Raw genomic sequence first — 72,089 nt, forward strand, 5'->3', positions numbered from 1 at the left:
AAACAAGTAAACAGCAGAGGTACTACATGCAGTGAAACTTTAACTATTCAGGACTTGGAAGCAGATTATATAGAAAAAAATATGTCTATTGTGTCATTTGACATTTCAGCATAAAACTGCTCCTGAATTGGAGCTGGGTAAGTTCCTAAACCATCTGAGCACATGAACATCTGGGCTAGCACAAGGAAGAGGAGAAGGAGGTCAGTGTAGTGCTGAGAAACCGTGGTCACTGGAAAAGGACAACTGTTTTCGATGGCAGTGGTGGTTTACTGATCATGAAGATATGGCATTACTCCAGCAGCAGAATATCTAATGGAAAAAAACCCATTAGACTCTTTTTTTTTTTCTTTTGCTATCTAACTGGAGAATCGCAGCCTTGGACAAAGTCACAGTCCCTGGCCTCCTCCTGTTTACAGGCTACTTAGCTTAAAAAATATCCCTAATAGCATGGCATCCTAGAATTTAAACTATTCTTTTACTTGTGTTTTGGGCATTATTACATCTCATTTGCTCTAAGGCTCCTAGTTTAGACTCAGCTTTATAAGTTGAGCAATTCATGCTGGGAGAGAGCAAAACTGCTCACTAATTTTCATTGTGGCCTCTGGTCTTGTTCTCTCTAATTTGGAAGTCCCACAGCAAACAAAACTGTGAAAGTTTCCAAAAAACCCCTGGGTTGCTAAAAAGATTGATAACTAAATCACAATACTCCAATCCTGAATATAAATTGGGACTGTAACCCATAACAGAACAAAAGGCATTCTTGTATTAATTCAATTGAGGAATTATCTTAGTAGGAGAGTAATCATTCTCATCTGTAGACCTCAATTAGTGCTAATTGTAAAAAAAATCTTAGTAAGAATATTTAAGCTTTAAAGTCCCCTTGTGCAAACATATCTGAATTCCCAGAAGCTAGTTATAGTGCAAAGTGTATTACTTAAAATGCCACTTTGGGAAATCCTCTTTATCCAGTGTTCATTGTTAACATGAAAGATAGTGAACAGATTTTGATTTTCTATTACGATTTTAGTTATCGTGACAGGGATTCAAATGGTGAAGAAAAGCATTTGAAATGTTAATGAAATTCTGATCATTTTACAGGACTTAGTACTTTCATGACACTTCTGCCACAAATGATAGATTTGCAGAACTTTGCAAGGATCTAGGGCAATGTATTGTCAAACTTTGGCTCTGAGTCACTTTCTAAAGTGACTAAAGACTTGGAGCACTTCAGTTTAGAAATTTTTCTATACTGATATATACAGTAACCCATATTTACTCCCACCTTACCTGGGGTGGCTGTTGGCCATATGAATATTTCTAAATGCCAGAAAACTCTCCCCATTGCATTTTACTAAATATATCCTGTGATCAGTACGTGCCTTCCAGATGATCAAAATCCAGGTATCTCTAGCACATGAGGAGCTGCATGACAAACGGTGCTTACACACGGGAAATGGCTTGTGTTTATTGTGTGACCAGTCAGGCTCTGCTGGTCAGGAACACTACACCTAGGGAAAGAAACCACCTTATGTATCAGAAGTACATCAGGGACCTATGAGTACTGTAAGTTCAGTCCTCTACTTCTGCCTTCAGAGATGAAGGCAGAAAGATTTTGTATCACTGCTTCCTGTGCTTTGAATTCAGGACCTTTTCAAATCTTAGATCGTGATGATCATCATGAGATGTTCGAGTTCAAGATCTTTGGGACAGTGAGAAGAGCGTGCAGCAAGCTCACAGCCCTGGGCTTCAAGAGAGCAGACTTTGGCCTCTTCAGGAACCTGCTTAGTAAGGTTCCATCGGCTATAGCCCTAGAGGGCAGGGGGGCCCAAGACTGTTGGTTGATATTCAAGGATCACCCACTAAAAGCTCAGGAGTGTTGCATCCCGACCAGAAGAAAGTGCATCAGGAGGAACAGGGGACATCCTTAGCTGGATAAGGAGCTGCTGAGGAAACTTCAAGGGAAAAGAGAGGCTTATAAAAGGTGGAAGCAAGGACAGGTGGCCTGGGAAGAATACAGGGATGTTGTCCGGAAAGCTAGGGGCCAGGTTAGGAAAGCTAAGGCCAAGTTAGAATTAATCTTGGCTAGGGATGTGAAAGATAACAGGAAGGGATTCTATGGGTACATTGTGAATAAATGACAGACTAGGGACAAAATGTGGGCCCTCTCCAGAAGCTATCAGAAGAACTGGCAAATCTGGATTTGGAGAAGGCTGAGGTTCTTAATGACTTCTTTGCCTCAGTCTTCACTAGCAAAGGCTCTGACCACACCACCCAAGTCTTGGAAGGCAGGTGCAGAGATTGTGAGAATGAAGGCCCACTGTAGGAGAGGATCTGGTTCAAGACCATCTTGAGAACCTGAACATACACAAGTCCATGGGACCTGATGAAATCCATCCGCAGGTCCTGAAGGAGCTGGCAAATGAAGTTGCTAAGCCACTGGCCATAATATTTGAAAAATCATCGCAGTCAGGTGAAGTTCCCGATGACTGGAAAATAGGGAAATATAACCCCCATTTTCAAGAAGGGGAAAATGGATGACCCAGGGAATTATAGACCAGTCAGTCTCATCTCTGTGCCTGGTAAAATCTTGGAGCAGATTCTCCTGGAAGGCATGCTAAGGCACATGAAAAACAACAACATGGTGGCTGACAGCCAGCATGGCTTCACTAAGGGGAAATCCTGCCTGACCAATTTGGTGGCCTTCTATGATGGGGCTATGGAACTGATGGACAGGGGCAGAGCAGTTTACGTCATCTACCTGGACTTGTGCAAAGCGTTTGACACTGTCCCACATGACATCCTTGTCTCTAAATTGGAGAGACATCAATTTGATGGGTGGACCACTCGGTGGATAAAGAACTGGCTGGATGGCCGCACGCAAAGAGTTGTGGTCAATGGCTCAATGCCCAGCTGGAGACCAGTAACGAGTGGTGTCCCTCAGGGATCGGTGTTGGGACCGATCTGGTTCAACATCTTTGTCAGTGACATGGACAGTGGGACTGAGTGCGCCCTCAGCAAGTTTGCCGATGACACCAAGCTGTGTGGTTCGGTTGATACGCCGGAGGGAAGGGATGCCATCCAGAGGGACCTCGACACGCTTGTGAGGTGGGCTGATGCCAACCTTATGAAGTTTAACCATGCCAAGTGCAAGGTCCTACACCTGGGTGGGAGCAATCCCAGGAACAGGTTGGGCAAAGAAGAGATTCAGAGCAGCCCTGCAGAGAAGGACTTGGGGGTGTTGGTCGATGAGAAAATGAACATGAGCCGGCTTCAGTGTGCACTCGCAGCCCAGAAAGCCAACCGTATCCTGGGCTGCATCAAAAAGAGCGTGACCAGCAGGTCAAAGGAGGTGATCCTGCCCCTCTACTCTGCTCTCGTGAGACCTCACTTGGAGTATTGTGTGCAGTTCTGGTGTCCTCAACATAAAAAGGACATGGAACTGTTGGAACAAGTCCAGAGGAGGGTCACGAGTATGATCAGGGGACTGGAGCACCTCCGCTATGAAGATAGGCTGAGAAAGTTGGGACTGTTCAGCCTGGAGAAGAGAAGGCTGCGTGGAGACCTCATAGCAGCCTTCCAGTATCTGAAGGGGTGCCTACAAGGATGCTGGGGAGGGACTGTTCGTTAGGGACTCTAGTGACAGGACAAGGGGTAATGGGTTAAAACTTAAACAGGGGAAGTTTAGATTGGATATAAAGAGGAAGTTCTTTACTGTAAGGGTGGTGAGGCACTGGAATGGGTTGCCCAGGGAGGTTGTGAATGCTCCATCCTTGGCGGTGTTCAAGGCCAGGTTGGACGAAGCCTTGGGTGTCACAGTTTAGTGTGAGGTATCCCTGCCCCTGGCAGGGGGGTTGGAACTAGATGATCTTAAGGTCCTTTCCAACTCTAACTATTCTATGATTCTATGATTCTACATCTCTAGGCACTTTTGAAAACACTGACTTATACAACCAAAGATCCAGCCTAAGCTGTAACTTAGGAAAATGAGGCTTCATAATTTATCACAGATTCATAATTTGCCACTCGCAACTTATCCCTGTGGGCAGACTCCCCTTTCTCACCAACTGAAACTGAATAAACACTTCTTTACTGTTCAGCAGAAAGAGACCCAAGTCTTTTTGGAAACTGTGTTTGAATCTTAAGTGGTATCTCTATACTTCTGCTTGTCTGATCTTACCTTTTAAGTACCTTCTTTGGAATTCCTTCTGGAATTTGGCCATATTATGTGAGTCACATCTATGTGAGGGTTTGTATTTCAGTTCTTTAAAACAAGTGTGAGCAATGAAGATGTGACTTTTGCATTTAGGGCTGCATTTTCTTGGTCCTTCTTAAAGACACCAAAGATTCTGAACTGAAGATGTTTAGACTGTATTAGTCTTTATAGGAAAAAATTCCTATCATCGTTGCTGCCTCTGCAAAACAACTGATATGGAAAAGGAGCTAAATATATACTGGTGCCTACAAGCTTACCATAACATAGCAAATGTAACCTAAGATGCATTAGTAGAAATACTCCTAGCAGAGGCGAAGAACTCTAAGTGATGCAGTAACATCACCTCTCAGGGGCAGTTTAAGATTCTGATCATGTATGAAATATGAATTAACATGGGAAAGGTGCAAACAAAGGGCACCATGAAAACCGAAAACATAGTTTCTGAGGACAGTTCAGAAGAGTTCTGTTTCATTTAGGCTAACAAGCCAAATACTGAAACAGCATGCATGCTAATTGCCTATAAACACATCAAAGAGGTAAACAATAAGGAAAATATTTAATCCAGAATCATTATTGGCACAAGCAGGCATGGTGTAAACTAGCAGTTAATAAATTTAGCATAGAATTTTGGGGAATTTAAGTTTTATGTCAAAGATTTAATGGATAATTTGCAAATTTTAGGACTCTGCAACATGGTGGCAAACTAGTTCCTTCTGGCATGGCCTGTAATTTTATAAGCATAAGCTCTACAGATCAAAGGCAATTTTGAAATGTATTTTTAGCATGGTTCTAAACTACCAAGAGAAATTGCAGCTAGAATTACCATGTATTTTCAAGTTTTTGGTCTCAAAAGATGATTTTAATCATATATTCATCATGGTTTACACGGTGGCTGTTTGGCATGCAGCATCTGGATCTATTTGTTCCGTGCTAAGGACATGCAGAGAAAACAGCACGATCATAATCTTCAATTTAATTTAGGTTTTATGCATTTGTTTTCCTTTTTTTGAGTTGCATTCCCAGATGTACCGTGATTGGGACAGTAACTGTGATTGTATGGACAAGCAAATCTATATCAACTGACTTGTCTAGAGTGAGAAGAGAAATAATTTGCATGTGCCTATAAAGACAGTAGCAATTTCTATAAGAAATTAATTGTACTTTATACAGAAAAACTTTATTAGTTGCTCATGGCATATGGCCACAAAAAGGCAAATCAAAGATCGTAAGAATTAATTCTAAAGTAATGTCTTTAAGAAAAAGAAAACCAACCTTTAAATTATTGTGTTGCTAAAAATGTGAGGAGCTCTTGTAAAAGGAACAGAAGAATTTCAGTATGTATCAAGCATTATTCATATTCATTAGTCAACAGCAACTTAGTAGTAGTATTTTCCAAAAACATCCTTCATGCAAATGTTATCCTGCAGCAGGACATGCCCTCAGAGACTAATTTTATAGTAGCAGCTCTTTCCATTAAAAAAACAGAAGGCGGAGGAATCCACTGACTCCAAGATTTTCAGGCCATGAACCTGGAAGCCATTTTTTGTGCTTTCCCTGTGGCTGCCCACTGCTTTCCCGCAAGCACCTCTATGGCCACACATTGTGCTGCACCACAGCACACTTGTGTGGGCTCACAGGTGCCAAGGGCAGCAGGATTCTGCTACCATCATGGTTGCTGCCCGCACCCATCCAGGGACTGGTGGCTCTGGAACTTTTCAACAGCACAGTTATTCCACCTCACTTGCTTACCCCCAACTCAAGAGGGATGTGGACCTGCTTGATTGAATCCAGAGAAGGGCTACTGTTGTGGTTTAAACCCAGGCTGTAAATTAGAACCACGCAGTCTACTTCCCCCCAACCCTTTCTTCCCCCCACTCCTGGAGGGATGGGGAGGAGAATCAAAAGAATGCAACTCCCATGGGTTGAGATAAGAACAGTCCAGTAACTAAGCTATAACACAAATCACTACTGCTACCACCAATAATAATAATGATAAAGGAAATAACAAGGGAAGAGAATACAACACCTCACCGACCGATACTTCACCCCCACCCAGCAGTGATCCAGCCCTTCCGGGGACTCTCAGTTCTACATCCTGGGCATGACGTGCTGTGGTAAGGAATACCTCTTTGGCTAGTTTGGGTCAGGTGTCCTGTCTCTGCTTCCTCCCGGCTTCCCCTCCTCCCTGGCAGAGCATGAGACTCACAAAGTCCTTGGTCAGGGTAAACATTCTGACCAGCAACTGAAAACATCGGCTTTATCAGTATTATCCCCAGGCTGAAAGTCAAAACTACAGCGCTGCACCAGCTACTAAGAAGGAGAAAAAATGACTGCTACTGCTAAACCAGGACAGCTGTAAAGAGCCATGGGGCTGGAGCACCTCTCCTGTGAAAACAGGCTGAGAGAGTTAGTTTGTTCAGCCTGGAGAAGAGAAAGCTCCAGGGACACCTTAGAGCAGCTTCCAATACCTACAAGAAATCTGCAGAGGGACTTTTTATAAAGGCATATAGTGACAGGATGAGGGGGAATTGCTTTAAGCTGACAGAGGGGAGATTTAGAGTAGATTATTAGGAAGAAGTTCTTCACTGTGAAGATGGTGAGACAGTAGAACATGTTGAAGACAAGAACTGAAGAGAGAAGCTGTGGCTGCCCCATCCCTGGCAGTGCTCAAGGTGAGGTTGGACGGGCCTTGAGCAACCTGGTCTAGTGGAAGGTGTCTCTGCCCATGGCAGGGGGGTTGGAACAAGATGTGCTTTAAATCCCCTTCTAACCCAAACCATTCTGTGAATCACTTTGGTCATCATGTACAAGGGCAACTGTTGGAGGAAACAGATCCTGGCCACAGCGTAACCTCAACACCTGGCCTACAGGACAGGTCAGACTGTACCAGAATTAGGCTAGGGTCGCATTTTGCAGGACGACGCTCAGACCACGGTCCCCGCTCCTTCGGACAGACCGACCGACCTAGTAAGGTGCGGCCGAAGACCTACTGCGTGGCAACACGCGGAAGCGGCGGGGCGGGAGGGGCCGGGCTGCCGGGAGAGCGGCTTTCCGGGAGGGCGGCGTGCTGCAGGGGCGGGGCAGACCGGGCAGGGGGAGGGCTCGAAGAAGAGTGGGGTGGTGGCAGGCGGTGCTGGCGGCGGCGGAGGGGGAGGCCAGGCCGATCGCTCGCGCCGCCCGTCCGGCCAATGGGAGCGGCGGTTGTTAGCGGGCGGGGAGGTGGCGGCGTTGCCACAGCAGCGGAGGGACTGGAGCTGTTGGTCAGGGTGCAGCATGGAGGGGTTGGAAGGTGAGAGGCAGCGGCAAGGCGTTTCTGCCCTTCACCGGCCGGCGCCAGGGCCGAGGCTCTGTGCTGTGGCGGGGCGTGCTTGGGTGGCGGTGGCGGTGGGAGCTAGGGTTTCGGGCACCGCCTTCCCCGTTCTCGGACCCCCCTGCGGCGGCGCGGCGGCGGTACGGGGGGCGGCGGGGCTGAGTTTGGGAGTGCTGCAGAAGCGGGGCCGCGTGCCTGTGAGACGGCGAACAAAGGCGAGTGGTGGCAGTTCCCTATGCAGAGTGCGGCGGTCAGAGCCGGCCTCGCTGCGCTTTGTCTCGGGCGCTCTTCGGTTCTCCCAGCCGAGCTGCGGGGCTGTGGCCATGCCCCGCTGGCCCCTTCCTGCCGTGGCCAAGCTCAGAGCGCAATGGGCCTGCTCGGTGATCCGTAGCTGGAGGAGGGTGCGTTACGCGGAGTACGGCAGTGGGTCAGGCGGGTGTCCTTGCCAGGCATCCTTGTTTTGCAAACAGATGGCTAACGTGGGTGTTAGGATACGCTTATGATGCTAGGGAAGTGTTCAGTGCGGTGAAGACTAGGTATGTATTTGCTGAGTTTATCCTTTGCAACTTTATCCTGTGCCAGCTGCGTTAGTGAAGTTACCATCAGTCCCCAGAGTAGCCATCATAGCGTAGATATCTATGGTCAGATTGGAATTTATGAAGTTACAGCTTGCTGTCTGAGCATTTCGGTAGGCTTGTCATTACTGTGTTTTGCAAGTTGCTTTAACTCTACTACTAAAGAAAAAAACACAGGCTTCTTCTGAGTAACTTTCCCAAAACAGTCATTAAGTCTTCCATGCTGTGCTTCACTAGAGGTAAGTGAGTGCTTAAATAGGGGTGAGCACAAGCTAGCCTTTTTTCTTTATCCCTTCTAGCACAGTTGGAGAAGTAATTCTCCCTGAATTACTTTGTCTTCCTTCTTTGTCAGATTTTACAGTGTTCTTAGACATAGTGACTTCAAAGCTGTACATTTGGATACGATTTGGCATTAAAATCCCTATAGGTTCTCTGATTTACTCATTATGCTTTGCTGACTATTAATGCCTTTAAATTTGAAGGTGGTGTCCAGTGTTTATCAAATAATGCTTTATCAGGCACTCTGATGACAGTCCCGTGACAAATCTATGTTGCCTGTCCAGAAGGGGAAGACTTGCTTTAATTTTGTGCAAGCTGTGTCTTTGACTGCAATTGGGACTGCATGTCATCTGCAGCCCATCCATCAATTGATTTGACTGTGTACTAACTTACCAAGGCCAGCTATGCCAGCTGTTTCTAGCATCTTCATAACAGAGGGTGGGCAGAAAGTCGACCTGCAGGTAATAGCAGAAACCTGAAAGAACATGCCATTTTTGCAGTAGAACTTGTCCAGCTTCTGACTTTGCTGGAAATAGTTTACATTTTCTGTGTATTTTGGTAGGTACTAGGTGTGGAAGGAAGAACTGCTAAAGCATGGGTGAAATCTCATGTTTACTCTGTGAACCTTTTCTTGAAAGTACTTTCAGAAGCTACATCTTATCAAAGCATTTTTTTCATAATGTTCCTTCTGAGCACTCAAGATTAATTTGAGAATAGCATGGGTAATAAGCCATTTCTAGAACTTCAGATGGCATTGCATTGTGAACACTCATATCTTGCGCTGTTATCCAGCATCCTTGAATGCTAAAGTTTTTGAAACTAAAGAACATAGTGGTTTTGCGTTTTTGTGGGTTGCTTTGTGCTGTGTTTTTCCTTCTCTAAACAAATCATCGCAACATAAAATGCTTCCTTTTTTATGTCAAAACGTTTGAAGCAAGTGGCTTTGCTTTGATTTACAGTTTTTCAGTTTGAGCTGTCTCTTGGCACACATTAGGTTAGGCTCAAGATGAAGTTTCTGTAGAAAGGTGGCCATAAGACAGGAAAAACGTAAGCAAAACTAATAACAATAATAAATTACTTCATTGGGAATTATGCTTTTTTTCCAGGCATTGCTCCACTCAAGAGTAGTGTTACTGGTTGCCATTTTAGATTAAATTTGTGTTTAGAAGCACAGTTGCACAGTCATATCCACCTGACATGGAAGTATGGGCTGCTTCTGAAATCTGGCTTGGACTGCTCCCTCCCTATATTAGTGCTCAGTAAAATCATTTCCCAGAGCTGATCTGTACAGCAGGTCCTGGCAGTTGTGTGTGTAAGCGATGTCCTTATGGTGGAGGGCGGGACTTTGTCTTTTGGCAGCAGTCTGTTTTTATGACTGTGTAAGACCCCTCAGGCGCAGGATGCTTGGTCTGGACTTTCTTCCCTCGGAAGCCAATGCTTTGCTTTTCGGGAGCTCAGCACTACAGATGCAAGATGTGTTTTACTTCTGTTTATTTGAGCATGCTGTTAAATAATTTTGTAATGATTCCTTCATAACATGATGGAGAGTTCTAACTATATTCATGATTAGTTGGCTCATGGAGCTGCATTACTGGCATTTAAAAAGCTAAATATTTCCGGTGTTGCAGTTGCATTTTCTCACTACATGCAAGTTTAAGCGTTCAGTGAAATGGTGAAGTAGGTTGCTGTGAGACTGAAGTTTTTTTCTAAAATTTACTTCTGTTTTTTTTTTTTTTAAGTCAGTTACTTTATTATTTTATTTGTATATCAGTATCATTATATTACTAGATTCATACTGAAAGTGAAATATATAAAGTTTTGTAAAAGAAATCAGTGCACACTTGTGTCATTACAAGTGACAAATTTGATGTAAAATCTAAAGTCACTAGTTCACTATTTGTTACTTTGCAGCCCGTGTGCTGTTTGGCTGTTTTTCAATTTTCATTTAATTTACTAGTGAAAATACTCAGAGCAATAAACCATCAGTGTCTGAAAATGTAGTGATTTGTAAGGTGAGTTTAAAAATCCTTTCCTGAGTAGTCCACCATGTGCTGACTCTCAGGACTATTTTTGATGGGTTAACGTCTGCTGGTTGCTTTCACTGGTGGATGGCAAGAAAAAGCTGTCATGTTGGCATGTCTGTTGCTCCCTTTTTTGCTTGAAGGAGATGGAGGAGGAGATCCAAGCACACATTCCTGACTTCACATAAGCTGGAGCAGTCCAGTGATTGGCATTTGATTGGCTTCTCTCCAGTCTGTTGTTTTCTCTGGGAGGATGCCAGCAACAGCTGCTTGATCCGACTAAATGATGGTTCCCATGCTTGTTCCCAGCCCATCCCAGCGGGTCAGGACTCCTGCTGCCTAAAGTGTGAAGGGCAAAGGGGCAGCTGTGTCTGAGGGCAAAAGTCCAGCTCTCCGTGGTCAGTAATGGCAGCACTTATCCAGCCTCAGTGTTCTCCAGCCTGCGCTCTAGCAGCCAGAGAAAGCTGGTTGCGGTTGGGAGGGGATGGGTGGCTGCTTGCTCAGGAAATAGCCTGCAGTCTCAAACCCAGAGCTTTCCCATGCAGATGCCAAGTAGAGACTACTGTGATTAAGCATTTAGACTGGGAGCAGTCTGGGTGCGCCCTTGAGGTCTCATAAGAATAAGGCTTGCTGTGTAGCATCTTCTGCTGAGAGCAGAGATCTGTGCTGCAATAGTGTTTGTCCCTGGACCCTTCACTGGCACTGATAATGTCTGAGACACTGCACCCCAAACAGTGCAAGCATTCTATTTTAGGGTTTTATATTAGTAACGCAACTATTGACAGCAAATGCTTATACTTGCTTTGACAGGATTTCTGCATAAGCTAATGCCCAGTCCTGTTTTTCCCTGATACTATAGAAATTTTTTTCTGTTTTGAAAAAAAAGTGTAATATTAATACGAGTCTTCCTTTCCCTTTAGTATTCATCTTTCTCTTGCCTCACTGGATATATGCAGCAGCTTCCTTGCTTTGGCAGCCATTTTCTTAAGCTCCATTTGAGAGAGGCTCCTGCCTTTTTGAAATACTTCAGCTTTTTCTTTTTCTTTTAATAAATTTTGCAGTATTGTTCTTAAATCAACAAGTTCCAAACATTAAGGATTGAAATGCAAAACTAATATTAATGTATATTCTTTTTAAGCAGTTTTTTTGTTTCCAGTAGCCATTAAAACACTGATAAATGTGACTGCATTGAATTACTGTGTTTCACTAGGCATGTGTGCACCTCACTTAAATGATTTAATTTTGACATTTAATACACTATATAATTGTGGTCAATGTATTTACTTTTTCTAAAGCAATTATGTTTTTATTTTTTGATTAATGGTATGTTTTGGTGAAGCAACTGAAAGGAAATGTTTTACTTAAGGAAAATTCAGAAAGCTAAGTTTAGGCCATTATGATAGGGGAAGTGTGCTGTCAGAATACGTTTTACCTTTAAAAGAACGAGGTAATATGTGTAGACAGTAATTTGAGTGTTTCAGCTTAGTTTCTTCAGCATCTTGGAACCAGTAGATTTTACACCCTTTTCTACATTTTTTTATAAAATTCCTGTATTTTTAACTTAAATTGCAGAAACTAGATTAATCTAGTAATTGAATTCAGTTGGTTGAGTATAGTAGGAAGATGAATGTATTTTACCTGCACACACACAGACGATGTGGTTATTATAAAAAGCAGTTGTTTCATTTCAGTAAAATCAAGTTCTGGGGGTATGTTAAACAGTTGACTGGAGGGAGCAAACTGGGAACTGATACAATACAAATTAAAATTATAAAAATTGTCAGAATTGTTTCTAAAACATTATTTTATTGTTAGCTGAGTAATATTCTGATAAGCAAGAAGACTTAAGTTGGGATTGCTCTGTCCAATTACGTTTGTGTAGTAGAGTACAGAATTTGTTTGGGGGTCACTGGTGCAAAGCAGTTTCGGTTTAAGACTAGTGTGAGAAAGCTCGTCTTTGCTTGATTGCCTGCTTACTGTCATCATGGTGCTTGTAGCCTAATAGAGAAGAGTAGTGAGTTTATGAAGCCAGAGCAGAATTGTGTAACATATACATAGATTTTATAGGTCACATACTTTCTAGTGGTTTTAGTGAATCTTAAAGCTCATTAATAGAAGACCAGATAATGTATCTGGAAGTCAGATCGATCAGATAGTGCTGCTTATTTGCCTTTGGTTTTGCTGTGTTTCCATATGCATTACAGGGGAAACTCTCATTGATTTTTCTGGATAATCATCACAACTGAGTGCCTCTCTAAAATGTCTGTATATTAACACAATATGGGAAGAAATAGGAGAATTTGGAGGTCTGCATGCAGTTGGAGGGATAGGATCTTGCTGAGATCATGTGTAGAACAGCTCACAGGACTGCAGTGTTGAGGTGGATGAATACAGGCTGTTCAGGAAGAACCAGCTGGACCGCAAGCAGAGAAGTTGCCTTTTCTGTGCAAGAGCAGTGAGAATGCACTGAGCTCTGCTGTGGAGCCACCTGTGAGCTTATGGATCAGGGTTAGCAGGCAGACCAATGTGGGAAATGCTGTTCTGGGTGTCTGCTACAATCCACCTGATCAGGAAAAAGATGATGCTTCCTTCAGATAATTCAAAGAAGCCTCATATTCACAGGCTCTGGCCCTTGTGAACCACTCAATACCAGCTGGAGGGACAAATCAGCAAGGCACAAGCAATCTAGGAGGCTTCTGGTGTGCATTGATGACAAATTCCTGACTCAGGTGACTGAGGAGCTGACAAGGGGATTCATTTCTGCTGATGACATACCAACAAATGTTTGAGATGTGAAGGCCAGGGGCAGGCAGCCTTACCTGAAGTGACCAAGGGATGATTGAATTCAGGGTCCTGAGGGGAGGAAGCTGAGCAAATAGAAGGATCTCAACCCTGGACTTCAGGAGAGCAGGCTTTGACTTGTTTAGGGATCTGCTTGAAAGAATCCCATGAGATATGGCCCTAAAGAGGAGTCCAGGAAAGCTGGTTATTTTTAGTGTGACATTGGTATATTTTCCACATTAAAAGTTATGCTTCATGTGAGGAAGGGGGGAAAGAAAGACAATTGTAGAAAAGGGGAGTATGCCATGATGCAAGTTGTCTTGGCTGCATGCAATTAATTTCTCAGTCACAAAAAAATCCTTTGCCAAATCCTCCTCCAGGTTGTCATTTTAGAGCAATGGGATGACTTGATATGTTATTTTCAAGGAAGTTATACCAAACTTGCCATCATCAGTCTTGTTCAGTGGAATAACAGTAATATTGACAAATATAATGCACTTGCATTGTCAGGCTGAACAGATGCAAAAAGTGCAGAGGTACTATGAAAGTCTAACTCAGGCTTTTCAGCTTGAAGGAATGGAAGTTATGCTGCTTTTTATTATCTTTTGGAAGCAGAAATGACAGGTTTATACAAGATTAGATTGCATTGTCAATACAAAAGTAGAAGAGAATTCATGAGACTTTCCACTAAGATTAGGGGTAGATAGATAAAAGTAGATTGGTTTCCTATTTGTTATACAGTTGTGACTAACCTAATTGTATAAATATTTCAAAGTATGTGAACAGTTGAATACTAAGAGACAGAGCTGGCTTTGATTTTCTCTTTCTTCCTCTAACTCTTCTTGAAAAGTGCTGAATAGCATAGGCAAGAAGGGATTTGCTTGGTGGAGTAAATCATGCATGTTGTCAGTTATCAAGTAGACTTTACCAAAGCATGGTAAATACTGCCAGTTGCTAAGCAGTATGGCATCTTTGTCTGACTTGCATTTGCATTTCAGAATTCCTTTTGGCAAAATAAAGAAAACTTACAAAACTTACACCATTGTTGGTATACTTTTTTAAATTGTGTACATTGATCTTTTAATTATTTTATTTAATGCTCTTTAAAAATTGATGCTCTATATCATATTTGGCTGTTCAAAGAAGTGTTCCCTACCTATGTTGCATCAGTATCATTTTTAGGTGACTCTTGTTTGTAGTATTTATAGTACAATATATATACCTGTTTATAGTATCTGTCATTAGTCTTTTCAGACTATTGTTATTTCATGTGTTGATTAAAAATATAACCTAGTCAATACTGATCAGTGGACATGTTCTGGAGACTTGACAGTCACCAAAGAACTAGATGCTGTGGCTTGAGGATACAGATTCTAATTAATCTAGGAAAATCACTGTGATTTTTTTTTTTTTTTTTTTTTTACCCGAAATATGGAAATCTCAAGTGGAAAGTACCTTGCTTTTGGAGATGAGAGGGAAATTATGCGAAAAGCAATAAATGGAATTTTGTGGGAGAATTTGGCAAACACTCAAGTAATAACTTTCAGCAGTTGTAGATTCTTTGCTGGTTTCAAATAGGTACCTAGTCTCAAGACTGGAAATTGTACTGAAATGTTTCTGGAAGTTTGAATTCAGTGAGGCTTGGTTGTTGTGATTATCGCAGTTGACTGGCCCAAGTCATTTAGTGCTGTCACTGCTGCAGATAAATAAAAGGTTTTGAAGGGCAGTCAGATTTTGCAACATGACAAAATATTGGTATTGAGACTAAGCAAAGTCTTGTTTCTTTGAAGCTGCATTTTATATCTAGGTGCAGACATATACCTGGGTATACATAGCTCTTCAAAAGAGAAAACTGGAATAAAACTTCAATTAATAGCTGTTCAGTAATCCTGAAGACTTCTGCTCCCTCTAGGTGTGGAGTTTATTTACACAACTGCTTAATTTGTAAACATGACAGCAAGAGCTAGCATTATGCCTGTGACTGTCAGATGCAGCTTGTATGTATTGATGAGTTTCACATATTGTACTGATAAAGATAAATCTGAGAACTGGCAACTTACACTTTCTGCTGTAAATCAGTTGCTGTATGTGAACGTGAGAGGGGAGAGAAAAAAACGCAGTAGTTCTGTAGAAATCTAGGTTTTGAGGAGGTCTAAATTCATCTGAGTATTGAAAGCACTGGGCTACATCTGAGGGACTGACTGTACAGCTATGCTGTCAGACTTTGAGGGCCACCCAAACTTTACAGCTAAATTCCAACTTCAAAGTCAGAAAGTATGGGTAACTAGACTGTGACCATATTCAAAAGGAATGTGTGCAATAACTTCTGTGTAGGTAGAAAAACATGATTTGAAAGGAGGTTGTACTCTAGAAGTGGCTGGAGGAGGAGCTCTGGCTGGACAGTTTAGAAACACAGGCTATGAGGTAACTGTGGTGCTGTTAATCAAACTTCCAAGTTGTTTAATTTGGATACCCATCATCTTACCAGGTTGTACTCTTGTGTTTTTATTTAAGACCTGGTCTCAAGCAGACAGTAGAAGAATAGGGTGTAAAGCTGTATGTAATAGTTTTGGCATCACTTCAGCTGAAATACTGCTCCTTACTTTGGTATTCACATAACCATTCTGAACATAGTTCTCTTTTGCCTAAGTGTGTTTAAATTAGATAGCAGTAATAATTATGTCTTTCCCTTTCCAGGTTAACTATGGTCATTCAGGTTTAATACAAGCATGCTAAGTGCTGGTGATTAGTGGTATTAAAGACAGTAAAAGGAGAAAGAGGCATAGCTGCTGGATCTTAGGTCTTCTGTGGTTTTATAACCAAAATGATGGTAATCCCCGCATTGTTGTGAGACTTAAAGAAGACTGAAGAAAATTACCGTGACACTATTTTACTACCAGTTTCAATTATCAGATGCATTTGCCAAGCAAATACTTCGTCTGTTTCTTGATTTCAGTGTTCCTTCTTTTTATTTTATTTAAACCTCCTTCACCTAACATAACAACCATTTCTATTAACTTCTGTTCCAGAAGTGGTGTGACATTCTTGCGTGATATCTAATGCATTAAAAAAAATAAACCAACAAAATAAAGCAAAAAATACAAACCTTGAACCAGAACCCACACACAAAAAAATCCCCAAACCACAGTCCCACACCAAGACCAACTCTACTGCAACTTCAGCAATTTTATTTTTAAATTTATTTACTTTGGCAAATTTATTTTTAGATTGGATTTCATGTTGGTGACATTGCTAGCCCTTCTGTTAGGGAAGGCTCCTGGGCTCCTAGAGAGAAATATTAAGGTTTCATGATTATTTTTTATTTAATTTTATTTTTTTACTTTAAAGGTGGGGAAAATCAAAGAGTTATGATTTAAAAATTGAAAGGATAGGTGTGCAAATCTAAATGTCTGTAGGCTTCCCAGTTTCAACAAAACTGAAAGAGCTCATTTTTTAAAACAACTTCCTTTTGTGTTTTGGGTCATTGGTTTATGTTACAGGGGAGGAGGTGTTGTAGTAGAAATAGCTCTTGACAAATGTGATTGGGTACCTGCCAGCAGCAAAGGAGGGTAGGAATGCTGTAAGAAAATCCACCTCTGTAACTGTAGCTGCAGTGAATGCTAATTAGCATTTGTTATGCACTGGTATGTGATATATAAGTACTGCTCGATCAGGTGAGCTTTTATCAAGTCTCTTTTTAATGGAAGTAGTGAATGCTCCATCCCTGGTGGTGTTCAAGGCCAGGTTGGACAGAGCCTTGGATGACATGGTTTAGTGTGAGGTGTCCCTGCCCATGTCAGGGGAGTTGGAACTAGATAATCTTAAGGTCCTTTCCAACCCTAAAGATTCTATGATTCCAATATTGTAAGGCTTAATATTGCAAAGCCCCATCCCCAATTATGCGAAAACAACACTGTTTCTCTCACATTTTCCTTTTTTATCTCTGCACAGTTCAAAGAATGTATACTTTTACAGTAACAACTGTTACTTTTGTGAAGTATATGAGGTTACCAATCTGGAAAGAAATTTTTATCCTGAATTAAAACAAATAAGTATGGTTTTGGTTTTGTGTTTTTTGTTGTTTTTTTCTTTAAGATGAAGTTACAGTGCAAACTGGAGATCTGCTGCCATGTAGGATTTGTGGAAGGACTTTCTTTCCAGCAGCACTGGTAAGTGGTGTGAGTGAGCACTGTTGGCTTTTAGATCTGATAAGTTTATAGAAGAGTTAAGCAATGGTCACTTTAGCTAAATAAAGTAGGAACCAAGTGATGCTTGGGTTTTGGTGGGGTTTTTTTTGGTGGGTTTTTTCTTTTTTACCCCAAATAATTATAAATTCCACTTGTTTCAATTTTGAAGCGCCTTAGAGGGAGGTTAATTTTATTTAAGCTTCCCATAACTTTATGAAAATACATGCTTCTGAAAGCAGCCTCTCTAGGTCACAGAATTACTGCTTGCCTCTGTAGATGTAAGCCCTAGCATTATGCAGCCTCAGCTAGTAAATGGAGCGTTTTGTTAGCCATCTTCAACATACTGTGGTTTTCAGTCTTAATAGAAATTGGACTGTCCTTAAATATGCATATGGATATCAGACAGCACTCGATGTAAATACTGCTTACCTATTATCATTCTTTTTTTTTTTGCAGGGGGCAAATACAGATGCTCCCTATTTTTCATTGCCCAAAATTTTGTGTCCATGTATGTGCAGTCCTGGATTCCTGTAGTTCTGCTTTAAAAATAATGGCTGGCATAGATGTTTGAGTGAAAGCAGTCTGATCTGATTTACCAAGAGTTGGGCCTTGTTTGCTGGTTGGCATACTGAGAAAGAGGAAAAGAACATGTTAATAACTTACGTTGAAAGCTAAGTTCTGTATTCTCCTTCTTGGTTTTCTTCTGTTTGTAGAAAAAGCATGGACCCATTTGCCAAAAAACTTCTGCCAAGAAAAGGAAGACATTTGATTCCAGCCGACAGAGAGCAGAAGGAACTGACATTCCCACAGTAAAACCTCTGAAGCCACGGGTATGTTGTTATTTACTCTGCATATGAACATTTTAAGCAAACTATGTATGCATTATAATAAAGCTTATTTCTGCTGGTGATTTGTGATAATTAGATAAACTAGGATCTAGAAGAAATTGAACTATAATGTTGTGTACTAAAATAAGGCACGTACTCAGCTTGAAGTAAGAGCTTCAAACATATAAAGCTCTTTCTTTTTTGGCTTCTTAGCCAGAACCACCCAAAAAACCTTCCAACTGGAGACGAAAGCATGAGGAATTTATAGCTACTATACGAGCAGCCAAAGGACTTAATCTTAAAGATGGTGGGAAACTGCCTCCACCACCTCCGCCATCGTATGACCCTGGTACGTAAAACAATCCTGTTCTTTAGAGAATTGTGGGGTTTTTTTCAGTTAATTTATAAAAAATTGAACTGGAAAGGAATTTGTTGGAATACAATAATCACAAGTTCTTGAAGTTAACTATTTGATTATCCCCATGCAGATGCTGGTTTGTGACTATGGATCTGGCTAGCTACCATCCTGTGTAGCTTTCAAAGCCTATGACTGTTTTAATGAATCAAGAGATAGCTAAGGGCAACTTACAGCTTGCTACTGTCTTATAAATCATATGCTGGACAAACAGTTTCAACACCTTGTTTCTGTCCACAACAGTGGAACTGCTCAGAGAGAACAGACTGCCTTTTTAATTAGATGCTGGACACCCACAACCTATTTACATTGTAGGAATGCACTTTGACTGTGTTCTTCAAATATAGTCTCTCCTATTTCTTGCTGAACTCACATTTAGTTTCATGTGTACAGTACATGCTCTAGTGTGTAGTTGATCCTTCCTCATAAGGTGGAGGTACTTGCATTTTGGGTATGAGATGTGTGGGATTTGTATTAATGTCTTCAGAGCTGAGGCTGGATAAAGTGTTGATACAGTCTGATGTGAGTGAATAAGAAATATACTTTTCAGTTAACTTTTGAAATGTTATAATAGATTGGAGAATATATTTTTTGCTCTTGTCCTGAGAGCTAAACTATGTGATCAGTTCAATGGCTATTTTCAGAAGGATTGGAAAAACCAGAAAAAAGCATGTGTTTTGCTTCTGCCTGTGGTCAAGCAAGGATGGGAGTGTTCCCTACATTGTTTCTCCATAGGAAACGCATTACCCCAGTATTAGGATTGTAATTGTGAATTCATAGTAAGAAGTGAAGTCATAATATTCAGCATTCGTACATGCTATCTTGAAATGCCATATGCATTTTATAGTAAAGTAAAACCAATAGCTAATGCTGTGGATAAGGAATATAAGGCTTGATCATGGAAAGGATCATTAATAATCTAGGCAGAAACAGCCAGAACTAAATCTAGTTTGGAAAACCTACTAAAATGGTGCTTCCTTGTTTCCGGACATCACAATGAGTTTTAAGAGAGGGAAATAACTCTATTCAGCCCATTTGAAAGCAGATAGGAGGTAGAGGGAAGAGAAAGATATTGTGCTTCTGTTTCTTCCTTCTTTTACTTTTTCCAAGCTGAGTTTACAAGTTTTAGTCTCCTGACTTCATCCAGCTGCAGTGGGTAAAACTTAGGAGGAAGAATGAAGATAAATTAATCAGTGGATTCTCTTCTCAGAAATCGAACCAAACAAAAATAGAGCAGGGACAGCTACTGTTGCTCCTTTTCCACTTTACATGTAGAAGTGAAGGAGAATTGTGCATGGTATCATGGGGTATATCTATCCTTTCCTACTCAGCTGACTTTGGCATGCATATTTCTAACTGTTCTTTTTTTTTTTTTTTCTCTCCTGTGAAAGGGAAGAGTTCTGTATTAATATTTCATACTTAATTGTGTGCTTTCAGTTTGCAAGCAAGCAATATTGCTGGTTCTTTCATCTCTCACCTTTTCTTCAGAAATGTGCAATAGCCTTATGATACTAAGAAGGAACTTAAGTCACCTCATTTGCGTTGAACTTGACTCCATATGTATACTGTGCTTTATTTTGATTAGTTTGTATTTTATAAAGCTTTCATTGAATCCTAACAGTTCTTCTGTATGAACAGTACTTCCAGATAGCCAGGTGGCTGACTGGTGCTAAGCAGTTTACAAAATGAGGAGGATACAATCCCTGATTCTTGAAAAAGTCCATATTAATCCTCTACAGTCTGATCCATTTACTTAAGTGGGCTTTGAAATTCTTCTGTGGGAATTGAGCCATAAGACAGCTGGAAATGTCTTTTCTTACTATCTAGGGGCTTCCATAGCTGCTTTATTCATCTATTCTGGTTTTTTGTTTGTTTGGATTTTTTTTTGTTGTTGTTGTTGTTTTTTTTTAACTTTGGCCCTATCTATCTCTTAAGGTATAGTTTTATGTTTGAGTATTCTGATGGTAGTGGAGTTTTATGTAAAATAAATAAAAAAATCCGTGTTGTTACTGCATGAGATTCCCATCCTGTCACTTCTCTGATGAATTACTGTGTTCTTCCTGTGTACTTTGCTCACACTTCCTGGGTCACAGTTCGTGGTTTGGTGGCCACTATGTCATTTTAGTTACTTGAAGTAGTAAATAACTAATTTAAAAGGATAAGTAATTAAGCCAGATCTGCTGCATTTGTAGTAAAATGTAACACAAATTTTATTTTGGACTGTATAATATCTAAATGTAATATTGGAGGTAGTGACTGAATTCTTATTTTCTTTGATATGTTTCTAAAATCACCTAGGAACATGCTAATTTAATCTGCTTTGTCAGTGTCCAGTGCTTCTGAAGTTGTTTACATGGTTCATGATTTTGAATACTGTAATCTAGGGAATTCAGCATCCATATCTTTAGACACTAAAATGTCTGTCTGAAACTGCAGCCCAAATACTTTACTTTGCAAGGGCAGTGTATCTAGAGGGGTATACCTTGAGCATACAGATGAGGGATCTTTGAGTACTTTAAACACTTTCATGGCCTTCCTGTTTTTTTCCCCAATGTTATTAGTAATAGTTCCTGCAAGTAGTACTTTTTGTAATGTGGCTAAATTAATTGTGAAAAATAATAAATACAGCCACCAACTGCCCTGTTTTGCATGTCTCTCTAGTTGTCTCCCAATTTTGGAAGGATTTCCTCTGATTTTTTTTTTTTTTGTTGTTAGATTTCTGATTTTTTTTTCTTTAATTATAATTTATAGTATTGCAGTTAGTATTTCTTAGTCCTTTCAAAATTGCTAGAGGAAACAGGTTTTGTTGTCTTTGCTGTTTGTATGGGAAAAGTTTTAATGTATTTTCATATCTTGAACAAACTGAACCGTGTTTGTGATGTGGCATGTGTTTTGGTGATGGTTTTTTTTGGTTTCTAGTTTTGGTTTTGCTTGGGTTTTTTTATTTAGTCTCTACTCTTCTCCACTTCCTTCCAGCTGATAACCTTACCATGTCCATATATCTCTTTGGCCACTTTCTCTGCTGAATTACATTTCTAAAAGTGTTTCTGATTTTGCTTAGGTTATTTCTGATCTTCAGCCACTCTTCTCGTTCTTATCCATCAAATAAGAAACATCTTTTGTGTTATATATGGGCAATATTATTTTCCCCTGCAATGTATATGTTTCATTTTCAGATTCAAGAGGCTTCAATTTTATCTGGAGGTGGGGCTGGTCTTTAAAAGACTTTAAAACAGTTTCTTTTAAACATACATGTTATTAATGTTAGTTTTTTGTTTTTAAGATTACATTCAGTGTCCATATTGTCAGAGGAGATTTAATGAAAATGCAGCTGACAGACACATCAATTTTTGTAAGGAACAAGCAGCACGTATTACTAATAAGGGGAAATTGGCAGCTGATACCAAAGGAAAGCTTCCTACTCGAACACAGGTGAACTATAACATTTTCCTTAACTTGTAGACTGTATTCAACATCAAATCAAGCTTGTTAAATGGTGTATTGCTCTTAAATGTAATTAACCTTTTTATTCTGTAGTGCTATTACTTGTGCTATACTGAAATTGGACCCTAAGCATAGAAGAGTTTCTTTCTTATGAGAGTTGTAGAGATCCATAAATCAGATGGCAGCAGCTGCAAAACCAAAACCAGTCATAAATGTAATTCAGAGACTTGTGAAAACGACAGGTAAGGGTAGCAGCAGGAGGTAGAGACACAATATTTGTTAGAAAAGAAAAAAAGCTGAATTTCTGTTGTGCAAGTCTTGTGAACCCAGTTCAGGACTCTTTGTAAGTGGACAAAGGTACATGTCTTACTGCAGGACAACTGGCAGCAATATTTTGGCTATTAAGAAACTTAGGAATTCAGGCATATTAAGGTAAGAGCTGCAGTAGCTAACTCACAGTGGAAACAAATTAAGGGTTAGTGTATGTGTGTTTTCATTTGGTGGCAGTACACTTGTTTTTGTGGAAGCTGTGAAGAGTTAAATAGACACTAGCAGTTACTCAGTGATTCTTACACTGTATTCTGAGTCATTGCTGGGAGTAGTCCAGAGAGCACAGGTGAAAGTAAAATTTGACAGACAAAAATAATCGTGCCCTTGATTTTTTTTTTTTGGTTGTGTGTTGTGGGTTGGTTTTTTTTTTTTTTGTTTTGTTGTTTGTTTTTTTTTTTTAATTAACTGGTAATGAGATGATAATCTTATGAGCAGCTATGGAAAAAGATGAGAAAAGCAGAAAATAGACATAAGTAAAAAATATATAACCACTGAGATAATCTTTCTTACTAGTATCATCTGTATGTATAATAAAGCAGACTAGTGGAAACCATTCACATGACCCTCTACCAGAAACAGTATACTGAGTAGGTAATAGTTACCTGTTTTCCCACAATACCTGAGATAACTACCTATTGTGATGTATAGATAGTTTGATTTAATTGCTTAAATTTCTAGGTTGTATTTTGTTACAGTACAAACCACCCGCAGTTAAGAAGATGCCTTCTGTAGGATCAACACCACCATCATCATCACGCTTACCGCAGCCAAGTGGTGTTAGCAAAACTGTTGTAGGTATGAAATGAATGTTACAGATTTTCCAGTTCCTTTCCAAATACTCGTTCTCAACCTATGCAGTAAAAGTAGCATGATTTTAGTATCTGGAAGGATTTCTACAGCTTTACCCAGTAATTTAAATGGATGAAGTAAAAATATTCATAGGAGTTCAGTGTTACACGAGCAGATAAGATGGTGTCTGGTTTTCATAACACTCTTTTAAATTTAACCAATGGTTTTTGTGATGTGATATTTCTTGTTTTACTTACATATATACTTATTGTTGAAATTGATATAGTGGCTGGTAAAAACATTTAAAGTGAAGTTGGAAGGGGCATTGACTGGCATCTGTCCAATGAGGCTCTTAAACACACAGGATTATCCTCTGTTCTATCAGGTCAAATTGGGTTTTTTTCTGAATTGAACCTGCAGAATCATTCTGTGTAGTAATGGAAAATTTTATTGAATACTGGTCTCTCACCTGATATTTTTCTGTTGCTTAATTCTGTAACTAATTTGTATGCTGAATATGATTCTGATCATGAACATAAAAGCCATGTATATTATAATTATGCTAACACTGGTCTTATCCCAGTTTCAGATATCATTAGATATCAGACATGTTCTATCTGTACACACTTTGACATTCTAGACTTCTTTTCTTCCCTTTTTCTTTCTGAAGAAAGTAATTGAGATGCAATGTTTTTATTCGAATAGAACATTATAATTAAACAGAACATATGCAGAACGTATGCAACTCAATTGCATACATTCTGTAAATTTCTGGAAACATGCTTGCTTTTTTGTAGTATCTTGACACTTGTTCATATCTTGACATTTCTAAAACTTTTGTTTTGAATTTTGATATTAAAAAATTATAATGAGTTGTATCATCCCAGCAGCAAAATCTTATGTTATCTTGTATTTCTATGCTTGCTTTGAACTGCAAGGTGCCTCTTCAAGTAAAACACTATCTTCATCTGGATCCAGTGGGAGCAAAATTCAGACATTGTCACCAGCTCATAAAAACTCATTTGGAATGGTGAACTCACAAGCAGGGTAAGTTTCCATTTAATGTTGTCATTTACACTTTATTTCATGTTTACATTGTGCTGGTTCTGGAGGTCTTTGTGGTCTATTTCACTTTTTTTTTTTTTTTTGCTGTGAGCTTCAGAAGTGCGATGTTATTAATTTATCCTTAATTTATGAATACAATTAATGTTTAAGGAACATAGAAGTAGGTGAAGATACATTTTCAGATGTTAAAATAATGGCAAAGATGGTCAAGTGAGAAAAATAGAAAGTAGATTTAAAGGTTATAGAATATGCAGAAATGGTTGGAGCTATATTTTTTTCTTTCTGTAAAAGCAAAGAGACTTGAAGGGGGAAACATTAGGCATAATTTCCTGCAATTCATGGAAATTAAAAAAGAGGTCTGTGCCACAGACCACAAGTCAATTGTGACAGGATCTTCCCTCTTAGCACAGAAGGGTGGATACTTTCCCTCTTCCCTTTCCTGTCTTAAAATATTCAAGAGACAACAAATGAGTGAGCGCAAATAAGGCAATGGAAACCAGCAGTCTGCAACAGCAACAAAAAGTGGTAGATGTATGTAATTAGAGTTCAGTGAAAGTGCTGGTGTGATCAGGGCTGTTACTGATACTTTGCTGGGGGGGGGGTAGTCAGTACGCACTATCTCAAAGAATAAATGTATAAACAGATTGAAGAAAAGTAGTGCAGTTTTACAGAAATTTGAAGAGTACCGAGAGAAAACATACACCAAAGTGATCGCAGTTGTAACATTGGTGATTAAAGAAGGCTTATTCCTATAAAAACGACTATCAGATTGGTAAAGGCTGTATAAGATGGAGAAAAACAATGACTTAAGTTTGTGAGGAAGAGGGACATTCTGAAAGAGCTCATGGGGATGGACACCTTTATTAATTACACAAAACTAGTGATTTTTAGTTTATTGCCCTTAAGTCTTACAAGTTACACACACACCTCTTAATACCATGTCACATGAGGATGCAGTTCTGTCCCTCCTTGCTCTACCCACTCCTTCAGATATGGACTGGAGGTAGAGTCCGTGAGGTTATCAGTTATTATTATTATTATTCCCTCCCCTCCAGTGTCGGAGGAGCCTTTGGTCTATGGATCAGCTTCACTACTGTTTGTAGGCATTTATGGTTCAACTGTCAGAAAATCCCACCCTCTGTTATGCACTGCCATAATTTTATATCTTATTTCTCCATTTTCAGAAGTTAACACCTACTGATGAGTGGCAAAAAGAGTAGGTCTGCAAACCACAGTAAAAAAAATCAGGGGAGATAATTTCAAGGCATGTTTCTGGCCCCAGTGGTGAATCCCAGCTATGTGGAAAAGGCCTTTTCCTGTTGATAGTAAATTGCAGTCTATGTTGCTTATTGAGAGGTCACAGGTTTTGGTCTTCTTAACAAGGAAGTTCTGTTTAATTTTACTAGACAGTTCCTCATTGGACTTTGTATAGTCTTCCATTTCCTCTACTGAAACTTTGAGGAAGAATAGCGACATAGACTCATAGAATAGGTAGGGTTGAAAAGGACCTTAAGATCATCTAGTTCCAACCACCTTGGCATCGGCTCACCTCACAAGCATGTCAAGGTCCCTCTGGATGGCATCCCTTCCCTCCAGCGTATCAACCGAACCACACAGCTTGGTGTCATCGGCAAACTTGCTGAGAGCGCACTCAATCCCACTGTCTGTGTCACCAACAAAGATGTTCAACCAGACCGGTCCCAACAGCGATCCCTGAGGGACACCACTCGTTACCGGTCCCCAGCCGGACATCGAGCCATTGACCACAACTCTTTGCGTGCGGCCATCCAGCCAGTTCTTTATCCACCGAGTGGTCCACCCATCAAATTGATGTCTCTCCAATTTAGAGACAAGGATAGATGACTTCAGCTGCTCTGCCTGTGTCCATCAGTTTCGTAGCCCCATAATAGATGGCCACCAAATTGCTCAGGCAGGATTTCCCTTTAATGAAGCCATGCTGGCTGTCAGCCACCATGTTGTTGTTTTTCGTGTGCCTTAGCATGCCTTCCAGGAGAATCTGCTCCAAGATTTTACCAGGCACAGAGATGAGACTGACTGGTCTGTAATTCCCCGGCTCATCCATTTTCCCCTTCTTGAAAATGGGGGTTATATTTCCCTTTTTCCTGTCATAGAATCATAGAATAGTTAAGGTTGGAAAGGACCTTTAGATCATCTAGTTCCAACCCCCCTGCCATGGGCAGGGATACCCCACACTAAACCATGCCACTCAAGACCTCATCCAACCTGGCCTTGAACACCGCCAAGGATGGAGCACTCACAACCTCCGTGGGCAACCCATTCCAGTGCCTCACCACCCTCTCAGTAAAGAATTTCTTCCTTATATCCAATCTAAACTTCCCCTGTTTAAGTTTGAACCCGTTACTCCTTGTCCTGTCACTACAGTCCCTGATGAATAATCCCTCCCCAGCATCCTTGTAGGCCCCCTTCAGATACTGAAAGGCTGCTATGAGGTCTCCACGCAGCCTTCTCTTCTCCAGGCTGAACAGCCCCAACTTTCTCAGTCTGTCTTCATATGGGAGGTGCTCCAGTCCCCTGATCATCCTCGTGACCCTCCTCTGGACTTGTTCCAACAGTTCCATGTCCTTTTTATGTTGAGGACACCAGAACTGCACACAATACTGCAAGTGAGGTCTCCCGAGAGCAGAGTAGAGGGGCAGGATCACCTCCTTCGACCTGCTGGTCACGCTCTTTTTGATGCAGCCCAGGATACAGTTGGCTTTCTGGGCTGCGAGCGCACACTGAAGCCGGCTCATGTTCATTTTCTCATCGACCAACACCCCCAAGTCCTTCTCCACAGGGCTGCTCTGAATCTCTTCTTTGCCCAACCTGTAGCCGTGCCTGGGATTGCTCAGACCCAGGTGTAGGACCTTGCAGTTGCCATGGTTAAACTTCATGAGGTTGGCATCAGCCCACCTCACAAGAGTGTCGAGGTCCCTCTGGGTGGCATCCCTTCCCTCCAGATTATCAACTGAACCACACAGCTTGGTGTCATCGGCAAACTTGCTGAGGGCGCACTCAATCCCACTGTCCATGTCACCAACAAAGATGTTGAACAAGACCGGTCCCAACACCGATCCCTGAGGGACACCACTCGTTACTGGTCTCCAGCTGGACATCGAGCCATTGACTACAACTCTGCGTGCGGCCATCCAGCCAGTTCTTTATCCACCGAGTGGTCCACCCATCAAGTTGATGTCTCTCCAATTTAGAGACAAGGATGTCATGTGGGACAGTGTCGAACGCTTTGCACAAGTCCAGGTAGATGATGTCAGCTGCTCTGCCCCTGTCCATCAGTTCCATAGCCCCATCATAGAAGGCCACCAAATTGGTCAGGCAGGGTTTCCCTTTAATGAAGCCATGCTGGCTGTCACCAACCACCTTGTTGTTTTTCGTGTGCCTTAGCATGCCTTCCAGGAGAATCTGCTCCAAGATTTTGCCAGGCACAGAGGTGAGACTGACTGGACTGTAATTCCCCGGCTCATCCATTTTCCCCTTCTTGAAAATGGGGGTTGTATTTCCCTTTTTCCAGTCGTCGTGAACTTCACCTGACTGCCATGATTTTTCAAATATGATGGCCAGTGGCTTAGCAACTTCATTTGCCAGCTCCTTCAGGACCCGTGGATGGATTTTGTCAGGTCCCATGGACTTGTGTATGTTCAGGTTCTCTAAGATGGTCTTGTGCCAGATCCTCTCCTACAGTGGGCCAAAGGTCTTCATTCTCACAGTCTCTGCGTCCACCTTCCAAGACTTGGGTGGTGCGTTCAGAGACTTTGCCAGTGAAGACCGAGGCAAAGATGTCATTAAACTTCACCTGACTGCCATGATTTTTCAAATATGATGGCCAGTGGCTTAGCAACTTCATTTGCCAGCTCCTTCAGGACCCGCGGATGGATTTCGTCAGGTCCCATGGACTTGTGTACGTTTAGGTTTCTAAGATGATCTCGAACCAGATCCTCTCCTATCGTGGGCCTAGGGTCTTCAATCTCACAGTCCCTGTGTCTGCCTTCCAAGACTTGGGTGGTGCAGTCAGAGCCTTTGCCAGTGAAGACTGAGGCAAAGAAGTCATTGAGACGTGGCCAAATCATGTAGTTAATATCTGATGAGATGTTTGCGCAAATTCTCTCTGTTCATACATGTTAACCACAAATAAATGGCTTCTAGTTGGCATAGCTCTGAGGTAATGATCTCTGCCTAAGTGGCAGTGAATATAGCTTGGCTTATAACCTCACATACTTAAGAGTCCAGATGAATGTGTTTCTGCCTGCAGTCCTCACTTTTCTGCTCTAAAAAACATGTGTTCTTGTCTTTGCCAGCCAGTCCTTATGATTCCTTGCTGGTTATGTATTAGTCTTCTCACAGATGGCTGTTTAAATGTGTCTTTCCTAGGTGAGACCTAACAATCTTTCTTTTTCTTATAGCTAGTTTGTATTGATTTCTGAGATTTGTCAGGAGCTACATTGAAGCAAAGAGGTATAGGAGCAGTTACAACATGGAAGGGTTAGGTGACTTAGATTGGTTACTAGTGACAATTTTGGCCCTAATCGTTTTAGCCTCAGGGTGTGAGGGGGAAATAGGTAGGATTCCGTTGAAATACCTACAAAATTCTATGAGAGCAGGGTCTGAGACACTTAACAGTCAATATCCTAAGTTGGAGAGGGAGTCTGTTGTGACGCAGATTTTCAACATTAAAACATCTTATAATTTAGGCTATAGCTAATTGCAGCTAGAATTATTTTTACAAAAAGCACTTTTAAAATTCTATAAAAATAGGCTTCATAAGGATGGAACAAGATGTATTTTTTTTTTTTGCTATGTTTGCAAGTTAACCAGTAAAATGAGAAGCCATAGCATGATATCTGCTCCTGCAGTTGTCCCTAAGGAAAACTTTTTTTTTTTTTTTTTTTTTTTACTTTTTTTACTTTTTACATTTTAATTACTTGAAACCTAACTGTTGTCATTCCTGATTTGGCAGAAAGGTAGAGAGGCTTAACAGTATAATTAAGATTAATATTGGAGGGAAAGGGGAGGCAATTAAATTAGACATTGCTTCTTTCTGTAGACTTATGATACCTGTTTGCTTTGCATAAGCAAAGGGGCACGAAGCGATTATCTGCTGGCTAATGTTAGCGTCAAAAGTGATTAAAATATACATGCGTGCAGTTTCCCTCTTGCTCTTTAGGTGGCACTGTTGTACTGCTGCCTGAAACTGATGGGCACATGAAGCAGTTCCTGCATTGATGTTAAAGGTGAAGACTAGAAGGAATTGGGTCTCTAAGGCATTTAGTTCGGTAAAGGAGAGATTCTTGACCTTAATTTTATATGAAGTTCAACTTAAATATCACAGTATACGTTTTTATTTTGTGTGAGAAGAAATGAAACTAAATTTTATGAACTCCCTTATTGTAAGTAATTTTTTGCTATCCTATTTCCTTTTTTAATTTGGATTGTCTTCTGCTCCCCAAGTAAAGGACTACTGAGAGAGCACACCACAGCATCATCAGTATAAGCTAGGTTAGTGTTAGTGATGCTTACTCTGTATGCATAGATCAGGATGTGTCAGTTGAGCTCTGCAGTGAGAATTTTCTTCTTCTGCCTGGACAGAGTATAAGCACAGACAGTTATAAGTATTAATGGACGTGTAACAAAAGGGCATTATTTCTGAGTCCTAGAGAATCAAATGAGAGTGCGAAAGTAGCATGTGACTCTGTATTGTAGTGAGTAGTAAAACCTTCATTCACTTGCATGAAAGTAGGATTTACTCTCTTTGATGTTGAAGAACTGGGAAAAGGAAAATTAATTCTACCTAAATTGTGATTAGACATGTATTTTGAGAGTGAATCATGTTAAGATCTTAAGATTGATACGCATTTTGTAAGAATATGAAGCTTAGCTTTGTCTTGCATTTCTTGAGGAGCAGGGCAGTTCTAGTAAACTGTCAGAAGCAATCAGATCTTCAGAATTAAAAATTGGGTACATTTCTCTTATCCTAAGGCTAAGCAAACAGGCAGACTCCAGCCCCATGTGTAAACTGTTTTGCCTAGCAGAGCCTGACACCACTGTTTGTGGCCATTCAGGGATCTTTTGCATGTACAGATTAATTGTCTATGCATGGCTCATTTATGAGCAATGCTGGTTTTTTTAATTGGGACTTGGAAAATTATATGATGTTTTTCAGTATAATGAATGAACCCTTAGAAATTACTTTGTCATTTTTATTTTATTTTGAGGATAGAACATACTGTTTAGTGTTAAGCTGATCTAAGTTAATCCTCCTGGGAATCGTGTCTATTAGTGATACATTTTGTATTGTCTTACAGCTGAAATGCAGTGTGAATAGCACACCTAACCAGTATCAGTAAATTTTAAATTCCACTTGTATATTTGCCTTACAGCATGTTTAGCCTTTAAAAAAGTATTTTGTAAACATCTTATTCTTTTCATTAAGACTCTAACTTACACAGCTTCGTTCAGTGAAATCTAGTAAATAGGAAGTTGTCTTTCTGTTCTTTGCATTTAATAAGATTCTTCTGATTGTCCTTTTTTTTTTTTTTTTCATTAGTACATGAAAGACCTGTCGGTTTGGAGGGCTTTGATTTTGTTTAAGTGTGGAAGAATCCTGTAGTTCTTTATTTTTATCATAACTGTTTCTAGGTTATTGTCTTCAATATTCTACACTGTAGGTGCCTGAACTTCATAGATCATGTTGATAAATTGTTTAAAGGATCAGAAAAGAGCTAAGAAAAGTGTGATAGGTTGGAGTCCAGAGGAGGGCCAGAAAGGTATCACAGGTTAGAGCATCTCTTCTGTGAAGACAGGCTGACAGAGTGGGTTTGTCCATCCTGGGGAAGAGAAGACTCCAGCTAGACGTTACTGCAGCCTTCCAATACTTAAAGGGGCCAAAAAGAAATTTTTATAAGGGCATATAGTGACAAGACAAGGGGGAATGGCTTTAAACTTAGAGGGGAGATTTAGATTAGATATTGGGAAGAAACTCTTTACTCTGAGGGTGGGAAGGTATCATTTAATGCTTTTGAGATGTGAATTGCAAGGTTCATACCAGAAGCTTCTGAAAAATCAAATTATGTAGCAAACTTGATAGGTTCTTTCCTTTTTAATACAATGTTATTGTAAGAACATGAAGAGTAGTATGATATAGCTGTTGGAGATACAGCAATACACAAGAACTTTTTTTATGGTTGTATCTTTTATTTTAAAAGCTAAATTGAAAAGAATATGCTTCCTTGACAGCAATTAGCTGTTGCTTTCCTGGCATTGTGGTTTCTTAAGTTTGTATGCTAAGAATCAGAAAACTGCACAGTAATTATAAGAAATTATTACTCTTGGTGGGAGGATGTTTTTTGTTAGTTTTGGTTCTTTGGTTTTTGCCTTCTGATTTCCCTCTAGGGGTGGGGAGGTTACAGAATAGTTAAGCTTTAGCTACTCTGATATTTCCATCAATCTTGCTTGGTTTGTTTCTTTATAGTTCTTTAATTTCAGAAAGATCAATAAAAAATATTTTAAGTGTCATCATTTTCCAGTTCAGGCTTAAGTTATTAAGCTTTTCTTGAGATGAAATTTCAGTTATGTTATTGAGGTAGGGCTTGGAGATACAATAGGCTTTATGCAGTTTTTAGTGTATGATTTAAAAAAAATGCTAGAAATGCAGAACTTTACTTGAAGATCTAATTTTTCTAATATGAGCTGTGGTTTCTGAAAAACTACAATTTTCCTTTAAGCTGATACGTGGAAAGGATGATGATATGGGGTTTTTTGTTTGTTTTTTCAAAAAAACAAACAAAAAAACCCCAAAAACCCCCACCGTTTCATGTTTTTAAAATTTGACTTTTGGTTTATTCTTTTTGGTTTGAAAATGTTACCCATAATAATAAAAAAGTATATAGTACTGTCTGTTGTGAGTGGGGTTTTTTTATACTAAAACAAAGGTGCTTTTCTTTCAGGCTTTCTGTTCTTTTCTCATCTCCATAAAAGAAAAGAGAATGGAAGGCATGTGATTCTCTCTGGGCACAATGTTCAGCCTTTACCAAATAAATGAAAAAGGAAAAATTTTCCTTCTTGCTAATTCTAAAGTCAAGGAGGCTTCTACTTACATCTCTGTTATTTCCTAACTTCTTAATAAAGTTACTGTGGCTTGTAATTATGAGCCCCCTTTACTTGAGAAGTTTGACATTATGTAAGCTATTCCTACAAGAAAAAAGGCCAAATGTGAGTGCATTGTGCAGATAGTGAGGATAACTGACATTAGTTTTTTGTTTTGTTTTTAAAAAAACTATGTATTGGAAACCTAATCCAAATATAAGCCTATGAAATCCCGTCCTCTTCAAAGTAAAAACCACCTCTTTGTTTGCTGAATTATTAACGTCTGATTTCTACAGTATTTTAGTCAATGGGGATTCTTTGGGAATGTATGTATTTAATTGTGAGTACTTTAAATTATTTGTGATAACTTGAATAGCAATCTAGCAATCTCCTTATGAGTACCCCTTTATATATTTTAGTAGTAAGATGGACAAGTTAGGCCTACCACTGCGAACTGGAAGAGATGTGCAAAGGTTTTATGACACTGATACAAAAACAGACAGTACCATCAAAAGACCAAATGAGTTGTTGCCTATAAAGAAGTAAGTATTACAAATCAATGTGGTTTATCTGTTTTGCAGAATCTTCCTCTAAAGCATTGGAATAGTAAAAGTATTACCTTGGCAGACATCTGTCACCCAGGATGTCTGCCATATAATGCTGTGGGAGAAGAGTATATAATGTAATTAGTATAAGCATCTGTTTAATGTTAAGTAAACAGCTTTACAGTAGAACATGAAAGATTAAGACTTTTACCAGAATTGACTTAGTTATTGGTTATGAACTAAGAGTAATGAATGTCTCTTTGTAAACCTGAGATAAAACTGTTGAATGATGTTAAGCTGAAGTAAGCATTTAAGCCTGATAACTATACAAATGCCTTTAGGCAGATATTTTATGACAAAGTAATTTTATTCTCTGAAAGTCAAATACTTATCTGTCTTCTACCTCTGTAAGATAGCTGTGGTGGAAGACTTCATAATAAGATGTTCAGCATTTTATGAAGTCCAGCTTATCTTATATAAAGACTTTTGAATATTCAGCTAGTTGTAAGATCTAAGTTTGGAAGAAATTTTATTCCAATCTTTTAAAAAGGAACTAGATACTATATAGTAGCTAACCCTTTGTTTTTAATTTGGAAGATGCCAAATTCAATTGGATTGATTCTTCATGAACAATACCTTGAAGCATATTGCAAAAGAGAAATTAGTAAGGAATTAGTGACACATACATGGAATGTAATGCTTTAAATAGTAGAAATGTGATTAAATCTTTTACTGTTATTTTAGTATTGTAACTAAAGCTGAAGTATCTTTGGAACAGGGCCAGAATATTTGAACTTAGTTTTCTATTTGAAGAAGCAAAAGGAATGAAGGGGGGTGGTATTTTTTTAGACAAACAGATTTGTTTGTTTGTTTGTTTTGCATTTTTGTTTTGGATTTTTTTGGGGGAGTTTTTTGTTCTTTTGCATGTTCAGCTAGAGCTATAAATCCTGTGAACCATCAAAAATCAGGTCAGTTTTTCATTTTATAATACATTATAAGATGCTGAAAATTTGTCTGAGTAACTGAAAGTGCTTACAATAGCCCCTATCCATAGCGCAGTGATTTGATTTTTCTTGAGAGAACTTCTGTAAGAGTATGGGCACTTACTCTGCTCTTCATAACTTCTCTGTTGTTCTTATTTGAATGTCCACTGAGTTTATGAATTAAATCTGCCTTCTTTACAGGATGTTATTCAGTATGTTACATGCCAACAACATTTGACAAATGTGAATAGCTACTGACCCTCGTAAAATTCAGCATAGCAATGTGGATGGTCACAATTTATGATTTCTGGACTTTGGTATGCATGCAATTAGTCATAAGGAACTTACTTACTATTTTGCACAGAACTATGAGCTGTTGGTGGGTGACAGTGGTAACTCTTAAGAATATGTGAAAACACCCTTTCTAGGGAGCAAGCTTGATACTTCAGTGTGTTATTGCAAACTCCAACCATAATTGCAAATGCATAAATAGAGGAAGCTTTTCATTTTGCAGACAGTCCTAATTCAACTAGGTATACAAAATGAGCTGAAGTCACCTTCAATCTTATTTCTTTTGAAATTCAGAATGGATAGTAAACATCTTTAAAGGTATGTCCAGATTTTAAGAATTCAAGGTGACATTGTTACACAGCTTCATCTGCTGTCAGGCTCCATTAATACTTAACATGGTACAACTTAGAACAGGGATTTATATAACCTTACAAAAACAAGGCAAAAAAAAAATCTGACCAGAAAAAAATCCAACCAAAAACTGAACCCCCCCCCTGCCGTAAGACTCATATTAAAGTTTCTAGTCTAAAAATAGGTTTGGGGTTTTGTATTTTGGGGTGGGGTTTTTTGTATTTTTAGAAAACTATTTGGGGAAAAGAGTCTGCAGAAATTATGCAGTAAGATGTTTCAGAATCAAGACATCATGTTAAACCTTTAATAAATGATGTTTTACCTCTTTGTGGGACTCTGCCTCCCTCAATAGACAGGGTAGACAGTGCATGTTCAATGTGGCTTTTCAGTATTTTGGGGTTTTTTTTCCTGGTTCAGTCAGTGGCCTCTGTTCTGTACAAGATGCCACACAAATCATTTATATAAGACACTGATTTCTGAGAAATTTCTCTAGTATATACTTAGTATTAAAACATCAGGTGAATTTTCAGAGTAATTAGTGGAATGAGGGTATATTGCATATGTTTTAGAGAACTGAACAGTTGAAATTCAGGAAAGAATAGTGGTCAGTTTTTTCATGTTAATTTGTGTCAAATATCTAGGACTCCTAGTATTATGTTTAAAAATTATTGAGTCAAAGTATACCTTGAAGAGACTTCAGTTTAAGAAATGAATGCTGTTAATTGCAATATGTTTGTCCCCCAAATATCCAGAGAAAACTGAGTCAATAATACTTCTGAAAAAAATGTTTTAAATTACTTGCAGTTGCCTAAACAAGAACTGAGACACAATTCCGTTCTTTGCATCATAGTCTGATCATCCACAATCCATCATGATCTATACCATTTCTGTGTCTACAGCGGGATTTTTCTTTATATGCTTTTCCAGCTTCCTTAATGAAGTAACAGTACAGAATGTTCTTTCCCCTGTTGAGCTCTAATGACTTTTACTCAATTATAAGCAAAGGTCTTTCTTCAGTGTAAAATCAGGTGAGGGAAATAACATAAGATAGAGAATTTAGCATCTCTACTGTTGTGTATACTTGTAACAGTGTAATTTAGGTTACATTTAGAACTTTTATCCTGGAATTTTGTAATGTCTGAAAAACATAACTTTTAATAAGTTTAATTCTGATATAACTTATGTAGTGCTTTTCAGGGTTTTGTTGGGGGTTTGTTTTGTTTGGGGTTTTTTTGTTTGTTTGTTTGTTTTTTAATTATAAAACCATCTTTAGAATCTCGTTGCTAAAGAAGTTGGGCAGACAGGAAGACTAAGGGAGAAGGTTGGTGTTTTGCCCAGTGAGTCAGAATCTTCGATGCTTCCACTCTACCTGTTGCTTGTAGAAGCCATTCTTATTAAATTTGAATATTTTAGTTAAATATAATATCACTTGATTTAATCTTAAATTTAGTTCCTGATTTCAACTTTCAGAGTGAATCATTTGAACACTGTTCCCCTGAAGTGTTTCCACTTAAGCTGAAAAGCCATCTTTAATCTATGCTCATAAACGTGAAGGAACAAATGTTTTGTGCAACATGTCTAAAATTCAGGAGTTCCTACATTGTTCCTCAGTTGTGTCAATGTTACATTTGAAGTTACTGGAGTTGAATGCATTTTCTTCCATATGCTTTGAGACCCAAACCAAGACTATGTTGTTTATTATTGTGAAACGAGCAGTTAGATTCATCTGAAGGGAAGAAAAAATTAAAAATCACTTCTAGGTTTTTGTTTCCCATTAGGCTCTTGTTGACTTTTTTTTTAATGGAGTCTTATTTTAATTTTATTTTAATGTCTATGAGCCAGTCCCAACTTAAATTTCATTTATGCATTGATGTTCCAAGAATGAGAACAGAAAAACTTGGCGAGTCATTCACAAGATATCAGTCACTAAAGTCTTGCTGAAGAAGAAATCCCAGTAAATGGTAATTCTTTTGAGTAGTGATGAAAAGTTCTGTCCTTTGTCACTGATGAAAAAGAATGCCCCTTCCAATCTTTCTTTTTTTAGTGCTACTCAGATTTTTCAGAGAATTCTGATGTTTCAGTAGTCATCAAGTAAGTAAGTAGTGAGATGTGTATGTTTAGGATGTGCTATTCATTGCATACTGGCTTTTCATAAAACCCACGATTCTGAGGAAAGCAGCTTTCATAGCAGTGTGGTTATACTATTGAAGCCAATTTCAAGAACACTGTGACAGGCTAGAAAAAAAAATAGACCCTAATGCACAGCTGGATAGACTTTCTTTCCTCCTATTTATAAATACAATATTTATGCTTTGAAGAAAGGATCTACAGCATTATCTAAGAAGTATGCATCCTAAATAAAGTCTGTGGCTATGATGAAAAAGAGTTTTGTGACTCATTTGATACTGCTCACAAAATATTGGGAATTTGGTCTTCTTCTGTATTTTTTTATTTTTTTAACTTTTAAAATGTGCAGTCAGCTGCTCTCTATTTCTCTGAAAGCTCTGCCAGTCCTAAAAAGTGACTCGTAGTTTGTCAAGGTAGACGTTATATACTAAACCACCAGTACTGCAGGATCTACCTGTATTTTGGTGTGCAAGCAAGTAAAACACATGAACAAGAAGGGACCTGCTGTTCTGGTTTGTTTCTCATTCTAAGACTGAAGTCATATTCAGTCCAAACCATGCAAGTTCATGCCAGAGCTCTACTGTCTGCTCCTAGTAGGAAACAAGTTATATTTTTCATGCAGTTAATTGATGTGTAGATTGCTGAACTATTTTTTTTTTTTATCATTTGTAAATGTATGTTCTTGTATGTATTTTTGTGTATATATAAATCATCAGATCTTTTTTGTGTTTTAGAGGTGCAACAAAGCCACGGACATCAACCCCTCCTAGTGTAGCAAGAACCATGAGCACAGGTGCTCTAACAAACAAAAGAAAACCTAGCAATTCTGACAGTTACTCAAGGTACCTTTGAATTTTGTGGATTTTTGTCAGCAATAGAACCTTCATTAAACGGGAGTACTTGTTACGAAAGAAACTGGGGAAAATATTATTCTCTGCAGTTAATAGATAACTCATGATCAATATTACTTAGCATGTTTAACATACTGAATATATCTTGCATATTTGTCATCTAACAACACCTTTGTCACCAGCTGTCTTTGATGTGCGTGCAAGACTGTTAGAAATGTCAAAAACATCTTAGGAGAGCTGTTGAAAAAAAAATAAGTGAATGGTCCTTCAAATGATGAGTGGTTCAGTTGAAATTTAATTACATTGTATGCTAAGCATAGAAGTTTTGTTGTCTGCCCTTTTAAAGGGTAGGATAAAAATTGTATTGCTGTACTGTATTTTAGCCTTTCTTGTTTTGACAAGCTGAGTTTTAAGTTTTCCAGCATTCCATTTGATCTAACTAGCAAATCAAATATCCTAAATTAGATATAATTAGATTAGATCCTAATTTAGATTAGATCCTAATTTAGATCTTAAATTTAGATCTTACTAATTTAGATCTTACTAATTAATAATCTTAATTTAGATTTTACTAGATGTAAATTCTAGATCCTAGCACTAAATTTTTGGCATATATTTTTGTTTTCTTGCAAGAAAGGTGAATATCTAGAGATAAGTAGGGGAGTCTGTAGAGTTATAAGATACGCCACTGTAAATAAACAGGAAGTGTAAGATGACAGTAACAACAGCAGTAATTCACTGCAAGGATTAGAATAATTTTGCATCAAGTTATACTGAACTGAGTTACAGATAATGTTCTTTATCTGAGCATTTTCAGGTCTGACAGTAAAATTGGATATGACAGTGGAGACTGCACATCCTCAGTCAACGGAAGTTCAAAAAGCAGCGAAGGAAATTCACCTGTACATTTATCTAAGTTCTGCCATGAATGTGGAACAAGGTATCCAGTGGAATGGGCAAAGTTTTGCTGTGAGTGTGGAATTCGAAGAATGGTTGTGTGAACACATTCTTAAACACAAAAAGAAAATGAGAAATTGGAAGCATCTGCTATATACTTCTGCATGGAAAATTAGAGCACTCCTTCCAGTTAGACTTCATGCTGCGAACATGTTAAAACATCATAGTGTAATTTTCTGAGTGCAATCTTCTGGTTACACAGTTATTTATAAAGAAATATATATATACACTGTATATAAAAATAGCGGGTACCTAAAACTGTGCCATTCAAGGAAATACTCTTTAATCTCTGGAAATATTTAAAATTAAGGTAAAAATGTGTTAAGTAACTTAGGTAGCAGAAGTGGTTCAGTGTTATTTTGCTTGTAAATCCTACTGGATAAGTGATGTAAATAATTCTTTATCTAGTAGGATAATACTTACCCATAGAGAATTAGCCATGGAAAAACTTGGGATTCAGAAGTTTCTCTGGGGAAATATTACCTTCAGATGTGACAGTAACTTAGATGCTATGTTCTAAGTGATAACAATATGAGCAACTCCATATAAATTCCTAGCTAAAAGTGCAAGTCTGGATCCCTTTAAACTCTTTTAATAGTAATATTCTAATTGGACTTCCTAGGATTTTTTTAAAGAATCAAAATGGAATAACTACCTTTAGAATCCTGTTCACATGTAAGAAAAGTAAGATTTTTGTTTGTGGCTTTTCATGTTCTATTTTCTAATCAGAACATGTAAATACTTTTATGTATTTATAAGGAAACATATGGTATCGTCATTTTATTAAGTCCCTTTTGTTCAGAAATACTTGTCTTCCTCCTCCTATGCTCCACCATGACTAGCATATCTAAAAGTTTTGTGCTTTTTGCCTTTAAGGTTTCCAAAGGTTTTGCTCCTTTTTTCTCTTCCCTGATTTCTTGAAGGAAAGACAAAGTCTATGCTCGTCCTACCTAAATGATGAACTCTTATTTTGGAAACAAGCCTTCTTCATGTATCCAATACAATAAAAAGAGTTCTATAAAAAGTCTGTGTTATTAGAGCAGTAGAACTTGATGCAAGCAGTGACTGGTTTTTATTCTTATTCCTGTGCAATAAACACAGCTTACATACGAGCACATGATGGAGAAACTGTGCTCCATAGGTTGATGTGTTAATACTTTACGTGGATTTTTTGCTATTTTCTGTGTTCCTGGGCTCTAAAGGGCAGTCTCTTGAAGTTAGTAATGGACTTTGCATTAATTCATTGAGAAGAAAGGTCAGGCCCTGGCAGCTCTTGTTGTTGTTTTTATAAATTAAACCGGATATTAAAACGGTTCAAGCCAAATCACAGAACTTGTATCTTAATGTAGTAAACTGTTTTGTGAATTTTTGCTTCAAAGTACCAGCACCATCTTAGTCATGTGTGCAGGAACAATCTGAAAGAATTTAATTGTGCCTTTCCCACGATAAATACTGTCAGAAATGATTACTTTCAGGTGACAAACACTGTTGGTATCTATTCATATAATTTCTTTGTAGCTTATGCAAAATACAATGTAGTGTTCCATGACAGCATTAGGATCATTGTTTTCATTCTCAAAACTTGTGATTACTGTCAATGGGGCCAATTTTGAAGAAAGCAAGATTGAAGAAAAGCATCTCCAAAGCAGGTTCCTGTCTTGGAAGATGAGAGATTTGAGAACCTTGACTAGTCATGTTGCAGGCCACAAATTATTGATTGTTTATAATTAGTTCAAAGGTGTGGAATTCTCTTACACTTTTTATACAAAATTATTTTTAGAAATTATCCTTCATTAGTGTAGTCTTATTTTATTATAATTTTCATTAACTGAGCATGGTAGGTGGATGACTGGTAATGATGCTTAGAACTGACAAATCACAGCTAAATGATGCTCTAGGTAGTTTAGGTTTTAGGATCAATATTTTGGCATATGCATATCTGTACTTGGAAAAAATGGAATCCTGCATCCTTTGCATAAGTAAGCCTACTTTAGAAAATTGGGCCATGGAGTTCTGCAGAATGAATTACTGCAAAACAAGTGTCCATCAGCAAAGATAAAATCCAGAATAATTTGGATCAGTTAGTGAATCTACTGAGAAACCAAATCCCTTATCTGACTTGATGAACTTCCGGTTCTTGTTTCTACGGGAAAAATACATTTTACTATTTATGGAAAATGCTTTCTATGAAGGGAGAGTTTAGTAAGGAATAAATACCTTCTAGGTTTTCCAGGATTGCAGTAACTGTAGAAAAAACATTGATGGTTTGTCCTGTGAATTCTAGGTGGCAGGTTTCCTAGTTTCAAATCAATCCACATACAGTTACCATAGTTTCTGCTTTCTGAGCTGTTTCTGTAAGTCTCTGCTTGCGGTGTAGCATTTAGTGAATTCCTCCAGCGACATATCACTTATTTTATTTACATTTCTATGATTTATAGCAAGGACTAGGCAGGAGATTAACCTGAACTGAAAGGATTTTAAGATTTACTGAACTTTTAATTTGTTCTTACAAAAAGGTCTAGTGAAACATAAATAACTGTTGATAGTAACATTGGATAATGTGTGTGTTTGAACCTACAATAAATACAAGCGAAGAAAATACGATTGACTATGCAGTTTACTGATGTACAGTGAAACTATCAGAAGCCTTGTATTTTTCCACTTTAGCAAGTGGTTTTGTTACTGAATTACATAGGTTTCTGAAGTCTCTGGTACTACAGACCATAGACTGTATTACACAAAATATCAGCACACATTGCTGTAGTTCATCTCAATGTGTCATGAAATTAGTGGTTTAGGGTTACTCAAAGAATCACAATCAAAACTATTGTGAAGAGCAGCTTTAATATGAATTAGAGTGTGACTTAACAAAATTTGATGGTAAGGTTCACTCCATTACTTACTACATGAATAAAACATACCAAGGAAAATCAAGGTAAAATCAAGCCATAAGTATTAATACAGAGACCAAGGCGCAAAAGGGTAAGATTGAGTCAAGAGGTTCAGAGTGGATCCCCTTGCTTTGTAAACTGGTGTTGCTTAGGTGTAATTAAGTCTGGTCTTCATCACAGACTTGATCAATGGTTTGTATCTGAAGGGTTACATGTGTGCCAGTTCATCGCAGATGGGATTTTTACCAGCTTTTACTGAGCAGCAGTCTGTGGTTTTAACATTTTGCACTGTGAGGCAATAGGACTCAAGTGTGGTGTTCACTGCACTTGTTGTGTGGTGTCTCAGTCAATCTACATGCAGATACAGAGACATATAAAGGTACCCATTAAAAATTCCCCTGAAGTTCAGTGAAATATGTCTCTGCAAGTCTAAATGGCAGAGGGTTGAGCCTTGAGGAGTGGGGAGTTTTCAGCCAGCTCCCATTTGTTGCTGTCTGCGATGGTCCTCTGTTTATCACAAACTTGGGCATGAGCTCTGAGGGGCATCCCATTCAGAGAGAGATGCTGATAGCAGCCCACTGCAATCCAGGAGTGTTCAGAGGGCCTCACTTTGGACCACTGTTTATAGGGTCATGAGATGATTTGCTTTAGTCAGGAGTAAATTTCCATCTTGGCCACAATCTGAATTGGTAACTACTAGAATTTTTTTTGGCACTCCAGTAACAGTGGTACCTGTTCCACTCAGGCTATGATCAAGGGAAGGAATATTCCAAGGTTATTGGGGGATGACTGATGATGCCTGCCCTTTCTTTTCCACCTTGGCCAGGCAACAGGAGTCCCTGGTATGGCCAGTGTCTCCCTTGCAATAAGTGCCTGATACAGGTGCTTGAGCGCCCAACTCGTTACAGGAGGGCCAAGGCTTGATGGGAATTCCTGAAATCGTAGAGGAGCCCAGTGGGGAGAAATGCACTACCACACAATGGAATGTTTGTTAGGAAATAATAGATTTCATATGTTTTCATAATGCCACTGCAGAACTGAATATGGGGAGCAAATTTGTTATATAGAGAAAAAGATAATCTGTTAAGGGAGATGGACTCTGAATTTTGAATTTTTAGGTATATTAATGATCTAAAACTAAAACCTGTTTCCCTAGCCCTCCTTCTGCTTTTATACCTCAATTTTTATGGCAGGAAGAAGCAGGTATACTAAAAGGGGAGTGTTCCTAAATGTCTCAAGAGTCAAAATGTTGCTAATTGCAAAGATAAAACTGGTAGACAAACTATGCATCACTGATGCACTTCACTGATGAGTCTAAGCTTAGCTAGTGTCATTCTCTGGATGCCTTGTTGACAGATACTTACCTTAAAAGCCCAAATTCCTTAGAGTTCATGTGTAAAATTAGGGTGATGCGATTACTTAATTTAGCATATGTATTTCCAGTTCTGTGAGTGTGTGTGTGAGCAAGCATGTGTTTTGTGAGAACTGGTAAATTGCACAAATGTGAAAAGTTATTTCACTAAAGCAGAGTTTATACAAAACAGGAGTAAGTGCTACTGGAGGATTACAAAGCCTCAGGCAGTAGGCTAATGTAGTTACTGCCCATTTAAAGTGAAATTTATTGATGTGAGTGTTTTAATGATTTCTGTACCAGTGTCTGACTCTATGACAGACTTACTGTCTGCCACTGTACCTTCCTAATGTGCTTACTAAGGTTATTTCATTCAATTAAAAATAGAAAAAGAAAAAAAGTCAACAGTAAAATCCATATAAAGGAACAAGGAGGAGGCTTGTTTGAGAGTCTGGCCTGAGGGTGTTTGCATTCCCATTCTGCTTTTGTGATGTCTGTTGTACAAGGGATATTTCTGTGCTTGAACGAGTGAAGGATCATTTGAACTGGTGTAAGTGCAATGGAGTTATGCAAAATACCAGCTTCAACAGTAAAAACAACATAGCTTAAGGTTTAATCTTTGTATGATGTATCTTAACACAAGTTTATATTTATGCATGATACTCACTACTTAGGTAGTTTCAGAACTGGAATCTCTAAATATACAGCAAATTAAGTGTATGGTTATGTGGATAGTTATGTCCTCAGTCTTACACACCGCCACAGGGAGGTGGGCATGGGGAAGCACTTCCTCATTTCAGCTTATACCTACAAAATGAACATTTAGGCAGAGTTTTGAGGCTTGAGAAGTCGTTGGAGGGTGGGGGAGGGTGGGGAGCTCTCCATGGTGCTGGTGTTGCTCAGCCTCCTGCAGCTCCAGCTCTTCCCTGGGCTGCAGGTAGCAGGGTCCACGGACTGCTGGTTCTCAAATAGATTCCAAGAGCTGAGCAAATTGAGCTTGTACCTCACCATTGCAGCTGAGAGAGTTAGTGCCTGAAATGCAGTGTGCAAAGAGGACAGTTTTGTGATGCATACTGAACAAGTCAGTGGAAGGAGGTGTGGCTGCAGTAGTTTAAATGCTAATAAAGCATGTAGCAGTGCACACTGATGTAGGCTATGTAATTAGTCTGAGTGTAAAATGAAGTGGTATTGTCTATGTATCGCAAAGTTCTCCAGAAGTGCTAGAGGCCAGCATATAGACTTTGTATGTGTGCAAAGAACAAACTTGTTACAAGTTTTCTTTTAATATTGGCTGACAAATCTGTGTTTTGTAAGGGCACTTTTTGCAACGTTAAGTCTTTCCAGTTTGACTAAGCTAAGAATAATTACATGGGTTGTATGACAGAGTAAACAGGTAAACAGGTTTTGGTGACTCTGGTGAAAATAGTTTTATTGCCTTTCAAGTACAGCTCATTCCAACTTTTGATGGTTTTGGGGTTTGGTTGGGTTTTTTCCAACTCTCTGGTAAGGTTTGAGTTACCTAATTATGTTGTTGAAGAAGTGTTTGGTTGATATTTTCTTCCCAGTGTTCACAGTATAAGTGATTACTCTTTCATACTAGTTCATGGGAGTGGGTTTTTTTTGTTATGTCATTCCAGAATGCAGGTCTCTGGAGAATCCTATTTAGCCCCATTCTATTCCATCTTGCCAGAAAGCAGCTTATTCATACTTTCTCTTAATTAGTGTTTCTTCTTTACAAAAATAATCAATGGAAAAAATCATATTTTTCCAATATGAACATTAACTTTTGAGTCAGCAAATCAAATATTCAGTTTAATATAACTGAATATTGAACTGAAGTTCGAAATGGTAGTACATGGTTTACCATAGTTCTGTATTTGTATTTCTGGCAGAAGCGTGAATGGATTTGGGTCTCATGTGTAAAGTGTTGAGTATTCTAAGCCCGTTACAAATACCTATGTTGTATGATTGCTGTAACTCTTGGTGTTCATCCTTTATATGATACTTAGTATGTATATTCATAAGTTTATTTATTGATGTTCCATGTTTATAAATGAAGTGTTCATTCATGTATTTGAGGTGATTAATTTTGTTAACATAGCATTTATTATGTTTGCCTTGCCCAACATACATTTAATATTTGTGTTTATGACCATCCAGTGGGTTTGGGGTTTGTTTTGGGTTGTTTTTTTTTCAGAATCCATGGGTTTGTTTGCATCTTATTTGGTATATTATGGGGTTTTTTATGTGTCAGTTCTGTTTAAATTAATGAATGTAAACCACCACCTAATGTTAATTTGCCACTTGTTAACAATAAAGCAAATATATCAATAAAACTTTTTGTGATGTACACATTTTTGTTGTGAAATGTGAAAATGTAGTAACTAAAATAGCACAGGGGTAAGTAACATTATTTCAGCCTTAGTAATATTTTGAAGTCTTTGGTCTCAAGTACACCAGACCTGATGTGAGAACCATCCCCTGTCTTCTAGTGGCTGGGAAAGAATATTTAGTTATCCTTTTCAAAGAATAGGGGGGGTTTATTGACTTGTGAGATGAGATTCCTCAGTCACCTTGAAAAATACTCCATACCAGATACTTCAGTCAGTGTCATCTGCCTGTATAATCGTATCTCTTCTTTTTGCCAACTTTTTTTTTTTTAATAATAAGGCTGTAAGGTATAATATATAATACATAACCTAAATTTGATCTGGGCTTGTTCTTCTCCATGAGGTTAGAGCACTGTCTTCTTAATATGATTAAGCAGGAAAAATGCAGAAGCTACATTTTTTTCTGTGATATTCACTTATGTGAGCAGAAATCATAGTAAGGGGTTGGGTTCCTGATTTTGTGGAGGTTTTTTTGCTAAATACGGATAAGTAGAGATCAATTCCTTTTTATTTTCCTCATTTTAGGGGAAAGTTCCTCCTACTGGGCTTTTCTGTTTGTTTCACCACACCCTGTCCAGAGAAAGGCAGGTATAGAATCATACAATCATAATAGTTTGAGTTGGAAAGGACCTTAAGATCATCTAGTTCCAACCCCCCTGCCATGGGCAGGGACACCTCACACTAAACCATGCCACCCAAGGCTTCATCCAACCTGGCCTTGAACACCGCCAAGGATGGAGCATTCACAACCTCCGTGGGCAACCCATTCCAGTGCCTCACCACCCTTGCAGTAAAGAATTTCTTCCTTATAGCAAACCTAAACTTCCCCTGTTTTAAGTTTGAACCCATTACTCCTTGTCCTATCACTACAGTCCCTGATGAAGAGTCCATCCCCAGCATCCTTGTAGGCCCCCTTCAGATACTGGAAGGCTGCTATGAGGTCTCCACGCAGCCTTCTCCAGGCTCAACAGCCCCAACTTTCTCAGCCTATCTTCACATGGGAGGTGCTCCAGTCCCCTGATCATCCTCGTTGCCCTCCTCTGGACTTGTTCCAACAGTTCCATGTCCTTTTTATGTTGAGGACACCAGAACTGCACACAATACTCCAAGTGAGGTCTCACGAGAGCAGAGTAGAGGGGCAGGATCACCTCCTTCGACCTGCTGGTCACGCTCCTTTTGATGCAGCCCAGGATATGGTTGGCTTTCTGGGCTGTGAGCGCACACTGAAGCCGGCTCATGTTCATTTTCTCATCGACCAACACCCCCAAGTCCTTCTCCACAGGGCTGCTCTGAATCTCTTCTCTGCCCAACCTGTAGCCGTGCCTGGGATTGCTCCCACCCAGGTGTAGGACCTTGCACTTGGCATGGTTAAACTTCATAAGGTTGGCATCAGCCCACCTCACAAGCGTGTCGAGATCCCTCTGGATGGCATCCCTTCCCTCCAGCGTATCAACTGAACCACACAGCTTGGTGTCATCAGCAAACTTGCTGAGGGCGCACTCAATCCCACTGTCCATGTCACCGACAAAGATGTTGAACAAGACCGATCCCAACACCCATTCCTGAGGGACGCCACTCATTACTGGTCTACAGCCAGACATCAAGCCATTGACCACAACTCCTTGTGTGCGGCCATCCAGCCAATTCTTTATCCACCGAGTGGTCCACCCATCAAATTGATGTCTCTCCAATTTAGAGACAAGGATGTCGTGTGGGACAGTGTCGAATGCTTTGCACAAATCCAGGTAGATGACATCAACTGCTCTGCCCCTGTCCATCAGTTCTGTAGCCCCATCATAGATGGCCACCAAATTGGTCAGGCAGGATTTCCCCTTAGTGAATCCATGCTGGCTGTCACCAAGCACCTTGTTGTTTTTCAAGTGCCTTAGCATGCCTTCCAGGAGAACCTGCTCCGAGATTTTGCCAGGCACAGAGGTGAGACTGACTGGTCTGTAATTCCCTGGGTCATCCATTTTCCCCTTCTTGAAAATGGGATTTATATTTCCCTTTTTCCAGTTGTCGGGAACTTCACCTGACTGCCATGATTTTTCAAATATGATGGCCAGTGGCTTAGCAACTTCATTTGCCAGCTCCTTCAGGACCCGCGGATGGATTTCGTCAGGTCCCATGGACTTGTGTATGTTCAGGTTCTTAAGATGGTCTTGAACCAGGTCCTCTCCTACAGTGGGCCAAAGGTCTTCATTCTCCCAGTCCCTGCGCCTGCCTTCCAAGACTTGCATGGTGTGGTCAGAGCCTTTGCCAATGAAGACCGAGGCAAAGAAGTTATTAAGAACCTCAGCCTTCCCCAAATCCAATATATTTTCCATTCATTATGGATGAAATCTAGTTATGTGCCAAGAGTCTGCAGAATCTCTTGTCACCTCTGAGTTTCCATGGTGTTCCACACACTGGTTTCCTCTTTATTCTAGTTCACCAGGAACCATTCCAATTAAATGGCAGGAGGGAAGAAAACCAAGCAAGCAAACAAAAAAACCCAACCCAACAAAAACCTAAGGAGCTGCTGAATTAAACCTGTCATAAAGCAAACATCTCTTCTGTTCAGCATAAGCCTGAAAAGATGGAACTCTAAGGAAACATATAAGAAGGCAGAAGAGGTTTACTTCTGCATCTTTAGCTAGAGAACTGCAGTGACCTTCCTTAACCTGGCTTCCTAACCACTAGAAATTGTTCCTTCTCATAAACCACGGAAGACCTAACTCATTCTTGCTGTTAGAAATGTGCAACATTCTCTTGCTTGCAGGGGTTAGTCACCCCTTTTTGCCTTCTCATAGTCCCTTCCAACAGCTTTTTACTTATTTAAAAACCTAAGATTTTTCCCTTGACACCTTCCCATAAAATCCATGTATTTCTAAATCATGAATCTGACCTACTCATATTCCTTATTTACTGTGGCCAAATAAATAAATACAAAAATGACAGTGGCAGAGAGGTAGGCACAGTGGTGATGCCCTGCAAGGTTTTCATCACTTCACCCATTCCTGCAGAGCAGTTTATTGTTGTTAGATCTGTAGATTCGGGTGATTCAGAGACAGGAGAAGGTTTTCAAATGGAAGAAACAAATCAAAAAGCACAAGCCACTGCACTTAGCATTTAGTCTTTGCATGTAAGTGGTGACTCAGAAAATTTGGCAACCAGGATTAGGCAGGCAAGATATTAATTAAGAGAAGAAATCAGAAAAAAATACACAGTTTCATAATCTGTCAATTTAAATTCCTGCTCTGAATGTAACCTTGGTCTTTTTCCCAGGATAGGCTTGAAACTGCTTGACTTGACTCAAGATTTAAGTTGTGGGCTGCTGCTCAAGTCATTTAAGATGACTGGACTTACAGGTTTTTTATAGCTAATCCTGCATCTGTGTGTTTTTCTTTTGATTCCCACTGACCTTTTCTTGCCAAGTGTTTATTAGGAAATTCATCTTGGCTTTTGACTGTTCCTAAATTTAAAAAAAATAAAAACCCCACAAATCTAATCCTCAGTCTCCTGAGGGCTTCTTTCAGTAGAAAGGATTTCTAGAGAAGTCCTTACAATTGTGGTTACATTCTCCTATCTGCAGTATGACATTGGGAAATCTGTTTCCCTTTCCTGTTGCATAAGAATTATGGGTGGGGTTTGGGTTGGTTTTTTTCAGTGCTTGGAATTGAAGTTGTAATCTCTTACATCAAGAGCTAAAGAGAGTATGTGAAAGTCTCAATCACAGTTCTACAAAAATCCTACTCCTGCCTCAAGCCACTTCACCATAAATACATGGGGGGCTGAAGGGAGTGTATTCCAGGAAAGCAGAACAGTATGTTCACTTTGCTTTTAACCTCTTCTCTCACCATTAGCAGTAGGGCACACTGAGTTTCATGGATTCAGTACAGTGATCTTATGCCAGTCCAGGGAGATGTATATGGTCCTTTGAAGCACATCCCACCATTTTTCAAGCCTTTTATTTGAATACCACAATTTTTTCAGAGCAGTTCTGAAAGTGGAAAAGTTATTTTCACCAGATAAAACAACCTTATTCTGAACCAGGGAACAACAGGCTGACTTAACTAAAGATTTCCCAAAGTATTTAGTCCAAGGTAGATACCCTCTATGGAAATGTCTACCTAAACTGGCCAGGTAACAAGCAAGTAAAAAATGGGTATTTTATTGTTGGAAGTCCCAAGCAGCTGGAGGTTACATTACCAGCTGTGCTTTTAATGCAAAAAAAAGCTAAAAAAAGACTAACGACACCCAAAACAACAGCCCAATTCCATAGAAGAAAATATTTTATTACCAAAGAAGTTATATCAAAGTAAGAAACTGCAAAAGAGTTATAAACAACTATAAAAATACTTCTATTCATCCAAAATTAAATATAAACACTTCATTAGTTAAATGCCAATATATTATTCTCTGACAATATTCACACGTTTTAAGTCATGTATGTCTAACATGTTGAACACATTATATAAAATAATTGCATATAAGAAATCACAATCTGAAGGTCAGACATTCTAGCTCCTCCTGCAGCTAACTCTAGGATAACCAAATACACAAGAATAGTGCTGTTTCCAGTCATCTGAACAAACTTACATTCAGGAATCTCCTTTTTCACCTTCTGTAGGTCTCGCTGTCTTGCCTCTCCTCCCAGCCAGTAGAAGTGTGCTACATCTCTTAAAACTCAGTACCCTTCCTAAGTTTTTCATAAAGTTAACCTTTTGCTTATTTTTCCAAACTTAAATCAGTTTGCAGACCTATTAGATACCCACACTGAAAACATTGCTGCATTGGCAGAACACATCCCGGATCAGCTGCTTGTTTGGTAAATTGCTGGTTTTGGTCCTTGATGTGTTTGATGTAGATAGTAAGAAAACAGCTATTTTTCCATACCGTTTGCTTTACCTGAAGCTTCTAAGATGGTTTTATAAATTGCAGTAGACACTTAAGTATATTGCTTTCATATGACAGTATTATAAACTGACTCAAAAGATCAGAAAATTCAGAGGAGCTTTTGAAGTTGGGACGCAGCCTTCTGCCAAGTTCTTCGTTTTAAATGCTGGTCTTTTATTTCCACTTCTAGGGCTTCAGCAGCTTGGTTTAGCCATTTCTGTATATTCCTTCTCCAGGAACAAGGTACAGTAGCTTTCCATCAGAATTCTGGCATGAAGTGTTCATATAAGTGAGCAAAGTTACTCAAGGAATGCATATAAAATGCAAAGACACCACGTAATGCCACTTTGGAAGAAAAGACCAAGATCCACCTGGAATCATCTGGAAATTATTTTTTCAAATTTATTCCAGCAGGATCGAAGGCTAGCTATGTTTTCCTTCAATTCACATAATTCTTGGTTACATTTCTTTTTGCACTGTTCACCTGTTTCTGTATCTTCATTATTATGCATATTTACCTGCGTGCAAACCTGAAAAATAATAGCTTGCATTGTTAATTGAGAAGTGATTATTCTTTTCATACAGGCATCTTTTAAACCAAACTGATTCCATTACATCCCAATAAATAATGGAGGTGCCTTACACAGCAGTTAAGTCAGAAAGCTAGGCTACTTAGAGAATGTGCCTTGGCAGTACACAGCCTGCATCACTCTGAGCACAACCCTGCTGCTGCCCTACTGAACTGGGAAAATGTGGCTTTGACAGATATGGAGAGCTCAATATAGAACTGATATGGACAAATATGGAGAGCTGAAACCAGTGTGTGCAACTAAGAACATGTGTCCTCTGTCAGTGGTTTAAAACTTATCCTCCATTATTTGGAGGACTGGAAAATAAAGCAAATCAAATTGTGAGCCAAACTTTGAAAGATATGACTACATGTGTGGTACCTTGAGACTGGTGGAACAAGGCAGACGTGTTCACAGGGGTCGATGCTATGGCCCAGGGTTCAGGATCTTGCCCAGAGAGAAGACGACTGTGGCTCTTGTCCATATTCGATGACTGTTCATTATTTGTACCAGATTACTTTAATTGGTCTTTAAATGAAACCAGCCATCCTCAAGGTTAGGAATGAGTTTCAAAGGTGACAACCCTTTGCCTTCTATGACATAACTAGGATAACTTTTATGGTAAGGCAAATGTTGGACTCACCACAGGTGGCTAAACATAATGCAGACACCAACATTACTTTGAAGATCTGGTCCTGGACTGTAACAGTTTCTCCATTTCAAGGAGAAAAGAAAGGGTCAAATGCAGCCTTAGATCCAACTATTTAAGCCAGTCATAAAGAATTATATCCTTTGCTACCTGTGGAGAGGCTTTTTGACGTTGGTCAATATTTTTGTGTTCAACAGGTAACTGTGATCCACACTTAAAAGAATGCTCCTCCTCTCTGTAGGTCACTAGATTTGAGTGAAATGTCAAAGAGCAGAGTCTGCCAATGATCAAAAATCCAAATATTTTTACATCCAACTGTTCTTGTTGAGTTTGGATATTGTGGTTAAAATAAAGATCAAAGGTATTATGGAAGTGAGAGAAATTCCCAGTAATTGTTTGATGAGACAAAGCAAATCAAACATTCACCTTACGGTAAAACTCCAATGAGAAGTAACAAAGTATAATTTTATACACTAGAGAAGGTAAAGTCCTTCTTCGCACAAGTGTGGTCTTCGTCTTCTACTGGAGAATTAACTCAGGTATTTCAGCACTGAACCACGGTATGTATCTTCACTCTGGACCTCCAGATCATTGTTTCAGTCTTTGCACTGGGCTTAATGTCTATTACAAGATATATGCTACACAGAGCAAAATTTATCATGCATGTAACATGTTCATGATAGCTGTACCTTTGAGAGGTAGATGTGATAGTCTGTGTTGAAGAGCTGTAATTAATGAGTCACATGCTTACAGTAAACTGCAGATTCTCACTACCACTCACCTTTTCTTTTCTGTGTCTTTCACACTTGCACTGTAGAACTTGTAATGTCCCACATGAGACTAATGCTGCTCTCCATCTAAAGTCTTTGCTGATTTTTTGCTTATGAAAGAATCTGAGCATGTTGCATGCCATACTCTGTAGTGCTTCTATTTCCTGTAAAGAGAGCAAGAAAAATGTGTCCTGAGAAGTCTGTGCACCTTTAATTCTTTATAATGTTGATCTGTCTTTTCTAAAAAAGCTTCATTAGTTGCCATTACTTTATTTTGCTTTCATAGTGCCTATCTTTTCCAGTAAGACACATGACTAATCTGATCTACCTGCCACCTCTTCCTAATATTTAAAGCATCAATTTGTAGTAGTAATAATAATAGCATAAGGAAATCAGCCGAAGCAGTTCGGAAAGCACTGAATTACTTTTAGAGTCAGTCCTGTTATCAAGTCATGATAAAATCTGCAGCAAGAGCTGCCAATTGTGCTTTCTGTCATTTGAGATCTGCCCAAACAATTACCAGTAAGGCTTTCAGATCTGAAGTGAAAAGCTTAGCTAATATGAACTTCTGTAGAAGAATGAAAACATATGTGAAATTTTTATGTTTATTTCCATTGGCAAAATAAAATAAGGAAATAAGATTTCTGTACTATTTTGGACTAAAAATATAAAATAATCTTTATAGTAGGTGAAAAAAAAGCATTTCCTGGATAGGGAATTCATATTTTGATTTTTAAAGTATCGTTTTACTTGACAAATTTTATGATTCCAAATTCAAAAAAATATCATGATTTGACTATTAAGAGGTAGCATTACTCTCTATCACAATGTAGTTTTAAGGGACTGGACTGTACAAAGAACCCACTTGAGTTTGTACAGTCTAAAGTAAATTTTGAGAAGTTAAATTTTACCTGAGTATCATTGCAGAAAAACACTTTGCTATTTTCATGCTTTTTATTCTTGCAGCACCTGTCACGATACTCTGCAGACATATTTACCTGTAAAATATCATATATGTTTAAACATGGAAGTACTTTTAATCAAGTGACCCAAGTTTCTCACTAAGAGCTGGCAATGTCAACACTAAATAGTCCTGCAGCATCTCCTCAGGGGTCAGTGTACAACTCTGAGCCTTTCCTTTGCAAGCAGGCAAAGAAAACCTTAATTCAGCCCCAATTTCTACAGGTATTTACCGATTCATACAGAATCACAGAATGGTTGAGGAGGGAAGGGACCTCTGGAGGTCATCTGCTCCAACTCCCCTGCTCAAACAGGGTCACCAAAAGCCAGTTGCAGGGACCACAACCAGATGACTTTGGAATATCTCCAGGGATGCAGACTGCAACCTCCCTTGGCAACCTGTGCTGGTGGTTGGTCACCCTCACAGTGAAAAAGTGTTTCCTGATGTTCAGAAAGAACCTACTGTGTTTCACTGTGTGTCCATTGGCTCTGGTCCTGTCACCGGGCACCACTGAGAAAAGCCCAGCTCTGTTCTCTTTGCCCCCTCACTGCATGGATTTATAGTCATTGATAAATCCAAAGTCTTCTCTTCTCCAGGCTGAACGATCCCAGCTGTCTCAGCTTTTCTTTATTGGACAGATGCTCCAGTCCCTTAATCATCTCCACTGCCCTTTGCTGGACTCTCTCCAGTAGTTCCATATTTCTCTCATACTGAGGAGTCCAGAACTGGAGCAAATCTATTCATTTTAAACCTTAACATTCTATCAAATTACTTGATTCTTTGGAATTTTAAAACATACAAGAATATTTAAATCTTACACAGACATCAAATACAATATTTGTCAACATTTGTCTCAATAAATCCATGCCCCGGGCATCTAAACAGATTGTAGCACGCACGTGGCATATGCACTAACAGAAGACATCCTAAGCAATATCACTTGTTGCCTTTTTGTGACCACAGTATTTTATCAATGGTTTATTCTCTGTTTTTTTCCTTCTACTTTCACACTTGTCATCAAGATGACAACTGAACTCAACAAAATTCCTTTGCTTTCTTCTTCAGCCTGTATCTAGATAGCCTAATGCAATCAGAAGGGGTTTAAAACAAGCAGCTCATGACAATATTGTGTTAGATCTCCTCACTTAGACATGCATTAGACACGCATTAGACACACATTAGACAATATAGTTCTAAAAGCTTTTCTGCAGATTTTTTTTAGGTAATGTTGCCTGTATTTTAGAAATTCACCCAAGAGGAACAGAACTTCATCCTGAAGTGTTTTCAAAACCAAGAATTAAGGGAGTCGAATGCTCAATGAAAAAAAAAAAAAGTAAATATGGGAGATAATGCACATCTCTGCTTGTACCACAACAGAATGAAGGTTTGCTGCAGTCACACAGCACCAAGATTTAGAAACAATCAACTAACTATCTAACTAAATAAATAATCACCCTAAACTCTATATACTGTGGCTTCATTTGCTCACTGCTAAACAATTTACTCATTCTCACTGACTCCCTCAGAATATCTTTAACATAATACACAGTAACCATTTTTGAAGGAAGTTTACTGGCTGTGACTAAAGCAACCAAAGGGAAATCCTGGCCTCAGAAAAGGCATTAGTGAAAATCAAATCAACTTATGGAGGTCAAGTATATAACTCACTAGTTATCTCCATAGCTGCCTCCAAACATCAGGCTGAGGGGCTGAAGGCTCCTGAGTTTGGCTCTGTAATTGCAGCAAAGTGCCTGGTGGGCAGTTCTATCACCCAAACAGCACTGTCCATAATATTTGCTGCTAAGTTATAGTGACAAGACTATACACTGCTTTTACAGAGAAGGGGAATGAATCTCTCTTTAACTGGGAAAAAATAAAGACAGGAAAATTAAGAAACTGGCACAGTAGGTGCTTGTGCATGCCTGTTCTATGAAGTAAAATCTTCAGAGCTCATTACATACCCGTTACCTTTGACACACATCAATTAATTACAGTTTATTTATTTAGTTAGTTAGTTATTTGGATAACCATTTTAGTTCTCATACAGTCTCCTAAAAAACTCTATCTCCTAAAAGAACTCACCTGGAATATTGTGTTTAGTTTTGGTCCCTGTATACAAAAAAAGATGTGGACCGGCTGCAGAGGATCCAGAAGGGCCACAAAATGGTCAAAGAACTGGAAAACCTGCCATGTGAGGAAAGGCTGACAGAGCTGGGCTTGTTCAGCTTGGAGAAAAAATGGCACAGGGGAGACATTACCACCATGTTCCAGTACTTAAAGGGTGGCTACAAAGACGGAGATTCCCTTTCTACAAGCAGTCACATGGAAAAGAGGAGGAGTACTGGGCACAAGTTATTCCTGGGGAGATTCTGACTGGACACAGGAAAATTTTTCACAATGAGATCAACCATTGGAATCATCTCCCCAGGGACATGGTGGATTCCTCAACACTGGTCACTTTTAAGATTTGCCTGGACAGGATGCTGGGGGATCTAGTCTAAGTCATGCTTTGCCTAGAAGGGTTGGACCTGATGATTTTTGAGATCACCACCAACCTGGTATTCTGTCATTTTGTGATTTATTACAATTAAAAATAATCAAAAGGCATCTGGAAGAATGACATTGCTCCATTCAAATCCTTTATGGCACCGTGGGGCACTGAGTACTTCATCCTGCAATTGGGCAGCCTTTGTCAGAAATAAGATAAACTAAAGAGGATACTTTTCTAATATGGCCAGGAATATTTTCCCCAACTTTGGTGCCTTGTTCAGGATAAGGTCATTTATCAATGGAGAAGTACAGTTCTTTTTTCATAATCTCAACAAACACAAAGTGATCAGAATGTTTTTGGAGATTAAATAATCGTTCCCTGTCCCTAAAGGTATTTTGTTTCCAGATGAAGAGCTGATGTGTTTTGGTAGAGAAAGGTTGGAAACCACTGGCATAATGCTCTGAAGGATGGTGGTGGATCTTAAGTGTGAAAAAATACAACAGCTCCTGATTTCTCCTTTGGAAAAGCACCATGTATCACTTGTATTTCATGTAAATAGATCTTGATTTAGGACTGCAAGAGAATGGTGAGTTCTCGTTTAAGTGACTAACGGTCAGAAAAATCGCATTTTCATAGAAAGTGCCTCTGCTAATCTAGCTATGGAATGTGCTTTCTCCCATGAAAGTGTTCTTGACAGGTAATTTAATTGTTAATTCATGATGAAGAGTTGGAAGGTAGGTTTTGGGCACAGATTGGTAGACTGTTATGATACTGTTTTCAAAGCTGTAATAAATGTGGCTGATAAAGCTAAAGATTTACAACTGAAAATTTTCTCTGCTGCCATCTAGAAAAGTTGATTCTTTGTTGACTGAACATGATACATTAATAGATAAAATAAAAAAAAAAACTTTTATGGTTGCATGAATTTTGTGCCTCTCTGCATTTGTATTCAATGGACACCATAAAACTTCAGTCAAGCAGTCTACAATTAGTAGAACAAAATACAGCTTGTGTAATGCTTCCTCCTTTCAATAAGAAGATGTAAACAGAGATTACTTCAGAAAAGAGTACTTTTAAATGTCATATATTAGACTATTTATGGCCAAATAGTACATGTGTCTAACTAGATGATGCACAGGCACAAATACCTGTATCACATTATTTGTACATGCAGACAGGCAGCATCGTCATACCCACCAGCATTCCACAATGTGATAATGTGTGATCTTAAACTGATCTTTTATTGTATGTTAATATTAGAGCTTTTTTATTATTATTATTCGCTAGCATCTAAAAATACTCAACATTTTTTGAAAGCCCAAGAGCTATTACCTACCAGCTCACGGATGTCGTGGCTTAGTATATTCTCATACTTCACACGGATTTCAGTTGTTCTATTTCCCATTGCACAACTAGATGAGTTCACTGGAGACAGAACAAGGAGCAGTGGCAGAACCCGAAAGATAGATCTAAAAAAGGCTGGATTACAACAAGAGCAGTTCAGTACATATTAAATGACATAGAGTGCATTCTGTATTAACAAATAGGCTGTATAATCCATTAAAATAGTTTAAAAGGGATCTTTGTGCAAACAAATTACTTGAACCTTGAGGGAAGGATTCAGCTCCAGATTAAGACACTATTTGTGTGTCTAAACTCCTTGAGTATGGGTACTCAAGGATGATTTAGCCAGCATGGTTAAGAGCCTTACTGCTATTGAGCTGACCAGCTACTTGTTGTCTGCTTGGGCTGAATTCATCTTTAGGCTTCACTGCAAGTGCTGATGGTGTCTCTCCATTGACCATAATTGGACCATAACTACCTAGCACACATGTAGACAAGTAAATCTCTTAGCCAGATAGGTATAGACATTCATTCAGTGAGAGCAGCTGCTTACAGAGTAACTGTGGGGTTGCAGTCAGGAAATGCAAAAGGGATGCCATGACTCCAGCTGCTACCTTCCTTCCTTTCTGGTGAGGATGGGAGCATTAGGTACCACCAGTCCAGCACTCAGAAATAGGCATCTCTGGACTTGGGCATCACTAGTAAATCCCAGCCTCAGAGAGAAACCTTGAGTAACTAAGAAGAAAGCAGTGAAACTTGACCACAATCTTTATTGATTGAACAGCATGGCAGAGGAACACAGTCCCTCACAGCCCAGCCCAGCTGGCTCCCACCACACACTGCTGCTTCAAAGCAGAATCTCTACTGACTTTCCTGACTTACAAAAGCCTTTTTTTCTCCCTACTAGATCACTTGTGAGCATGCTGGGATGTACACGTCTGTCCTAGAAACTGGAATGGAAAATTTGCACTCGTACAAGCTGAATTCCAAAATTATTCTTGTGGCAAGCTGCCAGCCAAATGGGAAATCCGATGGCCCAAATTTTCAAACCTTTTCATATACTGATCAACCAGGGTATATTAATATCTCAAAAAATCTAACCTGAGGAGCTAAATGGATCCTAATGAGATCCTACATGTAATAAATATGAAAGCTAGGTAAGGCAAATTTACAATCATCTTCAGGCTCCAAGAGCCTGACTTCCATAGAGCTTTACCTTTGTAAATCTCCAAGCTAACTATATCTGTGCTGAGCAAATTATCAATTTGTAGGACTGAGATTTCATATTTTAGAAGAAATTTACAAAAAAAATGCAAGAACTCAATTACAGGACAACATTTTCCCAATATGCTGTTGTACCTCTTGATCTCAGTGCAAAAAAAAAAGAACAGCAGTTCTTGTTTCTAAAGGACAGTGATATAAGCAACTTGGATCTGCTGCTTCAAAAACACTCTTTAAAAGACACAAATAACAATTTTCTAAATTTAAATCAATCTAACAGACTCCATCACTTCAAACTGGGTCTGCCCAGCAACAAGTGGAGATAATAGGTGAAAACTGCAAAGTCACTTCTGTTCATTTTTGCTTTCTCTGTACTGTACAGATGGTGAAACTTTTTTAAATGAGGAAAATACAGAATCAAAGCAGGTAATTCTGAAAGAGATGTTGCACACTCTTTTAATTCCCTTGACCCATTGCAGGATCACGACGAAACCTGCTGCTAAACGAGTCCTCTGGAACCCATTAGATGAGTGTTATAAAAAGTTCCAGGAGCTTTCAACTGAAAATTGAAAGGGATTTTCTCAAAGCTGGATATCGTCAAAAGAAGTGGTATTGACAGTACTCCATACAACCAGCACTTCAAAAGAAAGAACCAGCACATTACTGGTAATACCCAATCCCTTCGGTAAACTGAAAACTCGTAAGCTGTATCTGGAAACCCCCCAAAGTTCTCCTAGAAGAGCCAGTTACAGTCAGTATTCCAGTATTTCCAAATAGAAAAAAGCCCCTTTGGAGGTTTTGATTAACCCCCCCGCCTCCCGTGCAGGGAGCCTGAAGCAGCGCTCCAGACACACCTGAGGCGCGCTCCCGGCCGCCGCCAGTTGCGGGGTCGCTTCCACCCCGCTCCGAACCTCCAGCTGCTCCTGCCGCTCGGCCCCGCTGCGCTGCTCCGCAGTCCGCGGGGCGCGGTTAACACCCAGTTGTCCTCCCTCCGCTCCGCTGAACCCGTGTGAAGGTGTCGCTCCAGCCGGGGGAGGACACGGGGCTCCGCTGGCCCCAGGGTGACGCATCCCCGGCTCTGCGCGGTACCTCAGCCGGGCGCACAGGTGGCTGCGGTGAGCAGCGCAGCACGGAGCAAAGCAATGCTTCTCCGCCACTCGTACGTCCCACAGCGTCCCGCTGCCTCCGCCACTCCCAGGTCCCGCTTCCCGCAGCGGGCGGGATGGGAACCGGGTGCTTTTACTTTCATTCTAAGTGGAAAACGGAAAAGAAAAAAAAAGCAAAACTGGGAATTTCCGCGGCCGTCACCGCGGGTTTAAAAGGGCACCAGGAGGCAACTCGCCGGCACAGCAGGCGAGGCGGCTGGGTCGTCAGCGTGGAGACGGTAAGGAGACGGCGCGGCCGGGGGCGCGGAGCGGCGCGGCGGAGCCCAGCCCAGCCCGGGCGCAGGTAGAACAGGCGCCCCGCGGCTATGTCTGCTGCCCGTGGAGCGGCGCGATGGGGCGCGATGCGGTGCGGTGCTCGCTCCTTACCATGGAACATGGTCCGCGGAGGGGGTGCCAGGGAGCTGCGCCGGCGGCTCCGCGGTCATGGTGGCGGCGCCGCCTCACTCATGGTGCCTGCGGCCCGCGGGGCAATGCGCATGGGGGCGAGAGGAACCGCGGCGGCCGGGCTGGACTCGGCAGCCCCCGCCGTCCGCCTGCCGGCGGGGGGGGCGGCGCTGTCAGCGACGGCTGCGGGACGGCCGGGCTGTGCCAGTCCCATGGGGCTTCCGCCGCTGACAGGTAGTTTCACTTTCTCCTCCGCCGGCAGCCGCGGTGCTCCCCGACGGGGCGGCGGGTCCGCGGCCTCAGCGCTGCGCGGCGGGAAGGTGGCCAGCCGCCGGAGGAGGAGGCATGCCCGTCCGCCACGGGGGAAGGTCGGCGTGGACCCAGGCCTGGCGGCAAGGACCGCCAGCGGGGCCGGGGCGCGCCCGGAGGAGGGCGGCAGCGGCGGGCGCTGACGGGATCCCCGCGGGCGGCGCGGAGTGGCTGTGGCGGGGCCGTGCCGTGCCGGCGGAGGTTACATAGAGCCGCGGCTACACGCCCAGTGCCGTGTGCGCGGCCAGGAAGGGAAGGATGGACCTTGGCAGTGCGCGTGGAAATAGCCTCTCATCCGCGGGGGGGAAATCCTGAAAAAAACCACAATTAAAAAACCCCACCACAAAACTCAAAGAAGAAACCACCCAACACGGCCGTGCTGCGGAGGAGGGACACTTGGTGTCTGAGCACCCTGTCGTGCTCTCAGCTGACCCTCCGTGGGCAGGGGGAGCTGGGGCTGCTAGGAGGCCCCCCGCTCAGGTGGAGGGTTACCTCCAGCTGCTGGCATCAGGTCACCAGCGCAAGGTTGATGATTTTCTGCAGACTTCTCCCCCCACCTCTCAGTACATCATCTTGAGAAACCTAAGAGGACTAAGAAAAGACCGAAAATGGCTCAGGAGGGTGTTTTAGTGTAGGAGCTCGTGTTCTAAAAGACAGAGCTGCAGCCAGATGTGGTTTTCTAGGCGAATTCAGAATGCAAAACCTGATGCTTTGGTGCAGGTGAAAAGGCTTGGAATAAAATAGTGTATGAAATGACTTTGTAGCACCCCTTTCACCTCTCCCGCCCAACATACTTTTTGAATTTTGACTTTTGCTGCTCCACGTGAGCAGAGAGCTGATTCCAGAACCCCTCTCCCTTCTCACAGAGGTGCTCTTCCAAGTGTGGGGGAGAAATGGGTGTGTATATCAAGGAGCAAACATATGGAGTTGGCTCGGGATGTCAGCTGACTGCTCAGGATGGTTTCCTTTCTTTTCTTTGCACTGGAACTGCGCCACCTCATTCATGTACAAGGAGGTACTTGGCCCTCTTCACTCGTCTTTGGACTAGACTGTTTTGGATTGGGTGTTCATGTCTTGTTAGTTTTATTCTGAGGAAAAACAAAAATTTCCAGATTGTCTCCAGAAGTACTCTGACAGGTCAAGAGCGAGGGTGTTTCCTGCCCATTCAGCTTTGACCAGGTTGACTTTAGTAGTAATTTCACATCACTACTATTCTGTTTGGGTAGGGCACAGTGATCAATATCAACATAGCTCCAGACAAGAGCAAGCACCTGTTCTTGCTATGTGCCAGGCTGGATGTAACGGATGGCTCAGATCGTTAATCTGGACAGGGATTTTGCCTCACTAGTAGCTACATGATTTAGTTCTTAGATCTGTCTTAAATATTCCCTCTTTTTTTTTTTTTTTTATTTATTATTTTCTTTTCCTTCTTCTGACAGATATTGACTGAAAACGTCCCTCTGTGCACACTTGAATTTGCTGGTGTGTGCAGAGCAGAGAATGGTATGGGCCTCTTTGTGGGAATAGCACCTGGTGTAATACAAGCATATTTAAGGCTAGATGTTTTTAGGGTCTGGCAGTCAAAACCCGTCAGTTTCAAAACTCATAGGATTTGGAAAAGCTGCCCTATAAAGATGCAGTCATGCAAAACCACTTCTACAAGATCAACTTTCCTTCTAGGCAAATGGTTCTTCCAATTTCTAATGATAGCACATGTGTGCTCACAAAATGAGGTATTTTATGCAGATGCTAGTAAATTGTCAGGATGTAAAAATAAAGGAAAACTCCCTTAGCTGTTTGGTTATGCTTGTTTTCTGGGTGAAACATCCAGAGGACTGATAATTTCTTCAATTTATAGCGTGATTGATGGAAGAAGCCAGTGTGGTAGCTTTACACGTTAATGGGAACATGACTCTGAAAAGTGATGCTGGACTGCTAACAGGAGTTTTGCTCTTTTATTCAGGGTCTTGTCTGCTAGATGGTGTGATCTTAGCCCTGATTGTATTTAGATCTCAACTGTTCCCTGTTGTGTGACCTAACCCTGACTGTAGCATAGATTTGATATAAATGTTATTTGATGTATTTTTGTGTGGAGGGTGCTTAGATATTCAAGCTTTGACTGTAACTTTTATGTGCTTTTTACAATATCTTAAATCATTCTGTGCATTTTGTTTTCAAAGTACTTCTTTTAGTGATTTAGCGATCATTTTTTTCTGAAAAGATTACTTAGACAATGTTCAAATGCAAGTCTTCAGAAAAGTATGTTCAACAGATGTAATTGCCTATTTTTTAAAGAAGAAACTGAACATCAAGAATTTGAAATATTAAAAGAAGGAATGTAGGGCTGATTGTATGAATATCATCTGAACAGCCCATTTTAATCAAGAACTCATGAAAGGATTTTTGAAGGCATAAAAGTTTATTCAGTCTGAGACTCACCTAGTCCAAGTGGCTGCTACCGGTTTGCCCATTTTATGAAAAGCAGTTGATGCCAGGCTATAGTGAGCTGTCTCTCTGGAGTTAAGCTGCAGCTTGACTGTGTCGGAGCATAAGACCTTTGGGGAGAGAATGGAACTGGAATTTTTCTATAACATTTCCCAGATGTTAGGCGATTCGCTTCTCTTGAATACCTTGACAATTTATAGGGCTGTCTGTTTCAGTAAGAAATACGTTAGCTTTACCATGTAAATAATTTGACTGAGTAAAATTACAAATACGTGACTTCTGGAAAGATGTAGTCTAGTGCAGGGCATTAGTGCTAATGTGTGCTGTTTTCTCTTCCACACTGGTTTCAGAAATATGGTACTGTGAATTGCATAGCTGCAACTGAAAGGCACCAGTAATTTTATCTATGTCTATTATTCATCTATCTATTTATTTTTGAAATAGTCCATTATTAGTTTTAGTATATTTTCCAAGGATAGGTGCACTAAACAAGTTTAAATTTAAAGTTCCAATTGTCTCCTGACCTGGTCAAATTTATTCCTAGAGAAGCAGCTGTTGTGGTATTGCATATTAACCTCCACCTTAATACCAGTATTCCTGGGTAGGTACATAATTGCAAAGCACACGATTTCTTGCTACGTTTCGGGTTTTGAAAAGACTAAGCACTTCTGGGAATGTTGCTGACTTTCTGCAGCTGTGGCTTGTCAGCTTGAAAAGGTCTTTTACTCATGGCTTTAGATTTTCCTTCAGGCTGTTTGCAGACTTACAGAGCCATTAGTGAACGCATTACTGGATAAAATTAGTTGAAAAGGTATAAATTTTCATTTGATTTTGGAGTAAAATGTACGTGCTGAGGTTGTTGCAAACTGGCGGGCCTCAGGGGAGTGTGGCCACTGTTACTGATGTTCTTATTTTTAAGAATAAATATGTTTAGTACTTAAATTATTTTCATCTAACTGTGGGGGATGGGAAGAAGAAGAGACATATTCCTTCCTACTCCACTTTCCAAAAAAAACCCCAAACCACAGGAGGATCCCTACTTAACTGAGATTTGGAGCTAAGTTTATTGTGCATCCAAACCTTCTGTTTGTGAAACTCAGGTCTCAGAAGTTCTAATCTTCGATCATATTTAAGCAAGCCCAAGGGACCTGATTTTGTCTTTGCACTAGAACACCCATTTTGTCGAATGACGGTTGCTACTTTTTCTTTTTCACAAATCATTTGTCATGCCATTCGTGTGTGCTGAACAAAACCATGAACCAATAGACTGTTTTTTAACACAGAATTATATCTTCTGTTCACTCAAATGTAATTTATATAACTGTGGGGTTTTTTATTTTATTTTATTTTTTTTAATTCAGCATAATTTTCCAGTGGAGGTTAAGAAAGAAAAAAAAAATTCAGAAAACTATTAAGGGAAGAATTATGGAAGCATGGGAAGCTCACAGGAAATTTTTGTTATCAAGCTGTGGAAAAGTTTATTCCTTCAATAGAAAGCAGTAATTATTTTATCTTCCTGTCATGCAATACAGGAAGATGTCAATGAAGATTTTGTCATGAACAACATGCCAAATAAAGTATTTTGATAAACTGTTGGGAGGGGGGAGTTTCCTAGAAGCAGCACAACCACTGTTGAGGAGATGATATGGTATGAGGCAGTAGTAGTGGGAATCAGGCCTCCTCATTCCTAGCTGCTAAGGGAAATATCCACATTCCAGGCTATGAATACATCTGAGAGCCTGGTCCATTGGTCAGGCTTTGCCCATGCCAGGCTGGTGGTGTGAGGAGGTTTCACCTGGGCTTCCAGCTTGCAGGTCAGCTCACTCAACCCAAGGGGCAAGAAACAGCCCTTGCCACCTTGTTTGGCAGGCACCTGGGGACCATCCATCGGGCATGAGAGCTGTTTCTGGTCTTCATTTGTTGGTGCCTGGGATGTGCCCACTACCCAGTCTTACAGTGCCTGTGGGTCACATCAGCTGCTCACATCAACTCTGTGGCAATGAGAGGCTTTGATGAGGTTGTCCTCTTCACTGAGTGGAGGTTTTTGAGCTTGTTGTTGTCTGTTTCAGTTCCTTGGTTGAGGCTCTCAAATGTGGGAGAAATGAATATATCAGCTGGGACAAATCGTGAAAGTCCTGCTTGTGCTGTAGTGAGACACAGAAGAAAGGAGGGCTTGTGGGGGGTGACTTTCAGTGCATTTTCTCTTGCTTTTCCTCTTTAAAAAAGTGCAGCTTCAGAGAGGGGGGGAGGTTTGGTATGTGCAGTGGTCTTTGCAGATTGTCACCTATATTGAAATTATGGGTGGAGATTTATTTGATTTTGGTGCTGTGCTTTTAAGCATTTTTCCCAAATTATAATCAATTATATTTTATGATTTCTGTGAACTCGTTTAATGGTTGCTCTTTTTTACAATCCTACATATACAAGTACAAAAGGCTATTTTATCTTTCCTTTGGATGGATATCAGTTATTACTAGTAATTATTATTATTAATAATAATCCCAATATTAATAAGGGTAAGTGTCCCATTACAACCATTCTGATGAAGAGTTTAGGTCTGTTGATAAAGTCATTGAAAACCTTGGGTTTTTTTATTGAAGACATTTTTTAATTATTTTTTTTAAAATCCTTTCTCTGAATAAATGCTTATTTTAGGAAAGTATATTCCATGTCTTTCATGCATAACAAAAAGCTGACTAATTTCTCCAAGTGTGAAAACAAACTTAAATGTGATGACTTCTGTGAACTTCAAGTATTTTTTGATTTTGCTAACCATGCCTTCCCAGTCTTGACAACTTTTATTTGACTTGCTCGGTCAAACAACATGTTCAAATCCATGCACTTAAAAAACCTCACGAAATGCACTCTTAACCACCAAGGAGCTGCATTTTATTGCATGGTAGTAAGTTGTCTTGAAGAGGAAGTCTGTTCTTAAAATGATTTTAAAAGTGCCTAAACAAACCAAAACCAGAACAAACCCAACAATTAATACAAAGAAATTGTTTAAAACAAAATTTTTTAAAACCAAAACCAGAACAAACTGAACAATTAATACAAAGAAATTGTTTAAAACAGGGATCTCTTATTGTAAATGTGGACTTTGTGGGCCTAATCCTGCAAGCATGTGCCTGCTTAACCCTGATGTCAGCAAGCCTAACTTGCATGCTTATTTTTAAGCAAAAGAATTGTTTGAAGATTTGAAGCTCAGATGAAAATAGAGCATCTCCACTTTGACTCCTGACATTTATTTTGCTGCTGTCTGGAGTTACCCCAAAATAATTCCAAACACATCTCTGTCTTTGAAGATCCTCAATACAAATGTGACTTTCTCCTTTGTTTGCAGTGTGTGTGCGATCTGCATGTGGTGAGAGCGGGAAGGGGCAGCTAAGCAAAATTACGATTAAAATATGGTGTGTTAATGCAATTTACCCAGTAAGCATCACCTGGCAAATCAAAACAGTGGGTGCATGTTCAGACTTAAATTTCTTTTTTGACAGAGAATGTACACTTGAATATTACATGAAGACCTAGGAAATGTATTTTATATGAACAGTGTGCAGGTACTGTGTTTTGTTTTCATTGTAACCATTTTAAAGAGCTGACTTTGAAGCAGCCAATAGGATACTTGTGTGCTTGTTCTGTGGTGCTTGAGCCTTTCAGTGTCTTTGATTTTTGTTCTCTCGTTCAAGCACAGGTAACAATACTGGCTTTCAAAGATGGCAGGTGACCTGAAATGGTGTGAATGTTCTAACCGAAAAAAATGGATCAAATAATGACGTAAACTCTAAAACTAAAAGGAAGAAATGAGTGGTCAGTAGTAGCTTTTTTAATTTTTTTTAATGTCATTCAGAAATTGTTCAACAGTCACATTTTTCAAACTTACAGTAGAGGACCAAAGCTAAACATGGCTGTCCAGACTCTCTCTGCCTCACACCATAGTTAATACTGTCTAATTAATCAGCCTTTAATAATCTATTCTGATTTCAGAAACATATTCTAGAATGACCCACTGTGCATTGAAGATTGAGTCTTTTTCAAGGTAGATTCCTTTAAAAAAAAAGCATTTAATTTTGCAGGAACAACAGCAATAACAGACACAGCTAAGGAAGGTTACTTCATTTTTATTACTAACTCAATAATAAAGTTTTCCTGACTCAGCAGTTTCTAGCCCCTTCCTCTCTAGAAATATTGAAGAAATATACCGTACATCTCTTATTTCTTATTCCTGGTCTATTTGTTTGATTTCCGGGCCCATTTCTGGGCCATTTGAAAGGAAAAGCAAGTTGCTAGTAATTCATAGGCCATTTCATGGGCATTTTGGCACCTGTTTTATTTGATGTGGTTTTGTATGGGTGCCGACAAGATGTGGCATTTTTAGTGTGTGTCACACCCAGTGTTGTCTGTTATCTTGTCTGACCCAGATGATACAATTTAGTGCCTTTTTTTCTGTGTATGGATAAGATTAGGGCATGGCTGTGAGCAAGGCAGCTAATGCTGTGTCTAGGTAAGACTGTGTGACTGGGACAATTAAGGACATGAATGGGGGTTGCAGGAGAAGGACATGGGCCTCTTTGGATGTGCTGGTCAAACTGGGCCTGTAAAATAGGCATGGTTTTATAAGGTGGTAGAACTGCCAGATCTTCCGTGGAGACAGTCTTGCAGACATCATGGCATCATGTATACTGTCTTCAGCTTATATGCTTCTGAGGAACACCCTAGAAAGAGATCCCTGTGCCATAGGGTTTTCACATTTCTGTTATGATCCCTTAAGGCACTTCTGGTACTGCTGGTGCACCCACACTTGGGTTACTCCTGAGCAAAATACCAGTACCAAATCCATGTGGCATCCTTCTTGCACATATCCTGCCCCAACTCAATATTCCTGCTAATAAGGGTCTTGTTTAAATGCAGACATTACTCAGTGGTGCTCGTAACACAGCTTGTGAACCTGGGCAAAAAGTCATCCCCAGTGCTTATTAGTATATAACTAGCAGTTCACAACCTCAAACATTTGGTTTCATATGTCTGTAATGAGGCATTCAGGACCCATACAGACAAATTCCTCTAGCTGCAGTTCCTGGGGCACAAGCTAAAACTGCTGTCACCTCTGTTTCCCTGGCATGTAAACCTCTTCTCCTCACTGGGAACAGCTATAATCAGAGCTCACCATTACGTGTAGTTTGGCAAACAGAAGACATGGAAACTTCCTGGGTTTGTATGCTTCTAGGAAAAGAAGTTCTAGGGAAGAGTCTCTAGGAGACAATGTACAAAGTAAATACCAAATGTTCTAATTCTGGTAAAAGGGGAAAAAAAATCTTTACTCTTTTACAAATGAAGAACCCTTGGCTTTTAGCACTTGGAGAGGGTTAACAGAGGATGTACCCATAAAAAGTAGGACTCAAGGTCTCTGTGTGGTATGCAGAACTCCATTAATCTCATGGCTGCCAATGACCATGAACCCCTTGACAGAGGCAGCCTCTCCTGCTGCCTCACCATAGCACAGACTGGTGCTATATGAGCAGGTTGCAAAATTGTTAAAAAGCCAAGTCTGTCTCATAAGCAGTATTTCGGTGGATACAGCAGTGTGTATGTGACTGAAAGCTAACATTACTGAAAGAGTTTGGACTTCAACGTTGTGAGTATTTAACCTTGAAACTGGATTGCATAAAGAACAATATGAAGATATAGCAGTGTGTGGCACCGCTGTCATCACAACCAGTTAGACTCCACCTGAGGAAGGATTCTAGAATAACCTTTGGCCACGTGCTCGAATCAGGCTTACACTGCTGGAAATCTGCCTCTCACTGACTGTCAAAAGAAGTCTTCTTATCCACTGCCCTGCAAAGAAGCCCTCCATTGTCAGTAACTTTTGGCAGGCAAGTTACCTAGGAGCTCACCAAGAAAACTTACATCCTAAGGTGACCTCTGAAGCTTGTCTAAATCCAAGAGGAAGATCTACCTAGGCAGTCAAGAAATTGGTGTGGTCAGAACAAGACAGGGCAGCCTTCTGCTCCCTGCCCAGGAGGTGTTTCCAACAAAAGCTTCAGAGAGTGAACAAGGCATTTTCCCTGAGGTATATCTGTAGAGAGTCAAATGGGATGCTTGTTTCCATCCCTCGGCTCTCTGAATTCAGTGGGATACCTACCTGCTGAGTCCTTCTGTGCTAATTAATTCTTCTGTCTTTTCTAGGAGCATTTCAAAAAGCTTCCAGGTCCAGGAAAGTGAAAAGTCCTCAGGATTGTTGAGGTTGGGGTCAGCTACTAAGCCCTGGAGCACAGCTTTGGATGAGTGCCTTAGGAAGAACCAGGAGGAACACGCAAAGGCAGTACAGGGCCAGACCAATTGATAAACAAACTTATTAATTACTCAGGATTCATTCCCTCCCTGTTCAGCACAGGGTGTGCACCAGGATTACATGCCATGGTGTGCCAGCCTGAGAGTGCTGGGAAGGAGCTGGTTCCATATGGATGATAAGGTGACTGGTGTTCACAGGAAGCTGGGGTGTAACAACCTTCCTTTCCCAGGTTATCTGCATGGTCTATGGACATAGGGAAGTAGAAGGCTACAGTGTTTTCCTTTTGCTACCAGAAACACTTTGCGGGAGCACTTTGTGGTTACCTTGCCCCACCACAGGCAGGAATTGAACATCATAAATATGTCAGTTTGATATTTCCTTTAAAATAGTGTTTTAAGAGAACCCAGATAACAAGAAGGTGAAGTGGACATGACTCCCTGTGTAACACTAGTTATGAAAATGTTGGAGATACTCTTTGAATAAACTCAAGAGTTAGCCTGTTTCTTTTTCCCTAGTCAGCTCTCCTAGCTGTCCCTGGGAGCCTGCCAGAACAAAATCAGGCTGGTGATAAACTCTTTCTGCAGAGGTAGCCTGAGACACAGGTGAATGCCTGGCTATCATGGCAGGAGATGAGCTGATGGCTGCATTGGACGGAGGTGGCATCAGTTCAAGACTTGCCAGTGCTGACAACCCCAGGGGTAACAGCTGTTGATGAAGCTCTGATCACATCCTGGACTATGTGTGTCTGTCAGGGACTGAGCCACTGCTCAGCCCTTTGACCTCTTACGGTGCATTGGCATCACTGCCCTTGGAGCAAACAAGGAAAGTAGTTGTTTAAGGATAAAATGTCAAAACCATGCATGTGTGACACCATGGGCATCAGCCACAGCTAGCTCCCGTGTACGTTTTTGCTTGTGCATTTGACTGCACAAGCAAATTTTGCAGTGTTTTGACTGGTCCTGTTTGAACAGGGGCACGAGGCAAAGGGGAAAACAAGGAGGGGAAAAAGTGGGTAGGCTGGAAAACACCCTCATCTTTCACCCAGGCACCTCTCTGCATGTTGCTGTGGAGGTGAGACAGGCTTTTTTGTTGTGCTATGTGTGAAATGACTGCCATATGCAGCATGTCAATCCAACAGTCAGAAGCTAAACAAAATGATAAATCAGGTGTGAGATGTACCTGAAAAGGGGAGAGGCTGGAAAGAGGTTGCTAGCATGTATGACATGAGGAGCTTGTGCGGCACTATTTTGTGGACCACGTGGACATATCTGGCACCAGGCTATAAGCTAGACAGTCTGGAAAAGCTAAAGGTGCAATCAGAAATACAGGATACTTTGGCCCACAGATAATGAAATTTCTTATATGATGCCATGCTCACTAGAGGCGATCTGCCTGCTGATGGTCCCCACAGTGTTCGTGCTCTTTAAAATTAAATTGTCTGTTTCTTTCAATTTGGAGTTACTGCTGGAACTGAGGTCTGGGATCCACACATAGCATTTACTTTTCAATATATCTGTAATAACTGCTGAAGAGTTAGGAGATTAAACAAATTTACATGATACAGGTATGGGGAAAGTAAATAAAGCATGCTCCTCTAAGATATCTCTAGCTTTTATTATTATCTTGATATCTCACAAATCAATCTTTACTAAATATATTTTCACAAAAATAAAGGGTTAAAGGTCTTTGTTTCCCTTCCAAGGCTATTTGGAGAGGAGGAAGTGGGCTAGAGTAGTTTTTAAATTGGAAAAAGCCCTCAGGATGACTGTAATGCTTAGTTTTAATTATATGTACAATTGATGATCCAACAGCTTCTTGACCTCTGCTTTGTTCTTGTGTCCCTTTACTTTTAAACTGAAGAAAGGCATGTCTGTTCCCAGCCTGACAATGCTATTGATAGATTATTCTAGGAAAAGCCAAGTAAAAACAGGCTGGCTGACTTCTAAAAGGAGGACAAGTGCTGAAGAAAAGTACTTGTTAAGACACATGTAACGTGTTCACTCTAGCTGCCCACAAGCGGGATAAAGTTTGACATGGCTCACACAAAGCATTTTTAATGTTCCAGTTAAAATCTGATATGATCTGTCAGCTGTAGCAAATGTTTGTGTTGGCTTTTGCAGATATCTGTCAGTGTTTGCTGGCTCTGTCTGTGTGTGCAAATGTTAAAGGGTGCCCTTCCCTCACTCTTTGAGGGTGCTTGCGGTAGAATGGGAAAGAAGGACCTCAGCTCCAGAGCAGTGTGGAATACACATGGCAAATGCTCATGGAAAGCACCCTATTGCTCTGCATAAATAGGGTCAAAATAAAAGGTGTTGCATATGATTGGGGGTTGGAACTAGATGATCTCAAGGTCCTTTCCAACCCTAACTATTCTATGATTCTATGATGTAAACATTTCCATGCTATTTCTCATGTAATTATTAAAACAATTTCCCTTCTTTCTTTCTGATGACAACTGAAGATTTTGTTTGCTTTCCCCTTTCTGTGCTGTCTGTGAGACAATTTTTTGCCCTTGTACAGTCTGATTTCAGAGAAGCATACTTTTGTGTAAAATATGCAAAAAAAGTAGTATTGCTAGAAGTGCCAAGACTGAAAGATAGTGCATTTGATCTGTAGAGTGATAAATTGGTAACTGTAGTGCTAACTGAATCCCATAGCATGCACCACAGCGATCACTATGCAGTTAACTGCTTCAGCTAAGCGCCACTGTCACTCCGTACTGTCATGAACAATTAACATGGTGGCTACGAACTTAAAACTACCACTACTAAGTTTCTTCCTGATCATTTGACATGGAAAAAAGAAGCATGAAGATATAATTATTTTTTATCTGATAGGTCATTTACCCCTTGCCCTGAAGAAAATGACCCATTAGGTAGAAATAATGCCCTACCATTTTACGAAGTAGAAGATAATTATAGGATATGAAGACTTGTTAGAAATCAGAAGAATAATCTAATATAGGCATATATTTTCTCTGTTGGAGTTTCAAGTCAAGCAGGTTAGTAAGCCAAAAACTTTTGAACTCTGCCACTTAGGTATTGAGTAATACTGACGGTCATAAAGCAACTGATACTTTTTAATTGACATGAAAATTTTGACATCTCAAGACACCATGTTATTTCCAGTGCTTTTGTAGAAAGCAACCTGTTTGAGCTCAGAATAAAAAGATTTATTGAATAAATATGCTTTTTGCTTTGACTATCCTTCTTCTATAGTAAAGATGAATGCAGTTTTGCAATTTGCCTGAAATTGCATTTGAGAATTCTGTGGAGGTTGTTAACAAAGAAAGTTGTCTAAATTCACCAACTTGCAAAAATGAGAACGTATCTTCAAGTCTCATCTCCAAAGCCACAAATGCCTGACAGTTGTTCTGAGTCCTTGTCTTTCGTCTCCTAATTAAGGTAACTGGAGCCCAGCTCAGAGGTTGGGAGAGACCTATTATGCAATGCTTGTTTAGTGTGACAGATTTTGGCCAACACATACCAGATGAAACTTGGCAGCCTTGGTAGACTG

At 39.9% G+C, this 72,089-nt stretch overlaps 2 protein-coding genes across 2 annotated transcripts; one reads left to right on the forward strand and one right to left on the reverse strand.

Moving 5' to 3' along the window:
- Positions 1–7,444: 7,444 nt before the first annotated feature.
- ZC2HC1A (zinc finger C2HC-type containing 1A) lies at positions 7,445–38,503 on the forward strand (the record flags this gene model as incomplete). The annotated part of the gene is made up of 10 exons (XM_080609996.1): positions 7,445–7,502; positions 17,275–17,348; positions 18,080–18,196; positions 18,407–18,542; positions 21,892–22,040; positions 23,078–23,177; positions 24,110–24,218; positions 32,777–32,896; positions 37,386–37,493; positions 38,320–38,503. The coding sequence occupies exons 1-10, from the start codon at positions 7,487–7,489 to the stop codon at positions 38,501–38,503; spliced, it is 1,113 nt and encodes a 370-aa protein (XP_080466122.1). The 5' UTR covers positions 7,445–7,486.
- An 11,843-nt stretch (positions 38,504–50,346) lies between these two features.
- IL7 (interleukin 7) lies at positions 50,347–57,214 on the reverse strand (the record flags this gene model as incomplete). The annotated part of the gene is made up of 5 exons (XM_080609718.1): positions 50,347–50,499; positions 51,969–52,121; positions 52,869–52,955; positions 56,746–56,888; positions 57,121–57,214. The coding sequence occupies 5 exons, from the start codon at positions 57,212–57,214 to the stop codon at positions 50,347–50,349; spliced, it is 630 nt and encodes a 209-aa protein (XP_080465844.1).
- Between the last annotated feature and the right edge of the window lie 14,875 nt (positions 57,215–72,089).

This window comes from Psittacula echo (genome assembly GCF_963264785.1).
Source record: "Psittacula echo genome assembly, chromosome: 2".
NCBI classification, from domain to species: domain Eukaryota; kingdom Metazoa; phylum Chordata; class Aves; order Psittaciformes; family Psittacidae; genus Psittacula; species Psittacula echo.